The 72,089-nt window shown below is 39.1% G+C and overlaps 1 long non-coding RNA gene across 1 annotated transcript; it reads right to left on the bottom strand.

Moving 5' to 3' along the window:
* Nucleotides 1-42,478: 42,478 nt before the first annotated feature.
* On the bottom strand, nt 42,479-64,645 carry LOC103007344 (uncharacterized). The gene is made up of 3 exons (XR_450257.2): nt 64,560-64,645; nt 43,408-43,631; nt 42,479-42,523 (listed from the first exon to the last, which is right to left on the bottom strand). It is a non-coding gene; the product is annotated as an uncharacterized LOC103007344 (long non-coding RNA).
* Nucleotides 64,646-72,089: the final 7,444 nt, after the last annotated feature.

Raw genomic sequence — 72,089 nt, 5'->3', positions numbered from 1 at the left:
AGCTTTACCAACTCTCAGAACAAATGAAACCCAAACGATCATCAGTTTTCAGCTTATTCTCTATAGATAGCTTAACAATTATGTAAAAACATGAAACCACAGGCAACATATTTTGTAAGACACTGTCAAATTCAAGTATTTCTATATTCATAAGTACACCGAGTATACTGTACATAGCAGGTTAAGAGCACAAGCTTTAGACAGGAATGATCTCCTGGATTTGCCATGAATTATCTGTGTGACCTTGGGGAAATGATCTACCATCTCTAGCCTCAGTTTCCACATTTGTAAATTGGGTTGAATAGCATGACCTTTGGCTAAGGAAGTAAAATCATAATAATTAAGCTCTACCCAAAAATATGCAAGCTGAGTTCCACATAGCTGTGGTAAAAGTCTACAATGCACAGAATACACGGAAATTTTATTGCTCTCCTTAAATTCTCACACATACACACACACACACACACACACACACACACGCATGCACACACACCATTCTCAAAGACTCTGGAGTTAGTCATTCTTCATTCTGCTTCCAATACTCAAGCCATTTCACTGCCTTGTAGCACCCTCACCTAGAGGATCACAGAGTGCAGAAAACACGGGTACCTCAAATAAATGCTCCTTATAAAATATATGTTTCCTTTGTAGGTCAGAGATTTCCATACACATGATGTTAGAGAAATCACAATCCCTCTTTTTCTTTTAGTTAGGTGAGTTTGATGGAATGATGGCTGACGTCCTTCTCTGAGTCTAATTTTAAGGATTTATTTTAATGATTGTAGCATTACATAATAAGTAAGTTCATTATGCTGAAGTGAATATCCACAATGAGAAAATGAGATCTTGAAATTATTTGCATGATTTCATTATTCTGGCCATCTTTGACCATTGAAACAAATAATATCTCTTGATTTTAATAAGCAAGCCTCACTATGTTTCTCAAAAAATGAAGTTTGGGATGAACACTCCCCAGAGAATGGAGGTTCCATTTCACTAATAAGCTTGGTCGGTCTTGGCTGTAGGCTTTTTGGAAATGATTAAATAGTACAAAAGTAATCCACATATAAGAGTGCGTGAAATGGTTGAATTGCAAAACTTCACTGAAATGAGAGAGAAAACTTTTTAGCTCAACATTAAGGGCCAATATGAGCTGGGGGAAGGCCTGGGGTGAAAGCATAGGGAGTAATTGAGACACTGTGGGACAGGAAAGAACCTGATGAAAGGGTTTCTAAGTAATGGGGGAGATTCTTCTGGGATCCCCTAGACCTGGATTCTTTTTTCTTGGTATCCTTTAAGGTAGGAAGTTTTCTAAAATCTTTCCAACCTTAGTTGCAGCAGGCATTTTCTAAGAGGCTTTTTTTGCTGGAAAAAAATCAGTAGAGATCATCCTTAGTGGAAGAAAGCTACAGCTGCATCATTATACGGATTTGTGAAATGGCAAATAAAAGAGAAGAATTAAAGCAATAGAGAGACAGTCAATGTCACTCCACAACTGAGGCAAGAATGCTTTGCATTTCCCAGAATGAAGTGTGACAGATGCACGTCAGAACTGTGAGAAGTCTGTTCAATCAAGGCTTCTGGATTAAGGATGTGTGCAGGCTGGGGCAGGAAAAGCAGATCGGACCACAGAACCAATAGGAGGCAAGAGAGAGAAAACGTAAACTGGTCAGCTACCATCGGTGACTTTCTTTAGAAGCCAAGCAGTATGTGGGAAATGCAAGGGTTTGGAGGACAGACTGCCTTTCTTCCAGGCTCCTCTGTTTGCTATCCATGTGCGCTTGCTCAGGTTAAACTTTCACAGCCTATTTCCTCATCTGAGCAAACAGAATAACATCTGACCTTTATCCTCACAGTGTATTTTGATGAGTACACTGCACACCAAAAAGTGTGAACTGATTGTCAAACATGTAAACTCTTTCCTCCAGTAATATAAACCCTGTCTCTTAAGCCAGTGTTCTGTGGATGTGGTGAGCAGACGTCCATCCTCCTCCCTATAAAAATGTTTCCATTTTTCTTGAAGAAAATTATTAAATCACCTCTCAGAACTCAGGGACCCTTAGGAAAAAAAAACAGTAAGAGTTTTCACAAATGCAAACTATGTTATTCCTCTTCCTCTCTCCCAAAGATTCAATTAACAAGAGGGAAAAGGTGGCATGTTTTTAACAAGTTCTTCATGATGAATTGCTTACAGAGGTACATTAGGCCTCCTTTTAGTAATAGGAAAAAATTATCTCGTCATGACTCGACTCTCTTTCCCACCTCCAGCAGAGGACTGCAATCAATCAGCCGGACAGCAAGATTGATTTTCTAATTGAGTCGGCATTTGTATCTTCTCTCAGAGCCACACAAGGTTTCCCTACTGTATCTTCCCAACACATTCCTATTTGTATTCATTTACCCTCACATTTAAAGCACTTTCAAAGTCGTGGGGGGAAAGGTTACATAGCCACTCTCTTCATGCACATATCCAATAGGGTCACTGGCTGCTTCAGCGAAGAATTACACCAAGTTACAGAGCAAAAGAGAGAAAATGTTGAGCTCTATTTCTCTGTTTGAGAGAAAATTTGGGCGCTATTTGGCTCAGATGTGAATGAAATTGGCCACCATGGCCCTGTCCCCCGCCCCTGCCATGGACGCAGCTGGACCAGCCAAACGCAGATGGCGGGAGGGGGCAGGCTTTTAGTATTTCTAAAAGCTCCATTTCAAGCACTGCTTGCCAAAAAGGTATAGCAGGCTTTTGTGTGGGTCTCTGTGATGAGATGAGCTCCTGATTTAATTTACTTAGGGGAAGAATATGAAACCCTGGACAGCTCAGCCGGATTCATGTCCTCAGGGACTCTGCTGGAAGAGAAAACCTACTTTAGCAATTCTGGATGCTGTGCGCTGGTGCCTTGTTGCTCACGACCTTCCTTCAGTGAGAGACACCAGGGAATAAAGCTGAAATCATTAAGAAAAGCTTGCATCTTTTTTAGTTCATTCCTGGTACATCCATTACCTAATATCTTATTAAAAACCTCAGTCTTTCACTAATTCAAAATGCTGATTTCGATTTGGGGAGCATTCTGACCTGAACGGGGATGAAGGTTACTTATGTCCAATGTTAAGAAAGAAAGTAAGAAGAAAGAAAGAAAGTATGTGAAAGAAAGAAAGAAAGGAAAGAAGGAAGGAAGAAAGGAAAGAAGAAAGAAAGGGAAAGAAAAAGGAAAGGAAGGAAGGAAGGAAGAAAGAAAGGAAGGAAGGAAGGAAGGAAGAGAGAAAAAAGAGAAAAGATGAGGAGGCTGGCTGAGGCAAAGTGACTAGGGGGTGTCTGTGTGTGATGGGCTTAGTTAAGAAACAATTTGTTTTAAAGAGCTTTTAAAAAAATACCTTTTCAAGTAGCATCATTCGTATTCATTAAGTAGCTGCTGGTCTTTGGTGGCACCACTCCAGTCACTCAACGTCCCCCTGGGCTGCACAAACACAACAGGCTCCAAACTGAACTCATCATCTTGCCCTAAAACCCAGTCCTCTTTCTGCCCTCCCTATTTCTGCATACGGCACCTCTGTGCTCCTAGCCATCAGGTTCGAAACCTGGGAATCACTGTTGACTCAGTTCTCCCTTATCCCCCACATCCAAATGGTTGCCTCCCCTAATGAAGGAGACCTCTATGTATCCAACATAATTTGTTATCTTCCCTCATTTGGATTATTCAACAGCTTCCGACTCTCCCCTCTTCCCACCCCCCAATCCAGGCTCTCCTGTTTGTTGTCCTCTATTTCACTGCCAGAGTAATATTTTAATTCTTTCCAAAGAGTATCTTAGAGCCTGTCATCCATGCTGAAAGACTTTTAGTAGCTTCTCACTCAATCCTACTTAGGCATAAACTCCTCAGTTCAGCAGATCTTTCTGGATTTTCCCGTATGATATCCATGGTTCGGTGGTTTGCACAGGAGGATGGTACAATCCCCAAGGCATTTGGAAATTGTGTCAGAGTTGTGTTTGTTAGCCTCAGTGACTGGAAGTCACAATGTCATTTACTGAGTAGGACATTTAGCATCCCAGGCACCAGACAGTCACAGAAGTAGTGATTTCTGTGAAATAGTAATATTTTCCTGTTAAGAAATACTACTACAAGCCTAGCCAAACTTAACTTCAGTCTTTGTCCAAACGTGTATCTCCTTGGTTATGACCCTATCCATGTTCAAATCAGTTCTACATGCCACCTCTTCCAAGCAAACTCTCCTGATCACCACCACCCTGCACCCAACACACGCACACACACACACACACACACACACACAGAACTTCATCTTTCACTTTCCTGAATATCACTTAGGGAATTTATCACAGTCTGCCTTGTACAAATAAATTGGCCTTACTTTAGATTGTAAACTCCTTGAGAGTAATACAAGTATTTGTATTACTCATTTTTATATCTCTGACACAAGCTACACAACACATGGTATACAAGAAGTGCTCAATATGCAGTCATTAAGTTGATCTGAGATGAGCACCTGTACTGGCAATGGGAGTCAGAAGCCCAGGGAGTCAGGCAGGACCTGAAGGACTAGGTGGACATAAAGGCAAGAGCAAACCATATTCTTAGAAAGGGGAAGATGAACCAGGCAGAGGGAATCTGTAGCCCAGGCAAGCAGTCTGAGAATGAGAGGCAGTGGTCCAGAGGAGAGAGGAAACAGGAAGAGCTCAAGGCCCCAGTTCAGGCAGAAAGAAGGGCAAACAAGATGGCAATGAGCAACTCAAAGAGGCATCAGGAAACAAAAGGACAATTCAGAATCAAAAATGATCTCATTAAGTGGTTAAGAACCTGGGTGGGCAGTGGTCTTGGCAGGTTGTACCCAGGGACGCACAGCAGATGAAGGGGAGCAGCTGCATGGCAGTGGAACTCAGACACAGCTGAACTCATGTTTGGCCCAGGCTCTAAGCTCTTGTGCGGCTCCTCTGAGGGTGGCCGTCAATTCTAACTCCATTAGAATGAGGCCTGCGGGAGGGGACAGGCCATTGGGAGCATGCAGCCTGTGTACTCACCAGAGGCAGCAGAAGCTTTTAGAAGGCAAGGCCGGGTCTAGGAAGACTAACTGCCTCGCAGTTTGCAGGTGGGAGAGGGAGAAAGGCACTGTCTCAGAAGCACACTCAACTAGGGTAAGTTGGACACGTGATCGACAGTAGGGAGAGAAAAAAAAGTGATTTAAGGAAGAGGGACAACACTTGAAGGTGAACTATGCAGAAGGAATGGGAGGGGAGAAATGCTGAAAAGAGGACTTTACAGTAGAAGTAAAAGTAACTGTGCTATGTGCTAGGATTGAAACCATGGAAATAGAGAGTAAGAGGAAAATGAGAGAATGTGCTAGAAAGAAGATTTCAAAGGCAAAGGCATTGAAATCTCAAAACACAGTCTTGGAGTGAACAGTCAAGTAGTCAAAGAGAAAAATTATGGAAAGTAGAGAGAGATTCATTGACTGGAAAGATCACACTCACGTGGTATAATCCATAAACAGGAAGAAAGAGTTGGAATGAGAGTTAGAAAAGACTGAAATTAAATGAAAAGTCCATCTATTTTGGAAAAGTGAAAACCATTAACTACGGCAAGAATAACCAAGAAAATTTATCAGTGACTATTCACTGGAGGAGTATTTTGTATAAAGCTCCATATGAGAGGAGGTGATATCTGAAATATGCCTCAAAGGAGAGGAAGGATTTCAGCAGGTAAAGAGGAGAGAACTGAGCATTGCTGGATGATGCAGACACCATGAAGAGCAGCCTAGAACCTGAAAAGTCTATTCCAGGAGCACGGGGAAGATAAGTCTACTGGACAAAAAAGAATGGAGAAGAGAGGAAAGAAACAGGAAGAGTTGATTGGCACATTGGGAAGTTTAACCATCATCTATCCAGCGGTAAACTATTAAATGTCATGGAAAGGAAGGCACAGATGTCATGGGGATGGATACTGAGAAAATGTATTCACTAATATATGAAAAAGTTATTTGATTCTGTGGAGAAAGATAACATCCATCCAGTTTGTGTTTTAAAAAATCACCACTTCTCCCCTTCCCTCTCATGCCACCCATTTTCCTGGGATGATTTTTGCTTCAACATCTTGAGAGGGGGAAGAATTCTGTGAGCTTTTTGGACTTGGGTTGCTGCCATCCTCAGCACTTCCCTTTATCTTTGAGAGTCTCAGTTGCATTTACAAGGGATGGTGACAGTTAATTAGAGGAAAAGTTAATTAGAATCTAGATCTCCTAAAATTTCTCCCTACCTTAAGCAATTCCTCAAGTTCTTAAAAGTGCTGCTTAGAGGAAAAGACTTGCACTGAGGCAGAACTTTGTGTCTGGGAAAGTAATTCCAAGATGATTACACAGAGAAGGATGTGACTTGCAAGTATTTTCATTTACACTGGTTTGCCATTTGGAGGTGACTCTAGATGTTAGGGACAGAAGGTCCTCAGAGCTGTCTCAAAATTGACGATTCATCTGCCTTAGTAAAAGAGACCCAAAATGGGGTAAGAGAACAAGGCTGAGTAAATCTCCCTTCTGCACACAAGGACCAATTTCAGTAGCCAAGGCGCCATTAATTTAACCCACAGTTTTAACCCAAGTTTCTCTTTCACGTAGTCTCTTCTAGGAGTAAATTGACATTTGGTGCACAAAGGCAAGTGAGATGAATGATATGCAAGAACAGTTTTGGGGTTTTTTGTTTTTTGCTTTTGCTTCTTAGTTTTCTTTCTAAATATGTGTAGGAAAACATGGTCACGTGTACCATCCCCTGAAGGGCTCTTTGTTTGGCACTTGGACAATAAATGCTACCACTTATAAAAGAATAGGAGATTCATCCCTAGGCAGCCATTTCGTCACAGCCTGGAACCAAAATTCGTATCGGGGATAGGCAGGAGGAAAAAGAATTGCTATAGCATAAGCCCATGCACCGGGGGGACAGGGATCTGGTTAATACGGCTCTTTCTTGAAATAAAATAAGAGTAACGTCTGGACTCAGACAAACCTCGGGTCTAACCTTCACTTCACACTTAGAGTTGGAGGTCTCCAAAGTGCAGTCTCCTCATCTCTAAAATGAGAGTAGTAATACCTGCTTCTTATGGTCATTGTGAGGACAAAAAGAGATCGTGTCCAGAAAGCTCAGCCCAGTGCTTTGCACACAGTAGGCATTCCATGAAAAAGAATTGTGCTGGCAGGGACTTAGAAGGCTCTTCACTGAACAAGGTTCACGCTGGGGTGTGAGGGGTGGAAATAATACTGGTTGCCACAAAACCAGCTGCCATGTAGCAAGACTTACTTGCCTGTCTCTGCCTACAGTGAATTTTTGTTCTGGCACCCAACAAAATGAGTAGCTGTACACCGAGATGAGTGAAAATCCAGCATCTATTATTGGTATCTTTCCTATGTTTTCAACACCATCAAAAAAGCAGACCAACCAGCCAGTTGGAAACCATTCAACACTAAATAAACATTTGGAATGGGGCCGTGCCTTTTGCAAAATTAGGATCTGCTTAAAATAGACGGCCTCAGAGGTCAGTTTCAAATATACTCCATTGGATGTCCACGTTTGTTTACTTCTATCCAAAGGCAACTTGGGGGTGAGCAACTCAGACAGCTGCTTTGGGCATTAGGCACTATGTTCCTTAGACACTGCTGTTCCTTGAACAAGATGTGCTGCATCACTGATTCTATTTTCAAAAGGACTCCATTTACCATTGTCAGAGAAGGCAAAGGCCACCAAACAAGAGTGTAAGCCTTACAAATGGCATTTGGGAGGGAAGTGGAAATGGGGGTAAGAGAAGGGCTCTGCTTACATTTCTGATCTGATCTTTTGGGTCTCTAACTGCTTCTACTCCTGAAAAAAGATTTCTTGGTCTTAAGACAGATGATAGGTAGGTAGATAGATAGATAGATAGATAGACCTAAAAGCTCTTTGAAAGCTAAACATGTTTTAAAAATTGAATAGTTTTCACAAAACACTATTTAGGTCAAATAAATCAGAAAAATGTGGACTAAATATTTCCTTTTAATAAAGGCACATGTTGAAAATTAGGAGATGTGTTTATGGCAAAACTTTCTTGGGTTTCTAAAAAATAAAACACTTAAAAATTAGTTGTAGGTGTTAGATATCCCTCCCTTTTCATCTCAAATAAAATATATCATACTAATAATGGTATCATATACACTTATTTTAGGAGAAAAAACATTTTTTAATTGCCAACAATAGAATTTCCAGACATTGAAGAGACAAGTAAATTGACTACTGAAACACTTTTTAGGAAATCATTAACATCAACTGTACTGTGTAAACTAGTTCTCACATTTTCCATTGATCCATCTTAAAATGAGGAAGAAAAGATCTGTCCCTAGCAAGTAAGAATTTCCATTTTTTTAGTACTTTCAGAATATTTTATTTGAAGAAAAATACCAATTCTTTTGAGAAAGCCTGCCTTGACTACTTCAGACTGCACTGATTTACTGCTTTACTGAATTTTTATAGATAAGAGTCAGTCCACTCCATTCAGGAGTTAATTATCCACAGCTTGTGTTTTTACTCAATTGTCTCACACGTATTTGTTTTGTTTCCCCAACTAGATGGTAAGCATTTTGAGAACAGTGACCATACCTTATATTTATTCTGTACCCATTGGGTGCCTGTTCAGTGCTGAGTATAGAGAAAGCCTTTAGTAAACACTTACTGAATGAAAAAAAAATTTTTGTGATTGCCACAGTTAAAGTGGAGTGTTTCTTATATGAGATGTTACTTGTTATTCAATATGCAGGTATATTAAAATCACCTGGCTGCACATTAGAATTACATGAGGAGTTTTTAAAATATTCTTATGCCCATGCTAGATGCTAGATTGAAAGAGAGAGGAAAAAGAATCATGCGTTTGCCATCAAGGAGGTTACAAATCTAGGGCCAAAGGCAGAGATTTCAAATAATAGTAAATAAATATGATTAATAAATTCTTCAGAGAGACAGGCTATACCTTAATTGATTGTTTTGTAGCTTCTTCAGTTACCATTAATTTCTGAGGCTATACTATGGTGATCTTGATTGGACCTGCATACTCCCCAAGCCTTCTCCAATAACTTACTTCCCAACCATTCTCTAAGATAGGGTTATTTTTACAGATGGCTAAGTTCATCTCTTATGTGCTTGATGCTGATTATTTTTGCTTACAGAAGAAAGCTCTATTTGCAAGTTCTAGGGAAAAATAACACATGAGACGTAGCTTCATGTATCATGAACACTATACATTATTACTATATATTCTGGCAAAGATAAAATAACAGGGACCAGATTTACCCTTCCACATAAAATGCTGGAAAGACCAGCTCCCAGGATGTTGGACATCAAGCAAAGAAGGATAGCAATACCTGAGACCTGGGAAGCAAAGAACGTGAGAATTATGAGTGCCCCAACTTACCCTCTGGAAAAAGATTACAGACTATGGTGCAGGGAGGGAGAACCCAGGCAGAGCAGGGCAGACTGTCAGAGTTGAGGAAATAGAGGAGACAGTTCAGAGAAGCCAGAGTGCCAACAGTTCACAGAGCAGAGTACTGGGGAAAGAGAGCACTACACAGAGAGAAAAATTCCAAGATTTGCAGAGAGTGGGTTCCCCTCAAACATTTTGCCAAGCACTGGTGAGCAAATGAGAGTGAGGAAACTACCCAAAAGGATTCAAGGGAACAGTGCCTGGAATTCACACAGGGCCAGGAATAGTGCCTGTTCCCCACAGCCAGAGGAGAAAAGCTCATAAATTATGGTAGATTGATTAAAGCAGGGGTAGGCAAACCATGGCTCCCAAGCCAAATCTAGCCTGCCACCTATTTTTGTAAATAAAGTTTTATTGGAATACAGCCACACCCATTTCTTTGCTATAATATTTTCTGTTTGCTTTCATGCTACAATGACAGAGCTGAGTAGTTGGGACTGAAACTAGATGGCCCACAAAGCCTAAAATATTTACCATCTGGCCCTTCACAGAAACATTTGCTGACTGACTCCTAGGTTAAAGTACTAAGAAGGGCCTTGCCTCAGCTGTGGGAAAAATTCACTCTAGACCAAATGTAGCTCTGATTCCACTTTTTAAAAGCAAGATCCAAAAAGATCAAATTGTTTCCAAGTAACTTAACTATGTCCCAGAAGAAAGCTCAATAATATGTACGAAAATACAAAAGCCTCCAGCACTCAACAAGGTTAAATTCACAATGTCTGGCATCCGATCAAAAGTTACCTGGCACACAAAGAAGGAAAATACAGTCCATAACTAGAGGGAAAAATCAATCAATTAAAACTGACCCAGAAATGACGCATGATAAAATTAATAGACAAGGACAAGGATTAAAACAGTTATGATGACTATATCCCACATGTGGGTGATTGAGGAAAGATTGAACATGTTGAATAAAAGATGAAAGATATAAAAAAAAAAACAGGCCTGAATCAAGCTGTTGACCATTTAAAACAAATTAATAACAATGATCTGAAGGTTTTAACATATTTAAAAGTAAAATGTATGATAACATGAGCATAAAGAATAAGAGGGGTATAAATAGAATTATATGGTTGTAAGGTTTTTACATTGCTTGTGAAGTAGTTTAATATGATCTGAAGGTAGACTGTGATAACATATAAACATATATTGTAACTTCTAGAGAAACTACTTTAAAAAAATAACACAAGGGCTTCCTGGTGGCGCAGTGGTTGAGAGTCTGCCTGCCAATGCAGGGGACACGGGTTCGAGCCCTGGTCTGGGAAGATCCCACATGCTGCGGAGGGACTGGGCCCGTGAGCCACAACTACTGAGCCTGCGCGTCTGGAGCCTGTGCTCCGCAACAAGAGAGGTTGCGATAGTGAGAGGCCCGCGCACCACGATGAGGAGTGGCCCCCGCTCACTGCAACTGGAGAAAGCCCTCGCACAGAAATGAAGACCCAACACAGCCAAAAATAAATAAATAGATAAATAAAAATATAATAATAATAAAAAAATTTTTTTTTAAATAACACAAATCACCATGGTGTGTTAAGCCTATCAAATAAATTCTTTATTCATTTTTTCCATTTATAACATTTCTATTTGTTTTTGTTGCTGTTATTTCTCTGCTAAGATTCCCTGTATGTATTCAGTTTCTTGTCCACCTTTTCCATTAATACTTTAATATATTTACACAGCTATTTTTTTTTAATTGGGGTATAGTTGCTTTACAATGTTGTGTTAGTTTCTGCTGTACAATGAAGTGAATCAGCTATATATATATACATATAATCCCTCTTTCTTGTATCTCCCTCCCACCCCCTCACCCACCCATCTATGTCGTCACAGAGCGCCCAGCTGAGCTCCCTGTGCTATACAGCAGGTTCCCACTAGCTATCTGTTTTACACACGGTAGGGTATATATGTCAATTGCAACCCCCCAGTTCATCCTACCCCTCCTTCCCCTCACCCCGTCCACACGTCTGTTCTCTACATCTGCGTCTCTATTCCTGCCCTGCAAATAGGTTCATCTGTACCATTTTTCTAGATTCCACATATATGTGAGGCATGGCTATTTTTTTACAGACTATTTTTTGAGCAGTTTTAGGTTCACAGCAAAACTGAGGGAAAAGTACAGAGATTTCCAATATAGTGCTCTGCCCCCAACCATGTATAGCCTCCCTCATTACCAACATCCTCACCAGAGTGGTACATTTGTTATAACTGGTGAACCTACACTGACACATCATAATCACCCTAAGTCCATAGCGTACATTACAGTTCACTCTTGGTGTTGTATATTCTATTGATTTAGACTAATGTATAATAGCATGTATCTATCATTAAGTATCATACAGAGTCTTTTCACTGCCTTAAAAACCCTCTGTGCTCTGCCCATTTATCCCTCCCACCCCCAACCCCTGGCAGTCACTGATCTTTTCACTGTCTCCATAGTTTTGCCTTTTCCAGAATGTTATATAGTTAGAATCATACCATATGTAACCTTTTCAAATTGGCTTCTTTCACTCAGCAACATGTATCTAAGATTCCTTCATGTCTTTTTATGGCTTAATAACTCATTTCTTTTTAACACTAAATAATATTCCATTGTCTGTATGTACCACAGTTTATCCATTCACCTACTGAAGGATGTCTTGGTTGTTTCCAAGTTTTGGCAATTATGAATAAACCTGCTATAAATATTTACATGCAGGTTTTTGTGTGGACATAAGTTTTCAGTTCCTTTGGGTAAATACCAAGGAGTGCAATTGCTGGATCATTTGGTAAGAGTCTATTAGTTTTGTGAGAAACCACCAAAGTGTCTTCCAAAGTGGCTGTACCATTTGCATTTCCAAAGCAATGAATGAAAGTTCCTGTTATTCCACTTCCTTGCCAGGATTGGTGTTGTCAGTGTTCAAGATTTAGGACATTCTAATAGGTGTGAAGTGGTATCTCATTGTTTTAATTTGCATTTCCCTGATGACAGATGATGTGGAGCGTCTTTTCATATGCTTATTCCCCATCTGTTAATCTTCTTTGGTGAGGTGCCTATTTAGGTCTTTGGCCCATTTTTTAATTGGGTTGTTTTCTTGTTAAGTTTTAAGAGCTTGCTGTATATTTTGGTTATCAGTCCTTTATCTGATGTGCTTTTTGCAAATATTTTCTCCCAGTCTATGATTCATCTTCTCATTCTCTTGGCATTGTCTTTCACAGGGAAGAGGTTTTAATTTTAATGAAGTCCAGCTTATCAATTTTTTTCTTTCATAGCTTGTGTCTTTGGTATCGTATCTAAAAAGGCATCACCATATGCAAGGTAATCTAGGTTTTCTCCTATCTTATCTTCGAGGATAAGTTTCATAGTTTTTCATTTTACATTAAAGTCTATGATTCATTTTTAGTCAATTTTTGTGAAGGGTATAAGGTCTGTGACTATATACTTCTTTTTTTTTTTTTTTTTTTGCACATAGATGTCCAGTTATTCCAGTACCATTTGTTGAAAAGAACTATCTTTGATTCTACATGGTTAAAGTCACGTTTTTTAAGAATTGTAGCATCTGGGACATGTGTTGATTTGTTTCTACTGCCTTTTTTCTCTTTTTTTTTTTAAATTTATTTTTATTTATTTATTTTTGGCTGTGTTGGGTCTTCGTTTCTGTGCGAGGGCTTTCTCTAGTTACGGCAAGTGGGGGCCACTCTTCATCACGGTGCACGGGCCTCTCACTATCGTGGCCTCTCTTGTTGCGGAGCACAGGCTCCAGACGCGCAGGCTCAGTAATTGTGGCTCACGGGCCCAGCTGCTCCGCGGCATGTGGGATCCTCCCAGACCAGGGCTCGAACCCGCGTCCCCTGCATTGGCAGGCAGATTCTCAACCACTGTGCCACCAGGGAAGCCCTGACTTTTTTCTCTTGATTATGGTTAACATTTTCCAGTTTCTTCAAATGTTTTGTAATTTTTTAATTAAATTCTGGACATTATATGTAAAATAATAGTGGAGACTAAAGTAAATAATATTTGTACCCCACCCCTCTGAAGTAAAAATTATTTGAATCCCACCCCTCCCCAGAAAGGATGTCTCTCTTCTTCTGTCAAGCTGTTAGTATTCTGTGTTCATTCAATCTCTGAATTGGGTCTTGCCTTTTTTACAGTTATGTTCATTTCACCATTGGCTTCATATGTTTTGAGGGCAGGATGGAGACTTTCCTTTCAGCTGGTCTTGAAATCTGAGGACCTGTGAGACTCTGGAGATCTCTTTCTATTTTACAGCCCATTCTCTAATCTTAAGGTGCTGGGGAATTTGATTTGTTCTTCAGTCCCACCTCCAGTTTTCTGTGCCTGGGAGATCTCCCTCTGCCCTGCTGCCCTAGCCCCAACCTTCAGCAGCCTTCTACTTTCCACTTTGTGCAGGACTCCTATGCTCAGAGAGATCCCTCTCTCCTCTCCTTCTCTGTCTCCAATCTACTTGTACCCCATGTAGTTGGTGAAAGCTCACGGGAGAGAGCTGATGGCTAGATACAGACTTGCTCTATGCCTGGAGTCCTCAGGATCCTAATCCATTATGCCACCCCAAAAGCAACTGTTAAAAGTTCATTAAAAGTTTGCCTGGTTTTTCCTTACCCCAGTCGGTGTCAGGTTCACTCCACCTCACGCTCCTCCACCGGTATCAAGGCATCTCTGGTTCTCTCTACTCTCCTAGGAAGAACTTGTGTTTCCTGGAATTTGATTCATATTCCTCAAGTCCCTAATGGGTCAAGAACAAATCTATGATTTTGTAGATGATCCAACTTATTCTCATTATCCAGATGAGAGCAATGTCTGTTGGGACTTTCTCCATCCTAACTGAAAGCAGACTCTCTAAGGAGCTTACAGTTTTAAATGAACACAATTTGGCCATTTGTTACATGAGTAATATAGGTGGTAGGAATAAAACACAAAGGGTATTTGTATTCATTTATTTTAAATTAGTAAAAACTACAGGACCTTAAACCACAGACTCTTGAGACTTGAAACCAACTACTTTAATAAATTATTTGACAACTTATTTGCATAATTTGCAAAATAATTAATAAATTAAAAATTAATAAATTATTTGCCTAAAAGTCCAACATTTTATCTGTGCAGGTGAATTTGTCACAGACTCAAATAAAATTAGAGTTGTTGAGACCTTACAGATCATGTAATCACACATAGAATGGAGAACTCTAGGTATCTACAAAAGTCTGTTTGGAGTTGCCAAAGGATATGGGTAGATGTCCAGTCTGCTCTGGGTCCCTCTCCCCAAACATAAATTCTGCTTTTATCAGTTTTCTATATTGAGCTCTGAATTAGATAACAATTGAAACAGAGGTTCTGATCCTTTTGAAACTATGAAAATTACAACTAGTCAACCTCCCACACACACACTTCCAAAAACACATGCATATACACAAAGATATACATACATTCTCTTGTTAAGGAAACTGAGGTCCAGAGATATACAGTGACTCCCCTAAGATCACATAGCTAGCTAATAGCAGAAATGGTGCAGAACCCCTCCAAATCTAGTCCATTTTCTTCTCCACATGTTCCTCTCCTTGCTAATTAACCTGCCTGCACTAGACTATTATAAGTCTCTACTGCCGCAGTCGATGCAGTGTGGAAGCATGGATGAGCAGGCTTAGTCAGGTTGACGAATGATTCCTAGGGCTTTGGAGACTCTTGTGTGACATCAGTTGGACCCAGGTGAAATTGTAATCACCAGTGTATAAATGATTTGGACACTGTAATTTCCCCCTGTGATTTAGTTTGCTTTCTTCCATTGATTTATTTAGAATGTGCTCTGCTACATCTCCCAACCTTGCTACACATTGAGCACCAATAAACATCAAACAGATCAGACAGGCCCATTACTCAATGGGCACATGTTCTAAAAATGGTACAAAGGTGAAATCCCAGCAGTTTGAGATGATTGGAGTATTTACAGGATGTTAGGAAAACATCTGCTTCAAAGATTCAGAGGTTTGAGAATTGATGTAATGTTTTATTAGGAGCCTATACCACCATAGTCAATGTACAGAAAATATTAAGCCATTATAGAGTGAATGAGTTTTGAGTACCTATTATATAGAATGGGCTGTACAGAGATCAGCCCTCTAATAGCCACTTAAGAGTGAATACATTTTGCTTTTACCAAAAGAGAAGAGAATGGAACTCATTTTTATGGCTTTACTCAAAGATAAATGTGGGCAAAAAGAGATATATTTTTCTTCTACACTGACCACTTGGGTTTTGGGCACATAGCATCCTTGCTCTGGTATAATGTCATAAGCCTTAAGAAGCAGGCAAAAGGTGGAAACAATTCACTAGAACTAAACTAACTTATTTATCTTCATCATCACTGTAGTGACCATTAATAGATCACCAATTACAGACCCAAACAGTATATCTCATTTACCTTTATAAGAATCCTAAGATATAAGAACAACTGTTCTCATTTTACATATAAGAAAATTGGGGATTAGAGAGGTTAAGTAACTTCCCGTGGTCACACATTTATTAAGTGGTAAAGCTGGATACTAACCCAATCAGGTGAATTCCAAAGTCTTTGCCTTTGCCATTACTGTCATCAGTTGTGCAGAAAACAATCAGCTTAAGGTTGAAATAACAACAACCACAAGAATGGGTTGTTCTGGTTATTTTATAACCACAAGAAGTTTAAAATCTCCTTCAAGAAATTGTCCAGAATAATGTCTGTTGGTGGGGACACACAGTTACTAATGGATTAGTTTTAGAATCACACTTCTGCAATCTTCCTTTCACCAAGATTTAGTTACATCTCCAGTATTTTCTTTGTGATGTTGTTCCCTTTCCACAGCTAATGGGATAGCTGGTGGTGTTTGCAGATGAAGCAGTATGCCTAAAGAGGAGGAAAGACAGAATATAAGCTGGGCTTGGCAGGAGCCAACCAGTATTTCCAGTCTATGGTACTAAATTCGCCATCTAGTTTTATATGCATACACATATGTACATATGTGCATATGTGCACATGCACATACCAAAAAAATAAATGGGGAGAAGAGAGAGATATGGCTTTCTTCTTTTTGCTTTGCTTTTCTGAGGAAATAGTAGTTGGATTTATCATTTATTAATAACAAATTGGGTTGCTATGTCTTCAGAATAGAAAAACATCACTTGATTTTTAATGCATATTCTGCTAATTGGTAGGTTTTGCCTCTCAACGAAACTGTAAAGGGGAAGGGTGCATACTAAACCGATTGCCCTACTTAGGCAGCTCCTGGCAGGAATGCTGAGATGGATTAACATGCATAACAGAAGGCTATGTGACCCTGGGAGACAGCAGAACCTGAAATAACCTTAATATCCTGTCAACTTTCATTACCAGACCCCAATGAACAAGTAAAGCCTATTTCACAATCTGTCTGGGAAGGAAAAAATCCATATCTTGTTTTTTTAACCAGGATTTTTCATCCTGTTCTTTTTATCCTGGGGATATTTTCTTCCACCTCACTTCTCAGAGCAACACCACTGTGCTAGACCCAGTTATATGGTACCCTGATTTCATCAAATTTCTCAGCACGGATGCCACTCCACAGCGCCTTGCTGCCACGGCCCTTGCTTTACAAACATGCCCTCAATTATCTGAAACACAGAGCCTGTGTTGAACAGCTAGCAGTCCGGAGCCTAGCAGTGTGTTTGGGCAGAAATAGCTCTATCTTGACAGTTGGCCAGGTTCTGTGCCAGGAAGTTGTTTGAACTCAAGAAAGAGGGGAAGAATTAGTCAAACTGAACAGTCAGAAAGCAAGAATATCTTGAATAAGCACCTGGGCTTTCTCAGAAACACACGAATCCAGATGTCTTGTCAAGTTGTCAACTGCATTTGCCAAAGGCATCCTGAGGTACCGTGGCATGCCAAGTGCGGTATATTCCTCAAGGGAGGTGTTTATGGGGAAATTCTAAAAATACCAGAGCACTAAAACAAATCCAAAATAATTGCATTCCTGTAGCTTTTTAACAATACTCTCAAGAAATAGACAATTCTCTCAGGCTCAGTAAATGCTTTCCCAAATTTCCAATTTAGATGTCATATCTTGAGATTCCAAACTCCCTCTATTCACAAGACATGGCTTAGCTATGGATTCAAGTCTGTCTAATTAGAGGAATCAAAATTATGTCTTTAAAAAAAGTCACTAGGCAGTATACAGAGACCTGGATTCTGCAAATTAGCAGCTGTGACCTTGAGCAAGTCACTTCTCTCATCTGAAACATTAAAAGGAGGAGGAAAGTACTAAAATTTGTTGAGTTATTGGGCACTTTGCCACCACTGTCTTCTGTAAAGTTTACACTAAATGGTTCCCAATACTTCTTCTAGTTTTAATCTTCTATTCTATTTACTAAGTGCTTAAAGCGACTTAGCAAATGTTTGTGAGACATTCTATGGGCCAGGTATAGTACTACGTACTGCAAGAGTCATTAACACCAATGTGAGGATGAAATATTAACGGATGTTTACAGACTTTTTTTTCCCATGGCAAACCAGGCCTCCAGGTTTCTTTTTCCAAAAAATTCAGAAGACTAGTTTCTTATGGTATTAAGGCGCCCGTGCATTACCCACCCTATCACATAATCCTGTCAGAAATGTGTCATTTTATTCCTTGAGGAATTTATCAATTCCTCCCAGTGAGTTGTACTGTGACTTCATTTATCTGAGCTCCAACAGCTTTGTTTATAAATTGCAATTCATAAATTAGTTGTTTAATTGGAAAGAACAATGAATTGAGTCAGAAAAACTGAGTTTGAGTTCTGGCTGTGGCACTCACCGGTTGGACAATAATGTTGGACAATTTGCTATCTGTTTGGGTCTCACTTTCCTGATATGAAGAATTTGGAATTGGTGATTTAGCTTATTCCTAAAATTCTCAGACAGCTTTAAGAGAGGTAGGGGTGGGGCTGAAAGGGGGGGAGGATTAGTCTTAAACCTGCCCTATGCAATACAGTAGCCACTAGACACATGTGGCTATTGAGTACTTGAAGTGTGGCTAGTCCAAATTGAAATATAAAAAAAAGGATGCAAAATATGTCATTAATAATTTTATAATATTGATTATATAATGAAATATAAATATTTTGGATATGTTGGTTTAAATATAATATATTTTTAAAACTAATCTCACCTGTCTCTTTTTACTTTTTATTTTCATGTGGTTAGTAGAAAATTTAAAATCACACATGTGGTTCACATCTGTGGCTCGCATTCTGTTTCTATTGGACAGTTCTGGCCTAAACCCTCTCAGTCACCCTCTTACTAAAAAACCATCAGCTTGTGAAGAGTTAAGAAGGTCGTCATGTTCTGGTCTGATTTTAAAAGAGAAAAAAAGGAAGATAGGAAAATGAGGCAGCAAGTTGTGTCCGTGCAGAGGACTGCCCTGTCCCCCTACCAGGAAGCCACTGAGGGGTCCTACTTCTCCTCATGGCCTTTGTTATACAGATTTGAGGAAGAGCAAGCCCCACTGACTTTATATTAGAAAAGGCAGACAGCTACCGACAGGAGAAGAAGGTGAGCCACTGAAAGGGAAAGGGCCTGGGAAAAAGGATTTTAGGGAAGCTTGGAGTTGGGAAGAAGAGACTCTTTCCCTTCACTTCTCCGTCCTTCATCCTTTCACTTCCTATTTCATGCCTTCCTTTATATCTTGCAATTCTATTCTTGCTAGGCACCTCCACATATGTATCTCATTACATCACAGTGAGTCTATGAGGTTGGTATGATTACCTCATTTTACAGCTGAGAAAACTGAAACTCAGAGAAGTTCTGTAACTCTCACGAGGGTTGAACCGCTAGCACTGTAGTGAAGCCAGGATCTGAATCCATATCTCTTGGTTTCAGTGGTTATGTTTTTTCCACAAAACCATATCACATGCGTGTGTTTCAACTGTTCTTTCATAATTGACTTATGATATATTTTAAGTTGAGCTAATTCTTTAGTTGCTCTATGAAAACAGTTTAGAGGTTATCCTACTTCACATTTTTTAACTGCTTCCTAAAATATGACAGGGATAAGTTTCAAAATTCTTTTTCACACTGCTAACCTAAATACTGTCCAAATATTAATCAGGTTTGAATACTTGGACTAATAAAATAAGTCTGCCTACAGCTCATTTAAATAGCTCAGCCAAACCTGTGAAAAAACACAATTAGCTGAAACCCTGTTTGCTTTTCAGTGAGTAATAGATCTTAACAAAAGCACATTAAAACATTTTAGCTCAAAGAATTAAAATGAACTTAGTTGATTATGAGAAATCTGTTATGTAAATGTGTGAACCTAAATCTTTAAAATCATGGTCATATAATTTCTGTAATTTAATTTCAACAGAGGCAGAAAAATATTTTTTCCTTTTCACCTTCATGAACCACTGAAAAGAAGACAAATGAAATACATGCATTGTGTTTATTTGAAATAAAGTTCCATGGTGTTCCATCTGTACTACCCCAAATGCCAGCGTTAATCCATCTCTAAATCCGTGAGGCTTTCAGTTCAGACTCCAAGAAGGCATAAGTAATGCATACAGAATCTGTGCCAGTTCAACAACCACAACAGAAGCCAGAGCATCCTGAGACTGGCCTGGGAATTAGACTTCAAACAAATCCCCAAGTTGAGGATTTAAACATATACAGAACCTTTTTTTTTTTTTTTTAAGTCTATGTAATAGAGAACACAACCCTCAACCCTTTATTCGTTGTTCCATCTCAACCTACATTTTTCATCTGTGTTGTAAAATCCTACAAGGAAAGAGGAGCTAGGTATGATCTGCCTTCAGAAAACAAGATGGTGCAAGAAAATTTAAATATAACCAAACATCAATAGATGCAGGAGGTGAAAATTGTTCTCATTGCCTAATAATTTTTTATTTACAAAATAACTCTGAGTTGTTTTACATAGTATTTCCTCTATTGCATATAAGTATAAATATATAATTTTTACAGATTTAATTCGGATAGAGGATAGTAATTAGAAATTACATACAGTAGAAAATCAGTCAGAAAGTAAGATAAAGTATCTATAAAGCAATATAAATCATAATATAATTTGATTTAGAAAATTTCAGTGCTCAAGAAACTTTCTTAAACACCTGTATAACATAAAAGAAGGTATTTCTATGTGTAAATAAGTTATGGGGAGATAGATAGATGGAAGGAAGGAAGACAGGAAGGCAGGAAAGAAGGAAGGAAAAAGATACAAATGGATGTATTTTTTTTTCCCTTTTTAAATCAGGAAAAGTGTAAGTATACATTTCAAATGAATAGAAGTCAGAATTCAACTTACTACAAAATAATTTCCGATGCACTTCACGTTATATCACAGACTCTTTAAAATTTTCATATGAATTATATTTGTGTGTATAAAGTATGTTAAATGAACCAAAATGTGGCTATCATTAAAAACAAACAAACAAACAAAAAAACCTTCTGGTGAGTTCTTTATTAAAAACAACTAACTGCTTCCTCATTTATCTGTGCTGTAAATTTTCCATTCAACAAATAATTACTGGCCACCAACTATGCCCCAGGCACCAAGTATATAGTACAGTAGTCCCCCCCTTATCCACAGGGGATACATTCCAAAACCCTCAGTGGAGGCCTGAAACCACAGAGAGTAAAGAACTCTATATATACTGTTTTTTCCTATACATACATACTTACAATAAAGTTTAATTTATAAATTAGGCACACTAAGAGTTTAACAATTCATAATAAAATAGAAAAATTATAACAATAAACTGTAACCAAAGTTATGTGGTCTCTCTCTCTCAAAATATCTTATTGGTCAAATTTAATGCTTTTTTTCATCTTAACTAAGCATTTACACACCGTGGTCATAACTTTTGCACTCTGAATTGCAGCAGCAAAACTAGCATGAATTTCTTTTTCCTTCTTCACAATTTCACAGATAGAAGATTCATTCATACCGTAGATCTTAGCACCTCAGCATATGATTGTTTTTCTTATCTTAGTAAGTCAAGAACTTTCACCTTTTCACTTAAAGAAAGCGCTTTAGCTTCTTTTCAGCATATCTGAATTGCCAGCATCACTACTCTTGCACTTTGGAGCCATTCTTAAGTAAAATAAGGGTGACTTGAACATAAGCACCATGATACAATGACAATCAATCTGATAACCAATGGCTACAAAGTGACTAACGGGTGGGATACATTGAGTAAAGCAACAATTCACATCCCATTCACATCCCAGGCAGGACAGAGCAGGAAGAGCATATAATTTAAAACTTATAAAGCAGAAACTAACATACCATTATAAAGCAATTACACTCCAATAAAGATGTTAAAAAAACAAACAAACTTATGCATTGCTTATTTCTGAAATTTTCCATCTAACATTTTCAAACCTCAGTTGACCGTGGGTAACTGAAACCATGGAAAGTGAAACCACAGATAAGACTATTGTACCAAACAAGGCAGCAGCAGGGTCTTGTATCAAGGAACTAAGAGTATACATACACAGACAGGCAAACAAGTGAATAAACAATTTCATTTAATAAGTACAAAGTGTGCTGAGTGCTACCAAGGAAATAAACATGGCATGTGATAGAGAAGCCACATGTTAGGAGACTATTGCATAATTAGAAAGATAATGGTAACTGGACTAAGTAGTTACAGTGGAAATAGAGACAGGTCAGTGGACTTAAGGACAGAAGCAACAGGGCTTGCTGATAGACTGGATGGGGGGCTTGATGAGGAGGTTTCCATCCAAGATTCTCATATGCATATATACACACACAATCCATGTCTTTATATAAACTCTTCTCGATTTAATGTAAGGATTACATTCTAAAAGTATGCCCTAGTCTATTCCATGTGAAAGTGTACTTTGGTTTCACCAAAATTTATTTAAGTTTCTCAGATTTAGATCCTCAATACCATTTATAATTAAATTTCTATGAAAAAAATGTATTGTGCCAAACATGGAAATCTACGAGTCTCTCTTCCTTTCATAATACATTTAAAGTGAGCATTTCTTTCTTTTTTTATCCCTCTTCAAAACTTTTAATAGTTTCCATCTGTGTTATTGTTGTTGTTGTTTTATAAAGCTGACTTAAATCCTCACTGGTTAACCTAGAAAATGATTAAAGAAAGTCATTTAACTAGATCACTGCTTCGAGTGGGACATTCACAGAGACGGAAAGATGTAAATGACCCACTACGATGACCCCAGACAACAGCACAAGCAGAGGCAAACTACAGTTGACCCCTGAACAATGGCGAGGGTTACGGGAGTGGACCCTCCTCACAGTCAAAAATCCGCATATGATTATAATCAGCCCTCGGTGTATGCAGTACCTCTGTATCCGCAGTTCTGCATCTGGAAATTCAAACAACTAAGGGCGTATAGTACTGTAGCATTTACTTTTGAAAAAAATCCACGTATAAGTGGACCCACATAGTTCAAACCCGTGTTGTTCAGGGGTCAATTGTACTACGAAAGGAGTGGCTATGAAAACTTTGCTTACAGCTCTCACCGGAGGCCTGGTTCAGACTTGGCATTGTGTTGACCAATGTGCAAATTGGATGATGTTTCCAAATCTGCTCCAGTTGCTCTCTCATGTACTGAATTTTTACTGAACTTTTATACCTCACACACAAAGTAAGATTGTTCTTTGGCTTGCAGGATCATTGTGAATTTTATCTGTATAAATCTAGGTTAGCCTCATGAAATTCTGAATCTTCCATATGGGAAAAGACAGATGCCTAGGCAAAAGAGATTCATACCTGGTTTCCATTTGAAATTATTTCTACTCATTCCTTTTAATTTCTAAATTTTAATTCCTAAATGTATAAAAATTTAATTTTAAGTGCTTTGAGGAATATTTATAATAACTAAAACTAAGGTAGGGGTGCCTGTCAAGACCCAGCGTCATGAATCTTGTTCCATATGGAGGAGACTCACTCTCCCTCTATCCCTTGTGCACTAGTCAGGGTTCTCCAGAGAAAGAGAATCAATAGGCTGTGCATATTTATATATAAAGAGATTATGATAAAGTATTGGTTCATATGATTATAGAAACTGGCAAGTCCAAATCTGCAGTGTGAGGCAGCAGGCTGGAGACCCAGAGAACTGATGTTTCAGATGAGGTGTGAAGGCAGTCTGCCAGAGAATTCCCTCTTGCTCAGGAAGGCCATTCATTTTGTTCTATTCAGGCCTTCAACTGATTAGACAAAGCCCACCACATTATGGAGAACAGTCTGCTTTACTAATTAAAATGTTTATCTCATCCAAAAACACTCTGGCAGAAACACCTAGAATAGTGTCTGACCAAATATCTGGGCACCCCATGATTCAATCAAATTAACATATAAAATTAAACATCATATCTTGCCACTCACAATCCCTCCTTTTTGCAAGGACAAAATCCTACAATGGGAAGAGCTAGGCCTCAAACTTTAAGGACTAACTATTAGGTCCGAGTGACAATGTAGTTTAGTAGCAGAAATGCTACTGTCATTCTCACACAGAATGAGACTGTCAGACAAGCTTGGCCTGAGAAGAGAAGGTCTTAGTTATCCGGGGAAAGGCTGGCTTTGATTCTCCGGTGCTACATCCCTCCCCAACTGCAGCCCCTTTCAGATGTACTCATATCAGAGTCCTGGCGAGAAAGGAGACTCTGAACAAAAACAAAGAGAGCTATTTTTTCTAAAAACATCTGGCTCACCCTCTTGTATTTCTTCCACTTTTCTCTCCCCACACTCATCATCACTGGGGAGAATTCTGGCTGGTCCAGCTGCCCTGGGATTCTTTCTTCCTTCAGGTTTTGGTTGGTTTGGCTGACTAATCCCAACTCAGTCTCAGAACCTAGATTCTCTGGGTTGCTTGGATGAAGCAAGCACCTGCCTTCTTTCCTGTTCCTCCCAAGTCTGCATTCTTTGGATAGATTACTACTTACATGGACCTCCAGAGGGACTTAGCTTTTCTAATCAAAATATGAAAGTCCAGTTGGTTCCTGGTTAGTAACTTAACAGGGCAAGCTGCCTGTTACATTCACAGGCACATTTCCCAGTGGGCCACCATGTCAATTTACCCCCCTACATCACCCCTTTCAAATAAGGAAGCAGATACTCAATAGAATCAGAACAGCATCAGGAATTCACCTTGGGAACTGGCCCAGATACAAACTGGAATGACACTACATAGATGCTTAGGTTTTCCAGGCTGAAAGTAGTCAAACCTGGTTCACCCAGAATTAGACTTCATCCTTTCAACACTGAGGCTACCTTTGTTTTCCTGGTCCACATTCCCCACCCTGTACTAGCCAGTGTCTTTCAGCAGATAAAAACATTCCTGCTTACCATCCCCACCAAAGTTAGTTCTTTTATTTAATTTAATTAATTAATTTATTTATTTACTTACTTTTGGCTGCGTTGGGTCTTCCTTGCTGCATGCGGGCTTTCTCTAGTTGCGGTGAGCGGGGGCTACTCTTCATTGTGGTGCGCCGGCTTCTCATTGCAGTGGTTTCTCTTGTTGTGGAGCACAGGCTCTAGGCACACGGGCTTCAGTAGTTGTAGCATGCAGGCTCAGTAGTTGTGGCGTATGGGCTTAGTTGCTCCGCAGCATGTGGGATCTTCCCAGACCAGGGCTCGAACCCGTGTGCCCTGCATTGGCAGGTGGATTCTTAACCACTGCGCCACCAGGGAAGTCCCAAAGCTAGTTCTTTTAAATTAGTACTGTCCAACAGAATTTTCTGCAATGATGGAAATGTTCTGTATCTGCACTATCCAATGTGATAGCCACACATGGCTACTGAGCACTTGAAATGTGCTACTGTGACTTAATGAACTGAAATTTTATTATTACTTAATTTTAATAAGTTTAAACTGCTACTACTAGATAGTAACCACCATATTGCACCACGCCTATCTAGATAATCATTCCTCAGCCACACAAAACTACTTTCTGTCATCCAGGGGATCCATAACCCTGTTTCAGGGCACTGGATCCCAGCTATGTGGTTCTATTCTCTTTCCAAGTCCCCAATTCTAATGAGTTTGAATTCCTCAATGAGGAAATTCATAGACAATAATTCCTGGTGGAAGTAGCTCCACACAGCCCTCAAACAATCCTGAGGTGGCTAGTTATAAATTTAACCCTAGGTTTTAGGCTTCATCACTTGCAAGACCTAACAAATAAAAACCCAGAGGATAAATACTAGTTTGGGTGTCTTTCTGATTCCTAAAGACCTCCTGAGCCTCTTTGGCTACCCAGGATGCTCCCAGATCTTCTATCATCCACCCTGCCTACCTGTCTGTTTATGCCCTCTCCATGGTAGACTTAGACTTATTCTAATCCCTGAAGGCCAAAAGTATATTCATAGAGTAAAAGCATTTCCCCATACCCCAAAATGTTTTAAAACTTTGTCATTGGCTTCTTTTTCTAAACAGAACCCATTCTACATGTTATATATACAAGGTCCTCAGAAGCTTGCCCTGATGGAAAAAAATTAAATGGTCCTCAAAAACTATTCTCAGGGGCTTCCCTGGTGGCGCAGTGGTTGAGAATCTGCCTGCTGATGCAGGGCACACGGGTTCGAGCCCTGGTCTGGGAAGATCCCACATGCCGCGGAGCAACTGGGCCCGTGAGCCACAACTACTGAGCCTGCGCATCTGGAGCCTGTGCCCTGCAACGGGAGGGGCCGCGATAGTGAAAGGTCCGCGCACCGCGATGAAGAGCGGCCCCCGCTTGCCGCAACTAGAGAAAGCCCTCGCACGAAACGAAGACCCAACACAGCCATAAATAAATAAATAAATAAATAAATAAATAAATAAATAAATAAATAAATAAAGTAGCTATTAATTAAAAAAAAAAAACTTCTCAAATTTCAGAGTGCATAGGATCAGGACAGATTCACAGATGCCACCCTTCATATTCTCATTCAGTAGGTCTCAGGTGGGGCACAAAAATCTGCATTTCTACAAGCACCCAGGGGATACTGATGCAGGTAATTCTTGGAATTCACTTTCAGAAAATCTATACTAGAAACAATAACTTCACTTTCTTAACTCCATCTGTTGGGGCATTGTACAATAATTTGATGGCAAAGTTAAGTGCAAAATAAAAAAAAATACAGCCTAAAACACCTCCCAATAATTAAATGCATATTCTCTGACCTTTAGTGTCCACCCGAAACTTCCAAATCGCTTATATCCTGCTTGCGTCTTTCCCAGCAATCTAAATCACCGCACCTCCTGAACCTACCTCAGACATTATTCCACTCAGAACAGTGCCACAATCCAGTTGAATGATCATCCTCCTTCCCTGTGTCATCTGCAGGGCCCATTATACACAGGCACAAGTCACTGTGTCTCAGACCACCTCTCTACCCATTCAGACAGGGGCTTTTTAGACAGCCTATGACACTTTATGCTCTACCTCTTTCTCACATCCAAGGGGCCTGTGCTTAATTTATCTGTTTGGACTATGGCTCTACCCCTGCTGCTAACCTTGAGTTGTTAAGGCTCTGATACATAATAACAACAAAGCTTTTGATGGCAGCAGTCCTATGACAGGTAAGAAAATCTTGTACATTAAAAATAAGATTAGAAAGCTCATGGGGTTCTGAAAGCTTCATTCCTGCCTAAGGCTCCCAAACGTTTCTTTGCTTCTAGAACATATTATTTTCTGCCTTCTGGGGACAAATCCATTTGACACATATTTGTCACCTACAAATCAATGGACAAACCAAGCACACTAATGGGGTTTTAGAACCTTTGGAATTTAAGCTAACTTGGGCAGGATTCATGATGGATGTTTAGGAATATGGGAGGAGGGAAGCTAGGAGGAACTGGCAGAGACATCTAATTACTTGGAGCAGGGATTAGGGTAACTGACCCAACTGCAGCAACAAGCTCTGGGGGTAGATAAGAAGATCCAAAGGGACAAGACTTAGTAGTTGACTATTGGGTTGTTTGAAGGGCACAATGGGGAGAGACCCAGGCAGCAGCCATCATCCTGGCGGGTGTATATATGTTAGGACCCCAGTAAATATCTGGGGCTAATGGCATGCTGTAGAATACAATACGGTTCTGGCTTGGTTTGAAGTAAACCAGTAAATTAGGATTCAGCAATGCAAACTTGGGCAGACAGACAACAGGGTCAGCCAGATGAACATAATGTGGAGGAGGGTATGGTAAGAAGTGATGTGACTCATGGGCTGCGCTTCACAGGCTGTACTTCAGAGCCTGGTGCAGGGGGTGAACAGTTGAGAGGTTGTGCAGCAGGCAACAAAAATGACCAGTGTCATAGCTCAGTCACAGCTAGGTCAGCAGACCTCAATTATGGAAATCACTTTATCTGAGCCCACAATCTGGGCTGGAGGTAGCCACGGGGGAGATGGCTATAACAAAATATCTTTTGCTCTGTCAGAATTAGCTCAGGAACTAGCAGGGCACAAATAAGACTAGTAGTTGCCATTTGTGAAATTACTCATCAAGACAATCGAGCCACACTTCTTGATCCTTGGACTCTGTTATAATAATACAGGCTACATCATACAACACACCATCTGCATCAGGTATAGGCTCCACACCCAGATTTGCCACCATCCATCCTTCACATCCCCATCCCAGTCCAAGAGACGCCTACTCAGGAATCAAGAGGGCCCAGGCTGATGTGCATGATTGTAACAGTGCCCAGCATTCAACTCAGCTGGTTGGGTAATGTCCTCCAAGTTAACCCTCCAAGGGTACCTTCCTCCTCCTTCTTCCCTGCCACTCTCACCTCTATTAGTTTTAAGAGTACCATCAAAGGAGGAACACACAAGCCTAGCATAGCTGGCCAACACTTTGGAAGTGAAAACAAAAGTGCTAATGAAAGGCATATCAATGCCAACCAACTGGTAGATAAAATAAAATCAAAGGTATAAGATCTGAAAGGAAAAAAATACTTCTGCGTTATAATTTGCAGATGCAAATTTTTCAAGCTTTTAATAAAAAAAAGCTAATGTAAAAAAAGTGGAACAAATTATATGAATGGTATATGAGCCAAAAATCTGTTCAATCCAAAGAATTTTCTGTTCAATATAAACAGGCATTAATTTGCATGTGTTTATTATTCCTAATTTTCAAGCACATTGGAGGTCAATTAACAAATTGATGAGCTTATCTCCTGAAAAGATTAAAGGAGAAATATATTAACACACCATTAATATACTCACCAGAAAAGAGAACTTGGTAATCATTGCTAAAGGTAAATGTCCATGTTAACGTGACCAGATGAAAGGCTAATGAAAAAGGCCTTCTTTTCACACCTCAAATAGTGGATGAAATGGAATTGTCATCAGCAATATAACAACAGACATACATTAAAATGTTTCACACTTCAAAAGAAAAGTAACACCTATCAAGCTCAGGAAAAAAGGCTTTCTACTGTTTATTCATGCAAGTTCACAACTTATACTGGATTTAATAAATTAATAGTATTAATAGTATATTCATTAAATACCCTAAAAAGTCAAGTTATTTGAAGGAGATATATATGTATATATACACATATATATTCTACAAAAGATGGCCAACCAATACCTATAAATTATAAACTGATTAAAGAATATTAGAAAAGATTTAGAGAAAAAAAAAATCCCTAAACAAAACCTCCATTTTGATCACATTATATGTCAAGAATTCTGGGGAAAGTAAATCATTCCCCTTGCCATCAGTAAATCAAGATACTGCAACTCTGGCTTTGAACTAAAGGAACCCATCTTTCAATCATGCATTTATTCAGCAAAACTTTGCTGAGTGTCTACCAAATATTTGGCACAATGCTAGCTAATAGAGATTGAAGTGAATTCGAGGAATGCATCTTCAAGTTGAAAGAGATGTTCCCTGTCCTGCTAAGAGCTGCTCTCCCATTATCATCTGACCCATTGAGAACTGTAAAACAGAAAACAGCATATAGACATAGAGGAAGAGAACAAGAACAGGATGTGTAAGTGCTGAGGGGAAATCCATAGGCAGAGGATCTAAAGGAGTTTTCTGTCATGCATGGATGATATGCACTCTAGGATTTACTGAAAGTTTTAAACTGAGCAGTAATGTGATCTTATTTTTGTTTTAGAATATCTGGAAATAGAGTGGGAGTCAGGGTCAAACCTGGTATCAAGTGTGTCAATAATGAGCTGTCCTGTGATCAAGAGGAAAATGTAAGGCAGTTTGCTCAATATCAGGGGTGGTGGAAATACACAAACATCAAAAGATTCAAGCAATATTTAAGAGTTAATCTCCACTGGATTAAATGATTGAATGGACATAACGGATGAAAAGAGGGAGAAGGCAAGGATGATGTTTCGCTTCATCTCCCTAAACCCCAGTTTTCTCATCTCTAAGGGAACTTATTATCATAACAGTGCACACGTCCCTCTGTGTCTGGGGGAAATAGTTCCAGAACCCAGTTAGATACCAAAATCAGTGAATGCTCAAGTCCCTTAATAAAATGGCAGAGTACAGTTGTCCCTCGGTATCTGCGGCTTCCACATCTGCAGATTCAATCAGTCGTGGAATCCATGGGTGCAGTGGGACTACTGTACAGGGTAGGGTTCTTAGAGAGATCAAACGAAAACGATGACAACAGAATCAACTTTGTAAACTGAAAAGTTCTATATAGATGTTTGTAAAAACAACAACGAAAATGGTGTTAAGGGAAAAATTTTTTTCTTCGAATCTCGATTTCTTCATCTACAAAAATGGAATAGTGAGGGTGCCTTCCAGCTCTCACAGATCTTGACTCAATGACACTTTACTTAACAAGGTGGAATAATTCATCCAATTCCTTGAGATGAGGTGGAAAGACGAGCCAGTAACCACCATTACTATTTCAAAGATGGGCCTTTAATTCTGCTCTATGCCCTAATATGTGGTAGGCATTCATCCATGCAAAGAATCTTCGCTGTGTTTTTCATCTCTATGCAAGGTCTGGACATGAAAATGTGATTAAGAAATGGTTCCTAGAATGAGCTGCTTATAGTCTAAGACGTCTTTGTATTACTCAGATGTAATAGATGTTCTTTCCTCCCTCTGCCTTGCAAAATGAAGACTGGCCAGCCTTCCTTACAATCCCTCAGATAAACGCCCCAGAGAAAGCAAATAGTCTCCTTCTCAGATATCTTTCCTGGCATCAAAAGCACACGCACAAAAAACGGCAGTATAGTATAGAACATCAAAATTGATACAGAAGCAACAGTGTCCGTAATGTTGAAGAGGAGGAGGCTAGCTGTGACGATAATTATGATTATGATTATAAAGGTTGAGATGTAGACATTTGGAAGTGAATATGGAAAGTGATTCTGTTAGCAAATAGTGGAGATTATCCCAGGAAAATGTCATTTAACTTTGACCTCAAGCTCAATAGCTTTGTAAGAAAAATATTTGTGTGATCAAGTGATGCTTATGTCATCATTTCAAGGAGGAACAATTCCTCAAAATATATCCCACTCTTTAAAATTATATAATTAACTTGATGGATTTATTACGTAATCAAAATACATAAAACCATGAGTGACACAGAAAAAAAAAGGCTCCTTCTCTAGACCTATTCATATCTGCCTTAGTTCCCAATAATGATACCAGGATCTAGTCCTAAATTAACAAACTTCAACAAAATGTATGGAAAACCAAATTCATTGATTGTATGCTTAAACATCCATAGACATTATAGTCGTATTTCAATTCTGACCAATTAATCTCTCATTGATTTACCCGGAAAGAGTAAACAAAAAAAAAGTTCACCACTCTTGACCGTGGCCTTAACATAGAAATCATTCTACAGCAATTCAGGAACCAAGAACATTCCAGTTGTTTCCCCTCTTCCCTTTTCAACTTTAGGCTGGCCTCAAACCTTGTAGGATCCCTCATCTTCCTTGGCTTACCTTCTTCTCAAGTGTTTAAGAAAATATGATACACAAAATACTACATTTGTTTAGCATTCCACCACAGGGTCAGCTACTTGATGCCACTGTGATCACGATGAAATACAAGTCTCTGGGCATTTTTTCCGGCTGAAAATTATAATTGTCTGCATTCAGATCACTCTTCAAAGCATTAGCTTCACACTTTGATTTCAGCTGAAGTTTAAAAGCTACCAACTATTCTTTTCTTTGCAACTACTTCTTGGTTACCAACTGTAGTGAAAAAGGTACAATCTATAAGGGATAAGTAAAAACTTCTTAACTTACTTCTATTTGGAAAAACATGAGAGCAAAAAGTATTAAAGAAAACTAATTGGTAATCCAGCCAACCAGGATAATTCAGAGATAGATGTTTAAAGATATATACAAAGCAGAATTGAGGGAGATGACTATTCTAATCTTGTCCTAGTTTTTGTTGTTGTTGTTTTTTGTTTGTTTGTTTTTTTAAGGATAACATCCGTTCCAATTTTTTTGCAAGTAGAGTTCCTTATTGCTTCTAGCTCATTAACTTTCCACTATCTCTCCCAGAACAACCCATCTCACCACTGTTTTGCATATGGGAGGAGTAAACAAAACCATGACATTTTAAGGCATGATCCCATGGGGCCTTCAAGAAGTTTATATTTCACTGGAAACTCTGAGAATCTTTTGCCCAGCTAAAAGGAACATCTGCTTCCCCTTAGCAACTTTAAATACACTTTGATCCTGACATCTTTCAATATCACCACACGATATATTTGAGGTTTTCCTGAGTAAAATGGGAGAGAAGAGTGACATTTGAGTTGGGGGTAAAGTGCCACTTTCCAGGAGACATTTAACTAAAGCTTTTGCTTAGGAATTAAAAAAAAAAAAAAACGGGTTTAGTGTTGCTTATTCTTGGTTCTTCCTTAGAAACCTTGTTCTGCAATAACACTCAGGATCTATGTAGCATTTTTAAAACATTAAACAAATTACTCCTCAACCAACCTTTTGTCAGGAGTCAATTAGGTAGAATATAATTTGTAGATGGAAAACCAAGAAATGAGCAGGCTGAATTAGAATTCAGATGTATACTCCATGCGTCCCATTATCCCTCTCCCCAGACCACCAAGAGTTTCCATATGTCAGCATAATTTTAGTCAAGATCATCTAGTAGCATTACTTTGTGATCAATGTCTAGTTCAAATTTAAAATGTTCTACCAATTACATTACTTTGGGTTCCTTTATTTATTAGTTCATTCCAAAAGCAACTACTGAGTACAGAGTAACCTTTTAGACTTTTAGTTCATTTTTATTAAATTAAATAATAATCTAGCTCAGGGATCAGAAAACTATAGCCCCCGGACCATATTTTTGTAAATAAAGTTGTACTGGAGCACAGCCATACCCATTTGTTTAAATATCGTCTATGATTGCTTTTTTACTGTAACAGCTGCAATGAGATTGAAGTTTGATTCAATAGTTGTAAGAGAGATTGCATGGCTCATCAGCCCCAAATATTTACCATGTGACCCTTTACAGAACAAATGTCCCAACCCCTGTTCTAGTTCAGTGATTTCTAAACACCTTGTCTAGCTGCATGTGGATCTCCTAAGAACCTGGCTAAAGGCATATCCTTCACCCAAGAGATTCTGATTCAGTAGGTCAATGGGAGGGTCACATAGGAATCTATACTTTTAAAAACCTCTTTCAGGTGACTGACGGGGTTGTATAACTCCATTTGAGGAATGCTGCTCTAGGCGATACATTTAAGGGTATTCAAGAGACAGAATTTTTTTTTTCAAATGGGAGGAGTGCCCATGGGATGAGATTAAGGAAAAGCTTCTTGGAGATAGTAATTATCTGCAAGTTTAGACCAATTTGGATTGGTAGAGAGAAAAACCAGAATTTATTCCAGGCAGTGGAACAAATAGTATGAGCCAAGAAATGGAGATGGAAAGGAACAAGGATGAGCGAAGTGTACAGTAAGGAAATAGGTCTAACCAAAGACAGGGTATCACCAAGGAGCCAGGAAAGAAAGGATTTCATTTGTATAGAGCTGGGAATCAGAGCAATAGATGCCTTTTAAGCCTACTGAAAAACACTTTCAATCTAAATTAATAGTTCAAGATCTGCAAGTTGCAATGGAGCTGGGCCAGCTAGGCATTTTATCCAATCTCTCTGATAAACAATGGAGGACATTTGTAATAATGTGGGTGAGGGTCAGGGTACAGAATTAACACTTCAGAATTTGAACCTGCAACTTTAACCTCATGTCTTCAAACTTTAACATGCATCAGCAACACTTAGAGGGCTTGCTAAAACTCAGAGAGCTGGGTTTCACCTCCAGAGTTTCTGATTCAGTAGGTCTGGGACAGGGCCTGAGAATCTGAATTTCTACCAAGTCCCTGGATGATGTTAATAGCGCTGGGCCAGGGACCACGTTTTGAGAACAACCACTGTAAACAAATGGGAGCAATGACTGGAAAAGAGGAATCATATAGCGTGCCTGTAAATACGCTTTGTCATGTTGAAGCCCACTCAGCTGTATGGCTGATGAACCAAGGCAAATGCACTACCTCCTTTCAGGTTTGAACTTTAGAGGTCATCACCAGTTAGGATGGAAACTAACTGAAATCACAGGATCATAAATAATAACAGAACTAATAATTGAATAGGCCTCAGATATCATTTAGTTCAACCTTTCATTTTATAGACTAGATGGAAAAACTGAAAATCAGAGAGGTTACATGGCTTAACTGCCCCCAGTTCCTAATGGCAACTCGAGGGTTTTGTTCTTCAGCAGAAACCTACATAATAAAAATGGGTGATATTCAATATTAAGAAAATAAACTAAGATTTAGTCCATGCCCCCTGAGTTTACTAAACAGCTTACATATGGCAACAATACACAAACTCTGATTTTAGTAATTGTACCAAAAATGAAATCTTCATTGAAGGAAAACCCATATTTGCAGAAAACAGACAAATAATAATACTGCTACTCAAGATCAGAAATCGTTTTGGGTCCTATGAATAATTATTCTAAAACTTATTGCTATATTACCGAGTACCTTTAAAAGGCAAACCATCACATTACAGTTTCTGACTATATTTAGTTTTTGACTGTTTTGCTGAATTTCAAGTGCAAGGAAATGGAAGCTTGATTCAGGTTCAAGTCCTAGTCCCTGATAATGGGTAAATGACAACTCAGGTAACAGCTGCAATTGATTGAAAGTGACATATGAGCAGAGATGCTTTTAGCTGCCTCTGGGCTCCCAGGACACTCAGAAATAATTCAGATATGGTTTCTTATCAGCTGGGTATTAGCAGCCTGTAAATATGTATCCCCATTCAGCATAATGGGTTCTGACAGAATAAAAGCCACCTGGAAAACATTTAAATGTCCTTCTTCAAGAGGTTGTTTAGCTACTCTTTCTCTCAAGGGACAACCAATCAACAATACATTATTTCAGTTTGTTAACATGGAGGATGTGTCAGGTTTTTGTTTGGTTTGGTTGGGTTTTCTGCTTGCTTTCATTTGTTTGCTCTGTGCTCTTCATCTGTCTTTTAAATGTAGAGTAAAAAGGATCCGTTTCCTTGTCCAGCCTCACGTCATATGTAGATAAAAATGAGAGTTAATCTTTAATGAAACAGAAAGTAAGTTATATAAAGGCAATTTCCTTCCAGGTTTTACATGATGGCTCTTGTTCATTTTATTGTGCTCATCAACCAGACGGTTATTTATTCATATATCCGTCTAGCATATATTGAACACTGCTACGTGGAAGGCATTTTGACAGATTTAGGTGCCCCCCAACTCCGCCACCTTGTAATTATTGGAAAAGGAGGAGGAGCAAGTAAATACTGCTCCCACACCAGGCACAGTTTGAGTCCTAATTTCCCTTTTGTTTTGTCCTGGTATAATTCCTGTGCTCTGGGTTGGTTAATCATTTTACAAATAAGATTACTCTTCCACCATTTTCAAAGTGGTGAAATAAAGGATTTAATAATTTCTTTGCTTGAAAACTCTAGGCATTATGAAATATTCTATTCTTTATAAGTTAAACACAATTTTCCTCAGCCTGGTATTTTGAGGTATTCTTTTCTCTGATGTTCTTTCCAAACTTATTCTAACCTTGAATGAACCAGCCTTCAAGTCAGGCCCATCTATGCACCTAAGCCTGTGTCAGGAGTACCTTCATTATTGCCGGCTCTCCTTCAACCTGGAATATGCTCCACTGCCACAAAGACTGAGTCCTTCGAAGACCAACTTAAAGTTCAGCCTCCTCTGTTGGGCTCCTTTGGGAAACATGGCAACCCACAATGAGATCTTTCTCCATACTCCCAGGACACTGATTTTTCTACACCATTCATCTGACACATCAAATTCTGTCTTATACTATGAATTATTGTTTTGAAATATGTGTATTATAAGCTCTTTGAGGACAAATAATAAAGCATACATTTCCTTGTATACCTCATAGGGCTTAACAAATTATTAAGTAGTCAGATTTCCTTGAATGGGAGGAGGGTGGTCTCAGGGATGCTTATAGTAATGATCATTGTTAAAGAATATCTACTGGGAATTTTCTCCAGCAGAAAGTGTCCATGGAATCAACTAAGAACCAAAAAAAACCAAAACCTTGAGTTACTGAAGTTAGGTATTAAAAAGGTTAACAAAATTTCTGCAGTCACTGTAGTTAAATTTTAAAGGTTTTATTTTATTTTTTGTTTTTTGGTTTTTGTAAGAAGCTTAGAGAATTAACTGATCTCCTAATGTTACATAATGCAGGTTCACAGTAAGTAGTATTTTCATTCTTCAAAGAACTTTAGAAATCTTTCTGATTAATTAACTCATTAATCACTAGCTAAACTAGCAAGCTGGAAAGAAGATTGCAAGAAGAAAAGCAAATGGTTGTAGCAGTAGCAATCTAAAAACCTAACCAGGGCTTCCCTGGTGGCGCAGTAGTCAAGAATCCGCCTGCCAATGCAGGGGACACGGGTTCGAGCCCTGGTCCAGGAAGATCCCACATGCCGCAAAGCAACTAAGCCCATGCGCCACAACTACTGAGCCTTCGCTCTAGAGCCTGTGCTCCGCAACAAGAGAAGCCACAGCAATGAGAAGCCCGCGCACCGCAACGAAGAGCAGCCCTGACTCACCACAACTAGAGAAAGCCCACACGCAGCAACGAAGACCCAACGCAGCCAAAAATAAAATAAATAAAATAAATTTAAAAACCTAACCATATTCTAGAGAGTTGAAGGAGGGGTTGTTATGCATTTGGTGATGCATCAGCGTTGGGATTTTCATTGTCTGTTCGTTTTCTGGTATGGAGAGAATTTATCTGGCTTTGATATTAGACAGTGTCTTGCTGAATATTGCCTGTTCTTACAAATAGTGCACAATGCCAGTTTTTCACACACTGGATGCTAGGGTTTTTCATTTCATACAGCAGAATGGGATACAAAGAAAACATTATATAGTGCCCTTTATGCTGAAGCACCAAAATGTACTTTAAGAACCATGTAGGAGGGAAATGGGAAGAGGGAGGGGCAGAAGAGATGATTCCCAGTTTTAGTAAATAAACCAAATCCTAGAATTAAAAAGAAGATACTCAAATTGGAAGCTAAATATGTCTGACAATTTTAAACCTAGGATAATGGCAACTTATAAAATTGAGGCTTAAGACAAAACCAACATTCCCAGATCCCTCAACCTATATTTTGAAAGGCATCTATTCAGGTGGTTTCTAATAATTCTGGTGTTGAGATAAACAGGGAGGTGTGAGTGGGTGTAGGGCAGCCTCAGGGTAATGCACGGTCCCACCAATTTACTCACCCTGAAAGCAATTTTAAAATCAATTCAATATTTCCTGGATAGGTTGACGTCACCCTGCTCATATCAGAGTGAAGGACTGAAGAGCTGGCTCTGTGCTCATTAAAATTCTGTATACCACACTATGCAGGAGCCGGTGGCCTATTTTCTGGACAACCATAAAACAAAGTAATAAGTGTTCTTGTCCCTGGGGCCAAGGTGGGGAGAGCAGAGAGGAGTCGTGTGGGATGAGGAGAAAGGGAGAAGGGAAGCATGTAATCTGTTAATGTTTACCAAATTCTAGCAATAAAATTAAGTGTCAGCCATATACAGTTAATAAAGCATCCAAAACACAGAAATGAATTCAAGAGTACTCCAAGAAATCTAATCTGAGGGAAACCAGCCAGGAAGGTTGTGACAGACAATTTAATCTGGGGAAAATGACTTTACACCAAGGAAATTGAAAACACCATTCTCAGTTCTTCTTTTGTGATTTTCATTAAGTAGTTTTTCTTCTCACAACCCATTTATAAAGGAAAATGTCTGTCACCCATTCTGGTACTATTTGCATAAACATAGAACCTAGTTCTTCCAGATATATGTTTTATATATGTATGTATATACGTATATACTGTGTGTATGCATACATACACTTTTATATACACAAATATATGCATAAATATATATCTAACAGGATCCCCGGGTCACGACTGCCATGGTAGAGGGATATTCTGAGGTATGGCTTTGCCGTGACCCTGGGTCTGAGGGTTGCCTTTGTTCTGAAGGAGCAGGGTGGCTTACTAGAGCATTAGAGTTTTATAGACCTGAGGGAGAAAAGTTGCTATCTTTTCCCAATGTTAAGATGCAGCTTTTGTACAATTGTGTCATTCAGCTAGGCCTGCAGAAACCCTGTGGCTCGTCCTCCAGTGAAGGGAGTAAACTTTGCAAAAGGGAAGCTCCCCCATGGACAGATAGACGCTACTCTCAGAGAAATTCACGCCCTGTGCTTTCTTCAGTCCCACCTGATGGGTAAAAGCAGCTGCCCACTGACTAAGAAAAAATGACCTCAAATTCAGAACACGAGTGTCATTCTGTTTTTGACCATTCCATATCAAGTATTCTTTCAACAGGCAAACCCAACTCTAAATATTATTAAAAACTCTAATGAGGTTCCTGGCGTTTCTTCTTCTTTCAGCCACTCTTCACATACACACGCACACAAGGCCAGTGGGACCACGCATGTGGTAAAAAGCAAGATTTTTATTCTAAAAAAGGGCAGGCTGACCTTTCAGAGTTCACCCCAACATAAATGTGCAGGCTCTCATCTCTCTAGAACAGGACTCAGTGTTCAAAGGCAGTGAAAAATTGCCTAAAGACCCAGCTTCCTTGTCCTGCTGGGTCAAGGAGAAAGGAAGATGGGAGAGTCCTTCCAGGAGGGGTTGGCACTGTGCTCACTTGGCATGGAAAGGAACCAGCCACCTCTCTGCCCACGTCCTCTCTTTTCAGAGACAAGCCGGTCTCAGTTCTCTGCTGGAGGCTGCGGCCTGGCTCGGGGCAGCCAGGAGGAGGGCACCTCCTGTGCTGTTGGAGTGTTTGGGGAGGGGAAGTGCGCCATGAGAATTCACGCCACAGAGTCACGTGAAGGGGACACCCCCAGTCCTTTGTCTTCCTGGCCCAGCTCACATCTCCCTTTGAAATGGCATGAGGGCCACAGCCCAGTGGGTCGGGCACAGCATAGTTCCCTAGGACCCAGGGAACAAAGGAGGCTCTCTCTCTTACACCAACTGGGATCAAATCGTAGCGCTGCCACTTTCCCAGCTCTGTGACCTGGGGCAAGTCACTGAACCTCTCTGTGCTTCAAATGCCTCCTCTACAGATTGTGTCAGTAACCGTCCCTCCCTCATCGGATAGCTAGAAAGATTGGATGAGGCGAATTTTGAAGGGCTGAGGAAAAGTGTCTAGAACATCACAGACGTGTGTAAGTGTTAGGGATGATTATCAGACATCTATCCCACCTGACTTCCCATCGACCTGCTCTTGGACGTGGAGGGAAGAGCAAAAGAGAACCTGGCTACCGCACTCACTATCCTACCCTTGGGCCCTGGCAGTTGCAGATCAGGTGGGGCCGGCACTGCCTTCAGATCTCCTGCCCCACCTGCCCCTGGGTTTGTTTCTCTGGAGTGAATGGAAGCAGAGTTGTTGGCTGCCTCTGCTGAAAGGCACAGACATCCTCATTACCCTGAAATAACCTAATGAGGAGAGTCTATAATAGAAGGCACTGGCACTAAGGAAGAACCTGGTCCACTTACTGAATACATGAGTTCAAATTCTGGAAACACTGTTTTGAATGGGCTTTATTATTAACAACATGAGGGAGAAAATGCAACCACTGAGACTTCATTCTTCATCATGGACCCCTACTGCCCATAAATAAAGTGCCCACTCCCCAGGGAAATACGTCAGTGACCTGCAACCCACTTGCCAGGCACCAGGACTGCAGGAGAACTGACCAGGGCGCCAGAGATGTCTGGATCTGAAACTGAAACTGCAATGAAACAGATGTTCCTATAACTCAGACTAAAGAGTCAAGTCTAGAGAAGAACATATGAAGGCTGTTTCTCTACCCTAAGCATATATTTCCCAAACCAAAAATCAAAACCTTGTATATCACAGAAGATTTTTGTATGGCTTCTGGGACTGCCCTTAGTCAATCTTTAAGATAACAGTTTGAATGCCAAAATATTGACCTTTGGGGACTATGAGGGAAAATAAGACAGAATATTGGGCTAACCTGAAAAATTCAGGCACTCTACCATACACATTCACTTGGCAGGAAATAGGAAAATACTTTTAAAGTGGAAACACATATTTATCATTTATAAGGGCGATCCTTTTGTGCTTATCTAGATCTGAGTAGCAAAGAGGAATTAGAGCCTGACCCTGAGTTTCCATGGCGACTCCCAGAGCAACAGTGGACATGGGTAGAATTGTCAAAGGAAGTCACAACTCAAAAGGGACAACAGTCTATATACCTGTTCTCCTTCTTATCCCAGGTCACCCAGAAGGACAGAGCATTCCTTGAGCACCTGTGCTCTATTCAGTGTGCTCCTCGGTTAGAAACAAGGATGATATTCCCCTCACCCCAACAGAGCTTTGCCTAAAAAGTCTCTATAGCATAATAGTAGGTGGCCTTGGAGTCAGACTGTCCAGATTCAAACCTTGTAAACTGGGTAACCTCTTTGAGCCTCAGTTTCAGCATCTGTAAAATGGAAATAATAACCAGCACCTCACTTACTGGAATAACTGTGGTGACATAAGCAAACAGCTTGGCTCATTCTTGACTAAGAATTCAATGAATGTTAGCTGTTGTTGCTGGAAAAGAAAAACAAGATGTGGTGGTACACATCATCATATCAGCATCACCTATGTGCAATTAACAGTCTTCTAGTCCCCTCCTGGAAACTCTGAGAAGCATAAATCCTAAAATTAAATAGCTTTCATATCTTGAAATAGAAAACATAGAAATACAATTTTTTAAATAAATTAAAACAGGCTGGTGCTCAATGAGACAGAAAACCAGAGAGAGGATGGTGTGGCCATTCCTCCCCTGATCTGGGCCAGTCACTTAGCATACGAAAACCACACCCCACATGGAGTCTGAACTCACCATCCCTAAAACTGTGGCGATTTCAATTGCCTGTTTTTTGACTAACAAACAAAGTAAACTAAAACATAGGACAATACCATGCATGTATCCGGGGCACTATTTTTACCTGTTGGATTTGTCATACTAATTTTAAACTGAATTTCAAATTTAAGGTATATGCTTTAATTGTAAAATTGTGGTTATTAGTTTCGAACTCTGCTTTCTCATTTTTTTTTTTGCCCTTTTTCTACATGGATTTGGAGTTTTTTAAATTTTTAAAATAGGGGATGTGAACAAGATAGACTCTAAAGTCATTTCTTTTTTAACCTTTTATTAGTCTATGAATTCCTTAAATATCAAACTCCATGTTAAATTTTTAGCAATTAATGAAAATAGTTTTTGAGAAGAAGTTGAGAGGAGCTATGTCTCTACAGCCAAGAGTTGTTTATTTCAACTGCAGGCAGAGCCTTTTCATAATTTTGTGAAAAAGCCACAAAATAAGAAACAGTCTCTAATCTCTGTGTCATTTGCAAATAAGGGACAATCATGATTGAAAAGAAGCCAATGAGGGCAGCAGGGAGATTCCAGAAAGCACAAGACATTGGGCAGAATCCTGGAAGCAGATGGCGTGTGGTGCAGCTGAGGGTTAGGAAACAGTGAGGTGAAACTGTTTTCAAATATTGAAAGCCTCCACCCTGCTCTACCCCCATTCAGAGTCGAGGTATTTTCTAATCATCACATACTTCATTCTGTCAGAAAAGGTGGTAGCTTTCCATCTTCCGCAGCCCAGCTTTTTCTCACCTCCTTTCACACATCCTATGCTTTTCATACATATCACATTCAGATTACCACGTGTACCATCCACCACTACACAGGGCAGTGTAGGAAAAGTAATCTAATTAATGATTACCATTTACAATTCTATAGAAACTGCTTCTCTGCACAGTCAATAAGCAGCCTGACCGGTTTCTCTCTGTGCAACAGGTTTCATTATCCCTAAGGTTGTATCTTAAAAAAAAAAAAAAAAAAAGAATTCTGATATATTCCACTCAACCATTTGGCAGATCCCTTTAACTTAAAAATGAAAGGAAAAAATATTCACTTAAGAAAGCACTGTATTCATATGAATATTTGGAGATTCTTAGCTATGCCATATATGGGGTAACTGTCTTGAAACTGAAAATAAAGATTAATTAAATCTGTTTGCAAAGACTTATCAGGAGACTACCATTTAAGCTATTTCATCAAGCACTACAGAGGGCATGATAGATTGTTCCTGTTCTTCAAAGAATTTACAATCTAGTTGGAGAAGAAAATTAAAATAATATTTTTAACTGTTTAAAATATGATTGTTTAAAAAAATGTAACACTGTAAAACTGCACAAGGACAATGTAACATGTTTACTTAATAGATGGTACACAGTGATGAATTCAGAGGAGGCATTACCTCTGCGCCATGTGATGGGCTGCTAAGTCTTCACAGCAGGGGTGGTATTTGCCCTGGGCTTGATCAGGCATGAATGGTGGACTTTGGACTGGTTGGGAGGAGGAGGCTAGGTTCCCAAGGGAAGCAAGAGTAGGGAAAACATGGGGGAAATAACAGAGGCAGATACTTGCCTGGGCAGGGCATGTTCAGAAACCACAGCTGGCTGGAGTTGAAGCTTCATGTAGAGGAGCACGATTTGATGATAAAAAGAGAGTGTCTGCATTAAGACAATCTAAAGGGATGCAAGTTCATCATATTTCTCTAATTACATTTTCTCAGCCAATAAAATAATATTTGTTAAGCTCTTATTATATACAAGGCACTGCTGGGGATGGAGGAAGGCAGGGGAACAAAAAGGAAAGATCTAATTCAAGCTCAGGAGCTAGTCATAAAAACAGGAAATGTTAACAATGCAAAATATACTAAACAAAACCAAAAAAAAAGAAAGGTGAATTTGCAAATAATTACTCCATTGGTAGAGGAAACCAATTATTTTGTCTGCTAAATACCTTTTCCTTTCTTCTGAGAATAAAAGAGCCTTTCTTTACTTCTGAGTATTGTTCTCCCAGCCCCCCAACTAGTCCTGTTGTATCCACAGGAGCTACCATTTCTTCCACAACCCTGCTCCCCTGGCCATAACTGATTGTAAGGAATGAGTCTTAGCAGTATGTAATTCCCTGGTCCCAGTTTCTTCCAGGAAACAATTACATCCTTGCTTTGTTTTTCAATCTTTTTATCAATAATATGGGCATTCTGCTAATAAAATTCCCCCTTTGATAAAGCTAATTCAAATTGGATGCCTGTCACTTGCAATTCAAAGAGGTCTTATTAAAATTCTAAGTGATTAAAATCTGCTTTGTCTTATAATTGTTTGCATTTCTTCCTTCAAACTTCTAGGTTTGCATTCTTTCCTTCAAACTTCTGGATGTTTCTCACTCATCTTTGTGTCACCTTAAAGTGCCAGGTCTGTCTGTGATTTGTACTAAGCAGACATAATTAGGTGCCAAATACTAACTTCAGTAACAGATACTCCCAACTCTTAGATGCTTGACAACTTACAAGTTTATTTCTCAATCCCATAATTGGGTGTTCTTCAAGGAGAGGTGGCTATCCTCTAGGTGGCATTTCTGGAACTGGCTCCTCTCATCTTGTGACTCCATCACCCATGACCATTGTTTCCTGTGCTGGATTCTTTATAAACAGGAGCAGAAAGCATGTAGAAGCCTCGTACTTCTTAACCATCTGGGCCTAGAAGTGATCACATCTCTTCTGCTGTCATTCCACTGGGAGAAGAAGCCACATAGATATGAAGGCTGAGATATTTGATCCCTAGCTGGGCAGCCAGCTCCTGGCAGTAGCTCTACCCCACTGAAAGGAGTCAGTCATTTATAGTGAAAAACTACCCATCTCTCTCTACAATGAAAACTACAAGACTGCTGAAAAGAATCAAAGAAGACATGAACAACTGGAAAGGCATCCTCTGTTCATGGATCAGAAGAACTAATATTGTTAAAATAACCAAACTATCCAAAGCCATCTACAGATTCAACACAATCCCCATGAAAATACCAAAGGCATTCTTCACAAAAATGGAAGAAACAATCCTAACATTTGTGTAGAACCACAAAAGACCCTGAATAGCAAAGTAATTCTGAGAAAAAAGAACAAAATTAGAGATATTATGCTTCCAGATTTCAAACTATACTACAAAGCCATAGTAATAAAAACAGTATGGCACTGGCACCAAAACAGACACATAGACAAATGGAACAGAATAGAGAGCCCAGAATTAAATCCCAGCATATGCAGTCAACTAGTATTTGACAAGGGTGCCAAGAACACCCAATAGGGAAAAGATAGTCTCTTCAACAAATGGTGCTAGAAAAACTGGAGAAACATATGCGGAACAATGAAATTGGATCCCTATCTCACACCACTCACAAAAATTAACTTGAAATAGATCAAAGACTTAAACATAAGAGCTGATATCATAAAAGTCCTAGAAGAAAACATAGAAAAGAAACTTCTTGACATTAGTCTTGGCAATGACTCTTTTGATATGATGCCAAAAGCACAAAAAACAAAAGCAAAAATCAACACATAGAACTACATCAAATTCAAAAGCTTCTGCACAGCAAAAGAAACAATTAAAATGAAAAGGCAACCTACAGAATGGGAGAAAAATTTTGCAAACTGTATATTGTAAAAGGGGTTAATATCTAAAATTTATAAAGAACTCATACAACTTAACAAAAAAAAATCTGATTTAAAAATGGGTGGAAGAACTAAATAGATATTTTTCCAAGGAGCACATCAAAGTGTCCAATAGGTAAATGAAAAGATGCTCAACATCACTAATCATCAGGGAAATGCAAATCAAAACCACAATTAGATATCACCTCACTCTTGCTGGAATGGCTATTTATCAAGAAGACTGGTGAGGATGTGGTGAAAAGGGAACTCTTGATACACTGTTGGTGAAAATGTTAATTGGTCCAACCACTATAGAAAACAATATGGAGGATCCTTAAAAAAAATAAAAATAGATCTACCATATGATCCAGGAATTCCACTTCTGGGCATATGAAAACAGGATTTCAAAGAGATATATGTACTTCATGTTTATTTCAGCATTATTCACAATAGCCAAGATATGGAAACAATGCCCATTAGCGGATGAATGGATAAAAAAGATGTGGCATATATATATATATATATATATATATATATATATATATATATATATATATATGTGTGTGTAATGGAATATTATTCAGGCATGAGAAAGGAGGATACCCTGCCATTTGCAGTAACATAGATAGACCTTGAGCATATTATGCTAAGTGAGATAAGTCAGGCAGAGAAAGATAAGTACTGTATGATCTCACTTATACATAGAATCTAAGTCAAACTCATAAAAACAGAGAGTAAAATGGTGGTTACCAGGGGATGGGAGGTGGGAGGATAAAATTAATTCTGTTTAAGGGTACAAACTTGCAACAACTAGTAAGTTAAGCCATAGAGACCTAGTACACAGTGTAATGAATATATACAACAATATTACACTACAATCATCAAACTTGCTAAAAGACTAGAACTTAATTATCCCAACCACTAAAAAGAAAGGGTAATAATGTAATGTGATAGAGGTGCTAAAGAGTGCCACAATGGCAATCATATTATAATACATAAATGTATCAGGTTAAAACATTGTACATCTTTAATTTACTCAATGTTATATGTCAAATATAGTTGATTAAAAAAGAAAGAACTAGCCATCTCTCCCATGAAGACATTCAAGTAATGATTGAAAAGAAAGAAAGAAAGAAAGAAAGAAAGGGAGAAAGGGAGAAAGAGAGAAAGAGAGCAACAGAGACAGAGGGAGGGAGGGAAGGAGGGAGGAAGGAAGGAGAAGAAAGAAACCCTCTAGAGCAAAGTGAAGAAAAGTTTCATTATAAGTTAGAGATGGGGAAAGATTGCTTCTCAAAGACCAGGGATTGAGCATTTTTCTTGCATTTTCTTAACTATACAAAGCCCACTGGAAAATAAATTTAAAATGTAGAGGATCACAAATAAAAATGTAGAGGAACTCTCACTGACTACCTTAATGAAAAGGCAACGCCTCTAACATACATTTAGAAAAATTCTTCCAAATTATTAACCTTGGAGTCTAAACTGCATGTGTCAAAGTTCATGTCTCTAATAGCTTTCTTTGTCAAAATTCTCTTCACAGAAACCACATAAAAGCACAGAGCAATCTGCTGAAGACTTAAATGGCTGGAATTTCAAGGATGCAGATATCTTCTTAAAATGGCTGTTTCTTCTATTGAATTGAATCCACCCACCTTTCTCTGTGATGGCAATGAGGGAAAATGTACAACCCTTAGAACAAACAGGAAACAATTCAAAGCCTTTCTGGAGAGTCTCCAAATACATTTAAATTAATTTTTTTCTCCTGAAAACATTCTAAGCACAAACTCCTATGGTATAAAAGTTGGATTCAATCAACAAGTGAGGTTCTGGAGTAGATCTCCATCCTCAGGGGAAGGGAAGAGAGTGGAGGAGATAGAAGCTTCCTAACACAAGGCTGGACTCCAGTCGTGAAGGGCCCTGGGAGCCCCCCTGAGTATAAAGGCAAGTTCTCTGGCACTAAAGGTAACTTATGAAGGACATGGCCATGTTTCATTTGTTTTTGTGTTTCTTGCTCTGAGCACAGCATCTGACACCTAGCAAGTATCCGATAAATATTTGGTGAATGAATAAATGAATTGAACTGGGATTTAGTTATTATATCTTGGAAGCAAGGTGATCATTTGACCTCAATAACAAAGAAAAAAAATCTAAAACTGGGGCACAAGATTGGAGCAAAACAAAGAAAAGACATTCAATGCTAAGTTTCTTTAAATGTTTTTAGTTGTAAACCAGTGTGGTCTCAGAATCAGGAGCAAAGATGAGTCACCAAGTATAGGTCAAAAGGATTTAGCTAATTAGGTGGGATGTTGAGTCAGGAAGCTGAGGAAGTTATTACTTATAAATTATTGTACAACCTAATTGGAAAAGGTCAAGAGCAGTCAGACATGATTTCTTTACTCCTAGCTCATTTATGTTTCTCCAGAAAGTAGAACCAGCCTGGAGCACAAGAGTATGGTAGTCCTCACCCCCTCATCTCACCTTCTGTCATCTTCCTGCAGTCAGCAAGTGCACCTCCAGGTGTCTAATGGCTTTGTATTTTCTCCACCCAGCCACCCCTTACTTCCCACGTCTCCCTAGGACCTCTTGCTCCAGATGTTCCCAACCTAAATGTTCTCATCTTGCATCTCAGTCATTCACACTCTGCTCTAGGCTGGTGAAAGCTGCCTACATTTGTTAATCTGTTCATGTATTCAGAAAGGGCATTAATGGTATATTCAGGTAAAATATAGTCTTGTTTACTGGTGCCTTCTGGAGGCAAGGCCTTTATCCAATGGAGTATCTCTAACCATGAAAATTTTCAAGTGAAGTAAGGCCACTGGGGAGGAGATCATGGGGCAGACTGAACTTTTACTGCCCTTTAAATCACACGAGGAAAGGCAGCTACTCTTTCTGTCAGATCTGGAGACCTAGCTATCAAACTCTTCTAAAACGGCAACTGTCCAATGTTGAATCAACATTGCAAGATCTCTCATGGCAAAACCTCAGCACCAGCCCAGTAAGAAAGATAACGGTTGCATTAGTTGATATGTTTTCAGAAGAGTGCCTGAGTCATTTCCCTTTAGACCCCCTGACCCTTTATTTCTGGTTATCTCAAATGCTTCTTATAAATTAATAGTCGAAAACACACAACAGTGGCCTGTGACGTCCTTTACACACTCCTTCAAAAAAAATTCACCTAGATAGTTTAAAGAACAAAACTGAACTTCCCCAAGATTGTAACTGTGGCCAAGCCACACCAGCCTCCAAGTTTACTTATAACTGAGGGACATCCTGCCAGTCTCACGAACAGTTTGAAGGTAGTTACGTCCAAAGAGAACTACAGAGTACCAGGCTGCCAAGTTAATAAAAGGTATTAGCAACTGTTATGTAGGCCCATGAACTTTACCCATTTTTCCTTTCCTATTGTCACTACTGTTACTTTAAATCTTTTCAGAAACAATATAGAATATAAGTGAATTCACAGAAATATATATATACATATATCTCTATATATACACGCATATATTCATACATATGTCAAGTCACTATTCCTAGAAACATTCCCAAAGGAAGCTGCCTTTTAAAAGTCTCCTCTTCAAAATAGCAACAAATTAGGTTATTGTCTTTGTTGCAAATTATGAGTCTCACATATTCAGCAGACAGCTCTATAGAAACTCAACCAAATACACTTTCTTTCTTTAAGACTGAACAATGATAACAACAGAAAAAAGACTCTAGCACTGATAAGGAATGTACTTAAACCAAGCTCATGCGTTTTACAGAGGAAGATAAATGAGTTCACCCTGAAGCCTATAGGCCAGAGCTAATTGAAATATTCAGGGGTTCACCTTACAGTAGCTGATTAAACTTACTGACTTATCTGGTACCCCCATGAAACCCACAGATTAGCCTTAGCAAACAGAAGACATGGAATTAGACATACAATGGACTGTATTTATGAAGAAGACCAGGGAAACCAGTGCAAATGATCAGAGATGACAGAGGGGAAATAAAAAGAAATCAAGCAGACAGGAACCGTCCTTTATAAGCTCTGACACCTGAGGATATCACTCTGCAACCCCACAGTTTACAAATAATAGTCAGAGTGATGGTGTTGAGTCATAAAGGAAAGCTTAGGTCACATCTGATAGACTCTGTTTATTAAGACAGGGAGGTGAATAAAGCACCCTAGATAATTACCCACTAAAAATGGTTTTCAGAGAGCTTTGATACGTAAAATCTATCTTTAAAAAATTGAACATTGAAAGAACTTGATTCCTCAATGTTAATCAACACATGAAGTGTTAGTGTGTCAGCCAAGCGAGTTCAAGAATTGAAAATAATAGTGGAAGAAACTGTCTTGAAAGGCTACTCTATTATTTTTTAATCCACTTTTGTTACTTTAAAGTACTTAGACAATTTTTAATTTCAGAGGACCTGTTTTAATAAATATGAATTAGATAAGCATGTTTTTATATTAATATATTAAAAGTTGAAGAATAATGCTTCTAAAAAGCTTCAAGATACTTATCTGAGTCATTTATTCAAGTGTACTAGGCATACTCCTTGGTTCAGTGGATAGAGCAGTGAAAAGTTTTCATTTATTCAAACAGCATCCCCCTGGCTCCGTAACAATTTTGCTTTTGCTGAGGGTTTATGTAAAAAAATCTTTGGCTTGTCATTCAAACTCTGGTAGATTTTAAGTCAACTCTGTTTATACAAAGTAGCCATTGTGCCAAGCAGAGTCCTAGCCTCAGGAAATATCCAGATCAACCTAAACCCATCCTTGATCACCATGGCTCAGAGCCCAGCCCTGAGGAAACAGATAAACACACAGTCACTGAAGTAGAATAAGTGCCGTGTTAGAGCTAAAAATACACTGCTTGTTATGAGAGCAAAAGGAGGGAGCAGGGTTTAGTGTGTATATATATATGTACATGAATATATGTATGTATGAATGGAGATAGATGATGTATGTGTTTTGACTTCAGAGACAGTTAAACAATATTGACGCTCTTCTTCGTGATAATAAAAACATGGCATAGTAATTTGGGATTGTAGCATCTATACCACCAGGTAAACCAGTACGGAAAACCAGGTTCTGCCACTTATAAATTCGGCAGCCTTAAAGAGGTTACTTGACCTCTCTGAGCTTCTGTTTTCACCTATAAAATAAGGGTTACTATAGTACTTAATGTACAGTGTTTTCAAAGCTCTTCATATAGGAGAATCAAAAATCATTATGTTTCTTTATTATTGATATATAAACATTCTTTAAAATAGTCTATTGCTCACCACACATTCAGAATACTCTGTTTTTCACCTTAAAATTTGGTCTAAAATATTGTGTTCAAGAACATAAACAAGGGAGGGGTTGTGCCCTTCAAACACACAGGAATGCATGCCCGAAAGAAGAACAACCAACCAGGCAGGGGTAAGAGCTTTAGCTTTTTTGGAAGCTCTCCTGAGTGCCCAGATATTTTTAGATTATTTTTTAAATGGAAAACAGACACGCACACCAAAAGGCATAAAACAAACACCCAGAAATATTTTGCTTCAGTTTTACATGGGTTATTTTTAAAGATCTGTCTTGCTGTGTGGATTCCATTGAGAATGAAATGAATCTGTGCTATTGCTTCCATGGAAACCTGTTTCTTTGTGGTTGGCTGAGCAGTATCCAAGCGCTTCAACAATATCCCGGAAAGTACAAGTACTGTTAATATTTAACAGACGAAGTAAAACCTACCAACCCCATGGCATTTATTATGCAACTCACTATTAATAAAGAGATTCAGATCCATCCTAACGTTTTCTCACCCTCTAAATATCCTTGTGAGGGTTTTTTCCTTGTTAACCTGACCTACACAGAAAAAGGAATGGGTAGGGGGGAGGGGAGGACAGGACCTAGATAGAAGGGGCATGAAACCTTGAAGGTGCGATAGATAAAACCTTATCGTACTTGTAATTGCAACTGCCTCTATTTCATTTGTTTTATTTCAAGATAGAACTGGTTTAAAAAGAGAAAAATGATACATCCAAAAGGAATGTTTTGCCAAGTTATATTTGATCAAGGTTGAAAAAGAGAGTATCATGTCACCGAAGACAATTTATATAACATTATATAATCTTGGTGTGATTAACCAAGATGAGGCAAATGATGATACAAATCAAATGGCCCAAAGGAGACAATGTATATTTACCAGTGTCCATGGGAAACTGAGGTTTTTTTTAAGCGTATATGATTTGAAACTCCCAGTGTGCCTTACATTAAGAAAAGCATTCATATCCCTATCCCCGCCCCCCCCCACACACAAAAAGTCCCATTTTGCAAAAGAATTAAGCATCCAGGTAATTATTTTTTCTAAAATCTTTACACTGCCTGGATACTTGGGAACTCCTCCAGTGCTTTAAAAGTTTTATTTATACCACAGTGTGAGGAAATTCACCACTTAAGAGGGGGCAACAATACTGAAAAGCGGCCAGGGTTTTTAGTGTTTCCGTATATTATCATTCCATTTAGAATATTCTTATTTGAATGTCTTGAGATTGAGTTTCTCAATTCTCAGGAGAGGATACAATTTGAAAGCCTGAACATATATGTTTAGGTTAAAAACCTTAAAAATGATAAGGGGAAAAAAATACTATATTTTGAGCTTATATACAAATGACTCTATAGAGGTGTGTCAATTTTGTGTATAAATTCAATACAAATCATGTTAGGAAGTGCCACTGGGCAAAATCACTGAACTATTTATATCTAAAGCTGATATTTGCTGATAGCCCAGAAAGATAGCTGCCCATGTGCTTCCTGTGAATCTTTAAACTGATACAAAGTTTAAAAATAGGGTAAGTTTAAAATCATATATAATAGTATCTCAGCTTTGATAAATTAATGTAAATTTGTAAAAGATTAAAAAAAAATCAAACATCAAAATACTAACCATGATTATCATTGGGAGCTTATAGTTAATTTTTGTGATATTTTTTCTTTTACTTTATACCTTAGTCTCTCCACATTGTTCACACTAAATATATGTCACATAAAAAGGAAAAATTATATTTTTTGAAAGAAACTATCAGCAGTCTTTTCATCTTTCTTTGCAAGGACAATTAAACCTTAAATATATAATGAGCTTTATAAGTTTTAAAGTATCATGCATCCATTATTTCATTCCAGGTACACAATAGCCTGGGAGGAAGATATTACAGAGCATGGAGTCGCACCTACAGATAAGGGAAATGAAGGCCAGAGGTCATCCGACTTTGCAGGATGGCAGGGGACATAAGAGTCAAAGCTTGAAGAACATATCTGGTGTTATGGGGTCCCTGTCTCCCAACACTTAGATTATATACGAGATATAAAACATTGATGGTTTTCACATCTTTTTAAGTTATAAGTCCATTTTCACATCTTAATTTTTTTGTATTCTGTTCCTGTATGTAACACACTGCTAAGAATCAAGCAGATGTTTAATAAACATTTTTAAATTAACTTACAACAATCCTTTTCTCTTTGTATATTTTACAATTCATTTATCTATGCAACTAAACATATTTGCTAAAGAACTGACAGCACTTCAATCAATTTTTTTCTTTAAACTATTTTCCAAAGTTTGAAACTCTGGGGTTTTAAATTTTATATATATATACATATATACATACATACATATATACATACATATATATATACACATGTATATATATATGTGTGTATATATATACTTTCCTGACCATCCATGCAGTTTTAGGGGAAAGGATATAAGGAAAGAATAACATGAATATTCACTAAGCAGTTTACAAAGAGTAATGCCTAGCAAGGGTAAACAGGCATTGCATAAGTGCCAGCTCTCCAGGCCCAGTGGGAAGTGGGAAGAGGGAGAGAGGAAGGCAGGTACTCTCCTCTAGCCGTTTTCCCAGGCTAGTCCCAGAGTGAGATCAGTAGTCAGGACAAATGGAGTTCTAAGGGACAGTCCCAAGATGCATGATAGAGAAGGGGGAAATGAAGAAACCAACACCCCAAGATGCCAGGATGAACAGGATATTACCTAGAGTTTCAAAGTTCCTTTCCAGGGTTGCTCATCTGTTGTAAGTGATCTGCATCAGCAGAGTCACTGCAAACATAGATGAGTAAACTAGAAAGAGGTACCCCTTCCTCCCAGCAGACACAATCCTGAGCGAAGCACGCAGCGTGGTGAGTGGCCTGGGGTTTGGATTATACCCACTTGCTCCCTGACCAGGGACTCACGCAGTAAGCCACGTGCACAACTGTATGCCACAGTTCCCTGCGTGAAGTGGAAACATAATCAAGTCGGGTCAGCCTTTAACTGGAAGATATTTTTGACTCCTTGCCAACAAAGTACCCTTTTGTTTAATGGATACACATACACACACATCTGATACATAACAGAGACAAAGAGATGATTTGCAGAATCCAGAGGTAAATGAATTCCCAGTTAAAAGGAAAATGGATGCCCACCTCACAGAGTATAGTAATGACGAATAAGATAATACACATCAAACACAGAGCACAATACCTAGTGTGAATCATTCAGTAAAATATTGGTTCTCTGCCATTTTCCCCTGAAACTATTTTGATAAAGCTGCTGTTACAGTGGTAATTTTTTAAAATCCAACTCTTTCTTGCCATAAGTCACAAAGCCTTCGTATTTCCCCACTTAGGAATAAACTTTTTCCCTCCCTCACCATCACCCTCTATACCAAGTACATTTTAGAGTAGCAGGCAGTATGCCATAGACACTGAACCCATCTGGAAGAACTGTAAATTAGTTTTGTATGATATGTTAGTACAAAACACAAAGCCAGCTCTGACTTTACATTTTATAATAAAGCTAAAATCTGGCCCATGTTTGCAAAACTTCTGCCAGCATTTGCTATGGGTCTGTGATTGTCATTAACCCATAGATATGAACCCATCCCAAAGACAAAAGATTCCAGATCGGCTGAGAGCCGAGCAGAAATCAGGCATATATCCCAAATGTCACTGACCCTGAAAAAAATGAGAAGTTGATGCACAAAATTGTGTAGGAAAAATGTTCAGAGTCATATCTTTCAATGAACTTGGGTCACAGCCCTTTCTATCTCTATCTCTTCCAAATGAACCTCAGAGACAGGTTGTTTCTGAATGTTTACCATGGCTTCTGGGGCAGCCATGAACTCTCTCCTTCCCTATAGATTTCTAGTTAAAAAATTGTAAATGTGTAGAGAATTCACCTGCCATATCTTGACCAAATTAAAAGGCGGTGGTAAAAAGACAGCACGCTCTGTTAGTAGTCTCAATCCTGGCCTTGATTTCCACATTGGCATAGAGTGACGTTGTTTTTAAGATAGTCATTAGCCTCTCTCTAAGGCTGCAGCCCTCTCAGAACTTCTGAACCCTGGAATCTCACAAGTAGACAATGACCCCCAAGGTGTTCATTTATATTTTATTAAAATGTCATGTAGCCAGATTTTTCTGACCTGGTATAGCCTTAACCAGGGACAATTTCTAGAGGATGAAATTCAAGGCAATGATCTAACATACGGTATCTTAATAAATGGGAAATTGTACAAATCAGGGAACTTCTATCATAGCAGCAAGTTTGAAAATAATAGAGGCCATTATACAGAATACGGGTCAAATACCAGAATTAGGCAACCCAAATCAGAATGAAAATGTATACAAAACAACAGAGTACAAATATTTTAAAGCCAGGGAAACAAAAATAGATTCTTTTAAGAACAAGGTAGTGGAGGGAAAGATAACAGAAAACAAGTTAAGAGCTTAAGTTCCCTTTGGGTTCCTCTGAGTTGTAACAGCTCCCCAGCTAAGCATACCAGGTGAGACCTGATCTTACAAGGTGCCAAGCAGAGAAGAAAACAGGACCCAGGCTTTGCTTCCATCCTTTGATTCTCACCCAACATTGTACACTCCCACCATCTGGTTGACTTTTAGTACTCATGAAGGACAAGTGCCTCTTTTCAAACAACTCCAAATCTTGAATCTCATTTTCACTCACACCCATAGGTAAAGCAGTGGCCACTATTGTGATGCTTAAAAAAAAAAAATCCCCAAAATAAATATACGAATCATCTCAACTAAATTTCATTGTTTGTATGTGACTTATCTGCCCTCCCAAACACATTAAACACCAAGCCTAGGTCAATTCACTGCTTTGTAATCCACAGGTCCTAGCCCAACATCTTGAATAAAGGAAATGTTTAGACATTTATTCATCTATTTACACCATATCCATATATTTTCCTAAGTTCAAAGTTATTATTGATATTTAATTAAGAACAAATTGATAGCCATTTAAAATGCAGAAGAGAACAGTTTTAGCACCATTCTGTTTCCCCCTGCATGATTTTTGCATTCATTCGGTCCACAAGGGTAAGAGTGAGGTACCTTGTTAGATGTCCCCAGGATACCAGAGTAAAGACAACAAGACGTCTGCCCACCAGAATCTAGTTAGGGAGACAACAAAGTGAGCAAATGACTGAAACAATATAGTTTTTCATTGTTAGTAGTTTTGCCTCTAAAATTATCTAGAAAGAGGGTGATACTGGGATTCCAGATTAGGAATTATCAGTTGGCCTCCTCCTGCAGATCCAGGACCCTGGGGTTCCCAGGAGAGATACAATCACAGATGTGCTAGATGTGCACATGGTCTTCATGACTCAGGGATTCTATCAAGTTCAAGACTGACTCCCATGCACATGGCAGACGCTCTATACTTGCTGCTCAAAACAAAGGTGGGCTGGGACAGACAACTTTTGAGCTATAAGCTCTTCGAGTAGGCTATAGGAGCATAAATGTGGATAACACCTACTTTTCTTGATAAACAATCCAGCTTCCCAGTTAGCCTTCTCAGGGCAAGGGAACCCCTCCCAAGAGTCAGGCAGGCCCAAGGCAATCTCACTGTAGCATCTGAATTCCAGGAGAGACAGTCCACTGAAAGCTAGAAGGATAGAATATTGGCTGAATTATCTCTGCACTATTCCCAGGGCCTAGACAATGTCTGATACTTAGTAAGCCTTCAAGAAAAGTTTGTTAAATGAATAAGTAAATTAATGAATCAGGATAGGACCTAAAGCAATGACTCTAAAGAGAAGACACCAAACATAGACCAGAGGTCACACAAGGTAAAAAGAGTCTTCTATCTTCTCTCATCGAATTGAAATTTATACCACCACCCCCTTAAAAAGGACCTTGGTCCAGTACAGTCCTTGGTCTTGACGTTTCTTCTTGGAATGAATGAGAAGAGAAATCATAGCTCTCCCTAGAGATGAAAGGGTGAGCAATAAGTTTATTTTAAAAGTATGCTCAAAGTATTGCTGGGAATACAGTAGAAAAAAGGAGAATGCACTAACTTCATTCAGCCTTAAGGATAAAGAAGGCTTATTAGAGCGGAGACCTTCAAGATGGCGGAGGAGTAAGACATGGAGATCACCTTCCTCCCCATAAATACATCAAAAACACACCTACACGTGCAACAACTCCTACAGAACACTTACTGAATGCTGGCAGAAGACCTCAGACTTCCCAAAAGGCAAGAAACTCCCCATATACCTGGGTAGGGCAAAGGAAAAAAGAAAAAACAGAGACAAAAGAATAGGGATGGGACCTGCAGCTTTGGGAGGGAGCTGTGAAGGAGGAAAGGTTTCCACACATTAGGAAGCCCCTTCGCGGGCGGAATCAGTGGGTGGCAGGGGGAAGCTTCAGAGCCACAGAGGAGAGCGCAGCAACAGGGGTACAGAGGGCAAAGCGGAGAGATTCCCGCACAGAGGATCGGTGCCGACCAGCACTCACCAGCCTGAGAGGCTTGTCTGCTCACCCGCAGGGGCGGGCGGGGGCTGGGAGCTGAGGCTTGGGCTTCGGTCGGAACGCAGGGAGAGGACAGGGGTTGGCTGCATGAACACAGCCTGAAGGGGGCTAGTGCACCACGGCTAGCCGGGAGGGAGTCCGGGAAAAAGTCTGGAACTGCCTAAGAGGCAAGAGAACATTGTCTTGGGGTACACGAGAAGAGGGGATTCAGAGCACCGCCTAAACCTGCTCCAGAGACAGGCGCGAGCCGCGGCTATCAGCGCGGACACCAGAGACAGGCATGAGACGCTAAGACTGCTACTGCAGCCACAAAGAAGCCTGTGTGCAAGCACAGGTCAGTACCCACACCTCCCCTCCCGGGAGCCTGTGCAGCCTGCCACTGCCAGGGTCTCATGATCCAGGGACAACTTCCCTGGGAGAACACACGGTGCACCTCAGGCTGTTACAATGTCTCCTTGGCCTCTGCAGCCGCAGGCTCGCCCCACATCCGTACACCTCCCGCCCCCCAGCCTGAGTGAGCCAGAGCCCGCGAATCAGCTGCTCCTTTAACCCCGTCCTGTCTGAGCGGGAACAGACGCCCACAGGCGACCTACACGCAGAGGCGGGGCCAAATCCAAAGCTGAACCCCAGGAGCTGTGTGAACAAAGAAGAGAAAGGGAAATCTCTCCCAGCAGCCTCAGGAGCAGCTGATTAAATCTCCACAATCAACTTAATGTAGGCTGCATCTCTGGAATACCTGAATAGACAGCAAATCATCCCAAAACTGAGGTGGTGTTCTTTGGGAACAACTGTAGACTTGGGGTTTGCTTTCTGCATCTAATTTGTTTCTGGTCTTATGTTTATCTTAGTTTAGTATTTAGAGTTTATTATCATTGGTAGATTTGTTTATTGATTTGGTTGCTATCTTCCTTTTTTTTATATATAGATTTTTCTTTTCCCTTTTTCTCTTTTTGTGACTGTGTATGCGTATGCTTCTTTGTGTGATTTTGTTGGCATAGCTTTGCTTTTACCATTTGTCCTAGGGTTCTGTTTGTCCTTTTTTTTTTTTTTTTTAGTATAGATTTTAGCACTTGTTATCATTGTTGGATTTGTTTTTTGGTTTGGTTGCTCTCTTTTTTCTTTCTTTCTTTTTTTAATGATTTTTTAATTTTTTAATTTTTAATATATTTTTAAATTTTTTATTTTAATAACTTTATTTCATTTCTTTATTTTTTCTTTCTTTCTTTCTTTTTTTCTACCTCTTCTTCCGAGCTGTGTGGTTGACAGTGTCTTGGTGCTCCAGCTGGGTGACAGGCCTGTGCCTCTGAGGTGGGAGAGCCAAGGTAAGGAAATTGGTCCACCAGAGACCTCCCGGCTCCATGTATTATCAAACGGTGAAAGCTCTCCCAGAGATCTCCATCTCAATGCTAAGACGCAGCTCCACTCAACGACCAGCAAGCTACACTGCTGGACACCCTATGACAAACAACAAGCAAGACAAGAACTAACCCCACCCATTAGCAGAAAGGATGCCTAAAATCATAATAAGTTCACAGACACCCCAAAACACACCACAGTACGCAGTCCTGCCCACCAGAAAGACAAGATCCAGCCTCATCCAACAGAACACAAGCACCAGTACCCTCCAATAGGAAGCCTACACAACCCAAGAACAAACCTTAGCCACTAAGGGCAGAAACCAAAAACAATGGGACTACGAACCTGCAGCCTGCAAAAAGGAGACCCCAGACACAGTAAGTTAAGCAAAAAGAGAAGACAGAGAAACACACAGCAGATGAAGGAGCAAAGCATAAACCCACCAGGCCAAACAAATGAAGAGGAAATAGGCAGTCCACCTGAAAAAGAATTCAGAGTAATGATAGTAAAGATGATCCCAAATCTTGGAAATAGAATGGAGAAAATACAAGGAACGTTTAACAAGGACCTAGAAGAACTAAAGAGCAAACAAACAATGATGAACAACACAATAAATGAAATTTAAAATTCTCTAGAAGGAATCAATAGCAGAATAACTGAAGCAGAAGAACAGATAAGTGACCTGGAAGATAAAATAGTGGAAATAACTACCACAGAGCAGAATAAAGAAAAAAGAATGAAAAGAATTGAGGACAGTCTCAGAGACCTCTGGGGCAACATTAAATGCAACAACATTCGAATTATAGGGGATCCAGAAGAAGAAGAGAAAAAGTAGGAGACTTACAAAATATTTGAAGAGATTAGAGTTGAAAACTTCCCTAATATGGAAAAGGAAATAGTCAATCAAGTCCAGGAAGTGCAGAGAGTCCCATACAGGATAAATCTAAGGAGAAACACACACATACACATATTAATCAAGCTACCAAAATTAAATACGAAGAAAAAATATTGAAAGCAGCAAGGGAAAAACAACAAATAACATACAAGGGAATCCCCATAAGGTTAACAGCTGATCTTTCAGCAGAAACTCTGCAAACCACAAGGGAGTGACAGAACATATTTAAAGTGATGAAAGGGGAAAACCTATAACCAAGATTACTCTACCCAGCAAGTATCTCATTCTGATTCAATGGAGAAATCAAAAGCTTTACAGACAAGCAAAAGCTAAGATAATTCAGCGCCACCAAACCAGATTTACAACAAATGCTAAAGGAACTTCTCTAGGCAGAAGACACAAGAGAAGGAAAAGACCTACAATAACAAACCCAAACAATTAAGAAAATGGTAATAGGAACATACATATTGATGATTACCTTAAATGTAAATGGATTAAATGCACCAACCAAAAGACACAGACTGGCTGAATGGATACAAAAACAAGACCTGTATATATGCTGTCTACAGGAGACCCACTTCAGACCTAGAGACACATACAGACTGAAAGTGAGGGGATGAAAAAGATATTCCATGCAAATGGAAATCAAAAGAAAGCTGGAGTAGCAATTCTCATATCAGACAAAATAGACTTTAAAACAAAGACTATTACAAGACACAAAGAAGGACACTACATAATGATCAAGAGATCAATCCAAGAAGAAGATATAACAATTGTAAATATTTATGCACCCAACATAGGAGCACATCAATACATAAGGCAAATACTACTAGCCATAAATGGGGAAAACGACAGTAACACAATCAGAGTAGGAGACTTTAACACCCCACTTTCACCAATGGACAGATCATCCAAAATGAAAATAAATAAGGAAACACAAGCTTTAAATGATACGTTAAACAAGATGGACTTAATTGATATTTATAGGACATTCTGTCCAAAAACAACAGAATACACTTTCTTCTCACATGCTCATGGAACATTCTCCAGAGTAGAACATATCTTGGGTCACAAATTAATCCTTTGTATATTAGAAAAAATTGAAATCGTATCAAGTATCTTTTGCGAACACAACGTTATGAGACCAGATATCAAGTACAAGAAAAAATCTGTAAAAAAATACAAACACATGGAGGCTAAATAATACACTACTAAATGACCAAGAGATCACTGATGAAATCAAAGAGGAAATTAAAAAAATACCTAGAAACAAATGACAATGAAAACACGACGACCCAAAACCTATGGGATGCAGCAAAAGCAGTTCTAAGAGGGAAGTTTATAGCAATACAATCCTACCTTAAGAAGCAAGAAACATCTCAAATAAACAACTTAACCCTACACCTAAGGCAATTAGAGAAAAAAGAACAAAACAACCCCAAAGTTAGCAGAAGGAAAGAAATCATAAAGATCAGATCAAAAATAAATGAAAAAGAAATGAAGGAAACAATAGCAAAGATCAATAAAACTAAAAGCTGGTTCTTTGAGAAGATAAACAAAATTGATAAACCATTAGCCTGACTCATCAAGAAAAAAAAGGGAGAAGATTCAAACAATAGAATTAGAAATGAAAAAGAAGTAACAACTGACACTGCAGAAATACAAAGGATCATGAGAGATTACTACAAGCAACTATATGCCAATAAAATGGACAACCTGGAAGAAATGGGCAAATTCTTAGAAAAGCACAACCTTCCGAGACTGAACCTGGAAGAAATAGAAAGTATAAACAGACCAATCACAAGCACTGAAATTGAAAGTGTGATTAAAAATCTTCTAACAAATAAAAGCCCAGGACCAGATGGCTTCACAGGCGAATTCTATCAAACATTTAGAGAAGAGCTAACACCTATCCTTCTCAAACTCTTCCAAAATATAGCAGAGGGAGGAACACTCCCAAACTCATTCTATGAGGCCACCATCACCCAGATACCAAAACCAGACAAAGATGTCACAAAGAAAGAAAACTACAGGTCAATATCACTGATGAACGCAGATGCAAAATCCTCAACAAAATACTAGCAAACAGAATCCAACAGCACATTAAAAGGATCATACACCATGATCAAATGGGGTTTATCCCAGGAATGCAAGGATTCTTCAACATATGCAAATCAATCAATGTGGTACACCATATTAACAAATTGTAGGAGAAAAACCATATGATCATCTCAATAGATGCAGAAACAGCTTTTGACAAAATTCAACACCCATTTATGATAAAAAAAACCCTCCAGAAAGTAGGCACAGAGGGAATTTACTTCAACATAATAAAGGCTGTATATGACAAACCCACAGCCAACGTTGTTCTCAATGGTGAAAAACTGAAACCATTTCCTCTAAGATCAGGAACAAGACAAGGTTGTCCACTCTCACCACTATTATTCAACATAGTTTTGGACGTTTTAGCCACAGCAATCAGAGAAGAAAAAGGAATCCAAATCGGAAAAGAAGAAGTAAAGTGGTCACTGTTTGCAGATGACATGACGCTATACATAGAGAATCCTAAACCTGCTACCAGAAAACTACTAGAGCTAATCAATGAATTTGGTAAAGTAGCAGCATACAAAATTAATGCACACAAATCTCTTGCATTCTTATACACTAATGATGAAAAATCTGAAAGAGAAATTAAGGAAACACTCCTATTTACCATTGCAACAAAAAGAACAAAATACCTAGGTATAAACCTACCTAAGGAGACAAAAGACCTGTATGCAGAAAACTGTAAGACACTGATGAAAGAAATTAAAGATGAAACAAACAGATGGAGAGATATACCATGTTCTTGGATTGGAAGAATCAACATTGTGAAAATGACTCTGCTACCCAAAGCAATCTACAGATTCAATGCAATCCCTATCAAACTACCAATGGCATTTTTTACAGAACTAGAACAAAAACATTCACAATTTGTACGGAAACACAAAAGACCTCGAATAGCCAAAGCAATCTTGAGAAAGAAAAATGGAGCTGGAGGAATCAGGCTCCCAGACTTCAGACTATACTACAAAGTTACAGTAATCAAGACAGTATGGTACTGGCACAAAAACAGAAATACAGATCCATGGAACAGGATCGAAAGCCCAGAGATAAATCCACGCACCTATGGTCACCTTATTTTTGATAAAGGACGCAAGAAAAGACAGTCTCTTCAATAAGTGATGCTGGGGAAACTGGACAGCTACATGTAAAAGAATGAAATTAGAACACTCCCTAACACCATACACAAAAAATAAACTCAAAATGGATTAAAGACCTAAATGTAAGGCCAGACACTGTAAAATTCTTAGAGGAAAACATTGGCAGAACACTCTATGACATAAATCACAGCAAGATCCTTTTTGATCCACCTCCTAGAGAAATGGAAAGAAAAACAAAAATAAACAAATGGGACCTAATGAAACTTAAAAGCTTTTGCACAGCAAAGGAAACCATAAACAAAAGACGAAAAGACAACCCTCAGAATGGGAGAAAATATTTGCCAATGAAGCAACTGACAAAGGATTAATCTCCAAAATATACAGGCAGCTCATGCAGCTCAATATCAAAAAACAAGCAACCCAATCCAAAAATGGTTAGAAGACCTAAATAGACATTTCTCCAAAGAAGATATACAGATTGCCAACAAACACATGAAAGGATGCTAAACATCACTAATCATTAGAGAAATGCAAATCAAAACTACAATGAGGTATCACCTCACACCAGTCAGAATGGCCATCATCAAAAAGTCTACAAACAATAAATGCTGGAGAGGGTGTGGAGAAAAGGGAACCCTCTTGCACTGTTGGTGGGAATGCAAATTGATACCCCCACTATAGAGAACAGTATGCCAGTTCCTTAAAAATCTAAAAATAGAACTACCATACGACCCAGCACTCCCACTACTGGGCATATACCCTGAGAAAACCATAATTCAAAAAGAGTCATGTACCACAATGTTCACTGCAGCTTTATTTACAATAGCCAGGACACTGAAGCAACCTAAGTGTCCATCGACAGATGAATGGATAAAGAAGATGTGGTACATATATACAATGGAATATTACTCAGCCATAAAAAAGAAAGGAAATTGAGGTATTTGTAGTGAGGTGGATGGACCTAGAGTCTGTCATACAGAGTGAAGTAAGTCAGAAAGAAAAAGACAAATACCATATGCTAACCCATATATATGGAGTCTAAAAGAAAAAAAAAGGTTCTGAAGAACCTAAGGGCAGGACAGGAATAAAGATGCAGATGTAGAGAATGGACTTGAGGACACAGGGAGGGGGAAGAGTAAGCTGGGACGAAGTGAGACAGTGGCATGGATATATATATATATATATATACACTACCAAACGTAAAATAGATAGCTAGTGGGAAGCAGCCGCATAGCACAGGGAGATCACCTCGGTGCTTTGCGACCACCTAAAGGGGTGGGATGGGGTGGGTTAGGGAGGGTGGTAGGGAGACGCAAGAGGGAGGAGATATGGGGATATATGTATATGTATAGCTGATTCACTTTGTTATAAAGCAGAAAGTAACACACCATTGTAAAGCAATCATACTCCAATAAAGATGTTACCCAAAAAAAAAAAAAAAAGACTTCTTAGAAGTGGGGCCATTTGAGCTATTTACATTCCATGTGAACCACAAAGACTGCCCTTTTGAAGTACTTTGCTCTTGGACTTAAAGAGGATAGCAATGAGAAAGATGACTTCATAATTTCCCCTATGAAAAAAGGAAAGGAAAAAGAAATGACAACAACAAGGGCTTCCCTGGTGGCGCAGTGGTTGAGAGTCTGCCTGCCGATGCAGGGGACACGGGTTCGAGCCCTGGTCTGGGAAGATCCCACATGCCGCGGAGCAACTAGGCCCGTGAGCCACAACTACTGAGCCTGCGCGTCTGGAGCCGTTCTCTGCAACGAAAGGCCGCGATAGTGAGAGGCCCGCGCACCGCGATGAAGAGTGGCCCCCGCTTGCCGCAACTGGAGAAAGCCCTCGCACAGAAACGAAGACCCAACACAGCCAAAAATAAATAAATAAATAAATAAATTTAAAAAAAAAAAAAAAAAAAGAAATGACAACAACAAAATTATCACAGACATCAAAGATTATTTCCTGGTGACCTAACTCTTTACTATGTATGCTGGTAGCTTACTCAACAGTTCAAGAATTAAAAAAAAAAAAAAAAATAAGAAGAAATCAAATATGGCAAGGAATACAGACTAAGAATTTAACTTTGTGAGTTTATTGTGAAAGAATGAAAGCTACTTTTCCTTACCTACATCTCAAGGGGAGAGCAAGGATTTATAACCTGGATGTCACTCCAAGGAAGAGAGTTTCAGAAGGTTAGGCTCCCAAAGTAAATAGCTGGATCGTTCAAGACGGAAAAAGCTCAGAAGTTTCTGAAAGACATGACTCTATCCTGGTGGACCTGATGCGCATGCAATGTGGAACTGCTAATGAGGTAACATGATGTCTAGGTCTAAATCCTGGGCCCCGTGGCTCAGGAGGGATCAAAGATACAGTGGCCAAGTTGGACATGCAGACTGTGCCACCAAATCCAAACGCTTTTCAGTGAGCCACTTCAGCAGCCAGACCATAGGCCCTTCCTCAAATTTTCTGGAATGTATAAGACCCTCAGTTTCCTTGAATGACCAAAAGAATTTGCAGGGCAAAAACAGATGAGATTAAATTCTCAACAACCTTGCAGGGTCAGGAGGAAACAGAGCCAGATTTATTTGAACATGAAGAAATATAAAACTTCCTGCTCCCAGAGTGGAGGAGCCAATTTATACTCATTCTATAAGTTTGCCTGAAGTTCTAAAACAAAATCAACCTTTTAAAAAACAAAAGCAAGCCCCTAGATCTTTGTAAATGAACAGCAGAACTCCACATGCTGCAGAGTACCCATATTTACCTCAGACACAGCAAGTCAACTGGAAAACCGGCCAAGCTTGATAAGTTTACCCAATTTCTAACCTTCCCAGAGCTGGAAGAATGTCTGTCTCAAGCCGTTTCAGTTACTGGCCTGAGATGACCGAAGGACTTCCTCCCACTTAACAGCCATTCAAAAAGAGGGAGGGAAAAATCCACTCACTGAAATTCCCTCCTTGGCCAATCACCCATTTAACCAGACAAACAGGAACAGAGTAGCTAATGTTTAAACGGAACTAATGTTACATGTCAAAGTTAAAACTCATGTTTTCTTTTGCATTTTTTTTTTTCACAGAACATATTAACAATGTCTAAGGATAACAAGAATTCAATAGGGACATTTCACTTTTCTAGATAGTAGGCATTCATTGGTTCTTGAATGTTTCATACAAGGCAGAATTTCTGGCTTATTGTGTTTGATAGAAAAGCATTTTGAATCAAAACAGAGGGGGAATTGCAAAATGAATTCCAATGAAACACGAGCAAGCAAGAACACCAAAGTAGGTTTTGTTATGACTTAGCATTCAAGGGATGGGGAAAAAAATAAAAAGCAAGTATCCAATTGTTAAATCAAGACTTCGCAGCTCCCCTGTCCTGTAGTCAATTTGCCAAATGCCCTTTTTCTTCTCTAATTCCATTTTTCAATATCTCATAACTCAAACCTGATTGATCACTTAGTCACATCAGCCTAAATTAATTAGGCCAATTAAATTAGAATGCATGTGGTAGAGAATCAGGCTTTCACAGAGCCATTGGCTGCTGGGCTTCTAAACATTCGACTACAGAGTCTCATTTCAAGAGCTGTGATCCTGCAGGGGTGGTTTGATTTTTCAAAGGGGACACGTTGCTACTCAGAAGGACTTCTCAGGACACTGTGGGGGAAAAAAGTAGTAAAAACCAGAGCAATCTGACAAAAATAGGATGCATTGTCACCCAAACCCTGAGGCAACTCACACATATGGTGCCGTATTTTAAACATGAAGAAATAGACGCTGTCTTAACAGCCTGGTGCTGTTAGGATAGCAACTCCCAGAGAGCACATCTTTCCTGGTAAATGTGTGGAGAGAAGCATTGTTCTGAGGAAGCCTCTTATGGATTTGCTGGCAAGGTTGCCCATAGGCAGTGGTGCAGGTTCTGTGGGGCATCCTCTGAGGGGCAGGACGGGGGGGCTGAGATCTTGCCACGTGCTCAAGGCACCGCATACCCTGATGAGGGGCTGGAGCCTGTAGGAAGGGGGCCTTTCCCTAATTGGTCCACAGAGGAGCCACATTTACGCAATTTGTCTAGAGAGGATACATATCCTTATCTGCAAAAAGGCACTATATATGCTAACAGCTTGGGAACTAGATAATAAATAGGTTGGATAATGATTTACAGTACAAGAACCTGACAATGCTGAGACTAGAGGAACTTTCACTTTTAGGCAATCTCTTGAATTCACTTTAGCTCCTAAAGAGTCTCAGCCCCACCCATCTGCAACCTTGGGATATTGGAGCTTTTGGAAAAAGCCAACCAGAGATTTGATGACAGCCCTAGGTTTCCTTCAGGTTAGGGTAGGAGTGTAGAGAAGAGGGGGAAGAACTGACATGTTTCATGTCTAAACTTTAGCAAGTTTGAGGGCAGGGACTGTGTCTTATTCACAATTGTATCCTTAATACAATGCACTCAACAAATCTGTGTGGAAGGGATGTATTCAAATCCATTTTATTCTTTCATCTTGCTGTGTTTTCAATAAAAGAGAGATGGTTAAACCTATCTTTATTTTTTTTATATGCACAAAATTCAATTCTATGTTAACCTGGCAAATAAGGCACTTTTGTGAACATTTTTCAAAATCTGTTAAAGGATCACAGGACCTTAGAGTTAAAAGTGTCTCAGTCTAATCTGCTTAGTTGCAAACAAGGCAGCAGCAATCTAGAGAGTTTAAATGACTTGTGGTTAATTTCACAACCAGTTGGAGGCAAAGCCAGAAGTGGAGCTCAAAACAACAGATCCCAAACCCAAAGTCTTTCTCCAGTGCTCTGAGAATAAGAGAGCAGGCATTATATACCTCTAACATAAGAGTCAGCCGCTATGTTAGGTGCTGTCAGCCGCCCGTGCTGAGGTCTTACACCATGCCTGTGGCCCCTTTGCAAGCACCATCCTCATTTTCCTAGTGCTAACTCTGACACCACCCAATCAGCTGTATGTTTGTGTACTCTACACACACTGCTAGGCTCAAAAGTGGGTAATCAGAGAGCAATCTCAGAACATTTACATAAATGGGCCCAAAAGAAAATACCAACTAGAAGCCTGTTACTTTCAATTCCTTTGTTAAATGAGCCATGGAATTTTAAAAATTATAACTTCAACACTACAGAGCAGGTAAATGTGTCATACACCATCCTTTAGCATTGAAAGGGCTAGGCCAGAGCAGTAATAAACTGGGAAGCCCCCACCGAGAAGAGTGATCTGGCTTTGCAAACATCATGCATCAGAGACACTGAGGAGACCCACCATAGGCAGCCAGGATGAAACAAGAGTCATTCCACTCTTACAGAAAGCATTCCAGTGACTGCCACAGAACAAAGTGGTAATCATTCTTAAAGAACGCTGGATTCACGTCAACCAGGGAACAACATTTAAAAGGGCATTTTTTTCTGTTGAGTAAGTACAGATTTTCTGACCTCCATTTCCAATAACTGGAATGGTACATGTGCCTGGTAACTCAAAAGAGAAGAATATGTGAAGACCACTATAATAGAATATTTTAGTCAAGTAATAACAAGCCATCCCTTCCTCAGGCAAAGGAACCAACTGCTTGAACGTGGTAGGAAAGTGAAAATTCAGAATCTCAATCACATGGGGTCACACAGGCATTTCTGGCTTAAGATGAACTTGAAAAATATAACAAAGAAAAATCTATAATGAGCAACAGATTTATGAGCTCAAAATGTCCATCTGCCCTCAAAAAGGCTTCTGGAAATAGATTTTCATTATATTTTGGACAATATAATGTTGTATCTTTTGTATCTAGAAAGTTCAAACTGGATGAACCAGCTATGAAAGGAAATTAATTTTATTATACCTTGATAACTTTTGTTTCTATTCAATAATTTCTCAACAGAGAATATTTCATGCCTGGTATTGATTACCATTTCATACTTATTGAGTGCCAGTGTTCAAGATGCTGCATAGAAGACATGATGAAAACTAACTAAATTGGCAAAGTGGAGTCGAGGGTGGGCAGTAATTCAGTGAGTTTGGGCAGCTTTCTAAAACTGGAAGCATTTTCATCAGCAGGGTTCTATGCATAAATTATTTTTGTAAATGTCTTAAGATTATGGAAGAGAAAAGAAGGGAAGGATCTGGAAGAAAACCTTTGTAAACAGTTGTCTAGAATTGAGTTGATATGGTTTAAACTCTGAACCATACTATTCTGCTTATAATAATCAAGAATGTTAAGGGAAGGGTAGTAACAAGTGATTATTTAAAAATTTAAGTTGGTTCCCAATTTGAGCAACAAAATAAAGAAGCATTGGATTACAACCAAAAATACAAAACACATAACCATGTGTACATACCAATATTAAAGTTTTAAAGATTAAATAATGAATGAATGAATGGAGGAGAATAGACAAATCCCCCTTGCAGAAGAATTTCAAATAATTTACGTAGGTACTTCACCCTCAAGGAGGTTGAACATAATTCCTCACTCACTCTTTAAGTATGAGCTGTGTACAGTAACTTCCTTCCAAAGAGTATAGTGTGAAAGCAGGGGGAAAGAATAACTTTACAGTGGAGAAATCTGGCAAACACTACCTCAATCAGGTTATTAAGGCAAACACTAGTGATAAGTCACATTTATAGCATGTATACTTGATAAGATGTGATGAGTATGGTGTATTATTGCTGTGTGTGTTTTTTTGGTTGTTTTGTTTTGCTTTTGTTTTTGTTTTTCACAAAACTCATAACCCCAGTCTACTCATGAGGAAAACAAATACATCCTTATTGAGGGATAGTCTACAGAATAGCTGAGTAGGACTTTCCAAAACTGTCAAGATCTTCAAAAACCAGAAGAGTTTTTTAAAAACTGTCACAGTCAAGGGAAGCCTAAAGAGATATGACTTCTGAATGTAATGTGGTGTCCTGGATGGGATTCTGGAAGGGGAAAAGGACATTAAGAAAAATCTAAGGACATAGTACGGACTTTAGTTAAAAGTAATGCATCAGTATCAGTTCAAGTATGCCATACTAATGTCAGATTCTAACAATAGGGGAAACTGGGCCATGGATTTTGGGGAATTCCCTGGACTATAGTTTTGCTTTTTCTGTATTTTTCTAAAACTACTCTAAAATAAAAATTGATTCAACAAAATAAAAAGGAAGTTGGCTGTGGCAAAAAAAAAAAAAAAAAGACAGTGTTAGAGGTGAAGAAATAGAAGTTAACAGTCAAAAGTAGGAGCTCTTAACCCAGCAGAGCCTGGAGTGTCAGCACTGGGGAAAAAGAAAGTCAAAATTCATCTCTAAATGCCAAGCAGAACTGTTTGAAACAACGTGTTAAGAATAGCTGGGAGGTATTCATAAGCACAATTAGCACCTTGAGTGACTGGGAGCCAAAACTAAGCAGCTGTGGGAGAGCGAGCAGGCCAGGGTCATAAGCAGGTCCTGTGATGGCATCTTAAATGAGATAAGGTGCCCGAAGAGAGGAAAGTGTTCAGCGAACAGGGCCCAGGTTTGTAACAAGAACTCCTATGTTATGTGTTCTCCCTAGTGTTTCTAACTAAGAGGAAGCGTTAAAACTGTTTTTCTACAAAATTTTCATGTTGACATTTTTTGTCACTTTTATAAAGGTTTTTATGTCTCGATACAGGCAGCCCCTGCTTCTCACTACTTTGAAATTTAACTAGTAGGAAAGAACCTAAAAACAATGCCTCGCAACGCTGGATCTGACCAGCCTTCCGTTTCAGCAGCAGATTCTTAATTTGGAGGGACTGAATCATCCATTTCTCACCTTTCTCACCAGCCAAGTATTTTTAACTTACTGTCAGCTATGGAGTAAACATAGAGTCTATAAGGGAAAAGTCCATTTTTCACTTTTCTGCTTTTGGCTGCTGAATCCAGGATGCATTACAGCAAAAAAGAGGGTCTTTTATGTAAAAATAATATTAGTTTGTTTAACATTTTTCTCCACTTTGTTAAATATCCAAAATGAGTCCCTGCTACTGCAACAGGGTCCACTTCTTACCTAGAGGCAGCTTTTCTGCACTATCCCAAGTATAGAAACTGTGGGCAGCAGCCTTGAGCTCCCAGTGGCTCCAGGGATAGAAATGTCATAGGGGTGCATCCAGTTCCCTGTACCAGAAGGGCCCAATCTGGAAGGTAAGCCTCTGTGGACCTGTTCTGTAAGACCTCAAAGATCTGGGATGGGAGAGAGACAAAGCTTGAACTGCTGCTCAAGATCCACTGGACACACTGATACTCAAGAACCTCAACTTTATGAAGACAGTTTGTTCCACATCTAAAAGAAACAGTCAGGGTTCCATTAGGTTCTTAGGTCTAAGCTGAGAAAATGAAAGTAGGGAGGCCAAACAAAGCAACTGATTGAATAAGAAGAGAGTGGCATTTTCTCATCATCAGTGTAAGTGGGTAAAATGTCAATTAAAAACATTTAAGCAAAGCTTTTGTTTCTCCTTTTGTTTGTTTGCATGATAGATACAGAATACACTTCATGGTCAGGGACAGAAAAGCATATGGCAAAGACTGGGTGTTGCAGAATGATGAAATTCAGATAACAGTTCTGTGTGGTGCAGTGAAGAACAGAAGGAATAGATTATACCTTGGAATAGAAACACCAGGGGAAATATCAAAGCCGATGGAGATAATGATGAACAGAGAAGCTGCCTGAGCACATACTCCATGTCCAGAAGTGTGGGTACAAAGGAAGATGAGGGAAGTTAAGGTGAGAAAAGGTCACCTATAAAAGGTGACCAGAGTGAGGTGCTAAAGGTGGGAAGGCTTAAAGGCAAGTACTTGGGCAAAGCCTGCATAGTCCACACAGAAGGAAATAGTGAAACTCTGTTTGAAGAAAAGCCCAAAGTAACTGGTCTGTCCTCATAGTCCTGGAAGACATAGTGGATAGGAGAGCCAAACTCAAATCCATAAAAGAAAAGTAAATAATCCTAGTAAACACTTACACAGCAATTGCTATATGCCAAACACATGTAAACATATTAACTCAATAATCCTATGAGGTAGGGACTTTACTGTCCTATTTTATAGGTGCAGAAACTGAGACACAAAGGGATCAGGTGACTTGCCCAAGGTTACACAGGTGATCACAACAGCTATCCAATGCTGACTCACATCACACAAAAGCTGCCTGCCACAGGGAAAGAACATGAATACTCAGCTTAGAACTGTATTGCCATCTAAAATAATTGTTTTAAAGTGAACTGTTTGGAACCATTGTGTTTCTCTACATTTGTTCTTTCAGTCAACTGTGCTATAAATATCTACTGAATACACATGAGGCACCAAGCACTGTTACAGGATTTGGTGGTAGGAAACATTACAAAAGCCATGCCTTCCTGAGCATATGCTCTAGTGAGGGGCAACAGATAAACAAAACAGATGAGAGTGATATAGTATATTATATGGTAATAAGTATGGTGAAGACAAAGCAGGGAAGAGGAACCAGAGTGACAGCTAAAATTTTCAGTAGTGTGTCATAGGCTTGAGACATAAAGGACGTGAGGGAACCAGCCATGCAGATATTTGGGGGAAAGCATTCCAGGCAGAGGGATTAGCAAGCATAAATACCCTCAGGTCAGAATGGGACAAGATGTCCCAGGGGATTTTTGTGGCTAGAATGGATTTATCTTTGGTTAAGTTCCTAGGCCAAGCCTGAAAGTGTCTTTTACTCCATAAAAAAGTGAAATACAAGTGGTCTCTAAATTACATATACTTCACACACTGTTCTCCAGAAGAATTCCCTTCACATATCATCCTTCCAGAAATAACTCGAAGGCCACCAGCTCCTCGCAGATTCTTCTTTTATCTCTTGCTGAAAGTGGTACATGCCTTTTCCAGATTCCTTAGGGTATTTGCCATTTCCACCTTGCTTCTCATTAGAGTTGCTTTTCTGCCTTATCTTCCCTCTGAATTGTACATTCACTGAGGACAGGATATGGATCTGGTTAATTGTTTTATTCTCTAGAGTTTAACCTTGCTCATAGTTAGGGTTTAACAAACACTTGAGAAGGTTTGAGTGTATGCTTTCTATCAAATTAAGCTCCAAATTAGAATATCATTAATTTCATATCTATATTTTATTATAAGGAGGAAACATATTGTTAACCACATTTCTTGAATTTTTAATATTCACAAAAGTTTTTGCAAACTACTGCAACTCATCAACATGTTAAGTTGCAAGCTAATATTTTAAGCTCCAATGATCTTAAAGAGTAACACATTTTTCCCACACAAGCATAAAAAGAAAGAAAAAGATTAGTTTCGACAACTTTGTTGTAAA

This window comes from Balaenoptera acutorostrata, chromosome 4 (genome assembly GCF_949987535.1).
Source record: "Balaenoptera acutorostrata chromosome 4, mBalAcu1.1, whole genome shotgun sequence".
In the NCBI taxonomy this organism is placed as follows: Eukaryota; Metazoa; Chordata; class Mammalia; order Artiodactyla; family Balaenopteridae; genus Balaenoptera; species Balaenoptera acutorostrata.
The sequence above is the reverse complement of the archived record's forward strand: the minus strand, read 5'-3'. Positions and strand labels throughout refer to the sequence as shown.